Here is a 72,089-nt window from a genome sequence, read left to right on the forward strand (position 1 = left end):
CTATGCAGATATTCTGAGGCCAAAACCTTGTTGCTGATTAAATTCTCCTACAGGGTTCAGATATTTTCCTGATCAAAGCAAACTTCTCTTTGTTAGCTTTGCCAACAATATCAAACACAAGTCGCTCATTTTTCATTACAGATGATAAAATTAGTTTTCATAACTTTGACTGGCTCATTAATAGGCCAAAGGTAGCCTTTGTGGCACCTTCCATTACAAATACAATAACAGTCCGATCAAGCCAGCTCGGTTTGTTCAAGTCGGACCGCAAAGTGATGTTTATTTAGTGAAAATGACAAATTTTAAATAATGCCGTTAAACATTTCAGCACATGAAAGGATGTGCCGTAATGATCAGGCTGGAAAGCTCTGAATACATTTTGACCACTACACTTGGAACTTTAACTCTGTAATAAAATGATACACAAAGCTTCAAAGACACTGAAGTCACTCTGTTGTTAGACGCATTTTATTTAAAAATATATCATTTAAAAGTCATAAAAGAGTCAAAATTCAAGGCCTGTCAAGTTCAGGCACCTAGTGACTCAATCAAAGATTTTATTTCCTCATGTACAGTACGTTCATTTCTGCTCCGTCCTCAATCTGCCTAACACAATTTATGATGGTGACGCGAGTAGTGGAGAAATGATGTGTTCAAATCTACTGACATTTTAAACGGGTATCCCAAAGTTTCACAAGATACCAAATATGGGAAATCTGGAGGAAGTGTGTATTAAATCAAAAACTAAATCAGACGTCATGAAAATGTCCACATGATGAGTAATCATAACTCCACCTACTAGCTTTTTTTGTGTTCCGTTGTCATGGAGATAGCTCAGATGATGGAGTAATCATAACTCCACCTACTAGCTTTTTTTGTGTTCCGTTGTCATGGAGATAGCTCTGATGATGGAGTAATCATAACTCCACCTACTAGCTTTTTTCGTGTTCCGTTGTCATGGAGATAGCTCAGATGATGGAGTAATCTTAACTCCACCGACTAGCTTTTTTCATACTCCCTCGGCCAATAGTTTGTTCCGTTGTCATGGTGATAGCTCAGTTTGTCCTCACATGACCTAAGAGTAGGCTAATCTATTTGTCAAAGGAAGACAGTGATATTTGGTTGAAAGCTCTGGTGAAAAAAAAGGTAATGTTAGTCGTAGAGGAATATTACGTTGATTTTCTTGTTTTTTATTTTTGTCAAACTACCATTTCATAGGTCACTGATGTTAGATGACAGTAATATTGTTGTGAAATGTCGAAAATTGTAGTTAACATGAACTACGAGAATTATATTTATTCATTTTTATGCATTTATCCCAAAGTTGTAAGTTTTAGGCTAGTTGTCTTTAGCCTTTCCAACAGCCACCATTTGTATTTTAAGCTAATAGATTTAGCACAGAAGTTCATTTTTTACCTTTATAGAAACCAATCTTCATCCTCTCTCTTACTCTTGACGTTGTACTCCATTATACTGTACATTGTAAATATCTTCAGTACAAACTCTAGAAAGAGGTTTGCGATATTTAGCACGACAAGCTAACGAATCTCTGCAAACAGAACCGCAATCCTGCACTGCACATGCTCAGTGGCGTTTCCCTTTCACACAGAACTACTCTCGCTGTTTTTAGTCTCTTACCAGTAGCGGCTAATCAGAACCATACAAATTACAAGAGTTCAAATTAATATTGAGTGGAATTGAGTTCAGCCTATTGGTCTGGCCTTCCACAACAGTCCCAGTTTCTCATGCGGCCCCTTGATTTAGCACGACAAGCTAACGAAACTCTGGAAACAGAACTGTAATCCTGCACTGCACATGCTCAGTGGCGTCTGCCTTTCATACAGAACTACTCTCGCTGTTTTTAGTCTTTTTGGAGCAGTTTCTAAATACTATAATAAACTTAACATGACCAAATTTTTCAAAATGAAACGTTTTGTTTGGGTGTAGCCTAGCATTGTGGCTCATTGACGTGTTTTTAATCGTTTTTGGGCAACAACGGAGGTCTGCGGCACAGAGGAATAAGATATATATGAGGTTTTGGATATACACACAATACTTGTAAGTAGATCAGTTCGTTGTTGGTTTGGCTCTACGCATTAGATTTGTTGACAATAAGAAAAACAGAAAATCACCAGACTTATCCCTTAAATAAACTTGGAGTTAACTGTGTGTTTTGTTCCCTCATTGACATCATGGAGAAACATCAAGGAAGATGGCATGCACAGCTGGAAACTGTTGCACACTCAAAATCCGGGATAATGAAAAATGTTCGATTATGTTTTAAACCGGTGAATTAAAATCCGTCATAAACACATCAGACCTATTAAGAGCCGTCTCTCGCAGCTTGTCAGCGGAGACAAGCCTTTTGCTTTTAATGGGATTTGTCCGCGTGCATCTGTCAATATGATCAAATATGAAGACATATGAAGAAGTTTCATTCATTCACTGTCCGATGTCCAGCTGTGGCTGCAGCCGAGGCCTCTGGGGAAACATCCCTGAATGAAGGCAGGTGTTCCACTCCCAGCTGTTTCTGTTATTAACACGGCTCAGATATGAACCTGTCGCTGGGTTAGAGCCTCGTAACTCCAACAATGTTTGGTTGATTGTCAGATAGAAAGGTTTTTCTGCTCGTTACGCCAGTAGAGTTCGGCAGTTGCAGTTCAGCTGAGATTCACAGTTAACATCCACAGTTTTTATTTAGGTTTCAGTCAAAATCATGTACAGAATCATATTCATCATATCTGCTGTTTCATACACAAGGAAACAGTTATGGTACAACAAAAGAGACGGAGACTATAATGGCAAAGACAAATATAAAATAAAGTAGAATAAAGCAAGATGAAATAGCCTTTATATACCCGTAGCCGGGCTCCACCTTTTTAGTGAATATATGTTTTTGAAGTCTCAAGGAATATGTTATTTGTTCCATTTGATATATTTCCTTTATTTTTTCAGTCCACATATTGTGTGTTGGAGGGTCAGGCTTCAACCACCTTCAACCACTGTAATGCATTTAATTGCTATTTTTTGGCTCTTCCTTCAATACGTCTTGGTACATCCACAGTTTTATCAGATCTGTGACCAATCAAATAATCTTCAATCTTCTCCTAAAAATGCCCTCGTTGAAGCATTATCTGTATGTTCTCTTTTATTATTATTATGAGGCTAATGTGACGCTAACACAACCTTAATGCTCCTAACTGTTAATTCACTATTGCTGTGCTTCCTTTTATGGACTACATGCTGCTTGAGGGATAGTTTAACTAATTCTGCAACTATCTAGTCTCTTTCTTATTCATCTACTGTCTATATAAATGTAGTTATTTTTATAATATCCAATTTCTGGTGTTAGTTTTTTCTGGTCTGTTGAATGTGCTGGTCCAATTTCACAGTTTCCGCAGTGTCATAATTGCCTCTATAAACATCAAAGGCTGACTCCTATTTGGAGGTTGTTTAAAATGTTTGCTCTGTTGCGCTTAGTTGCATGGACAGTTATTTGAGCGTATCATGTAAAGATAGCCGGCCTCTAGTGTGTACTGTAGTTATAATCAAAGTATTCAAAAGTACAACAACCACATCTGTCATGGCTGCAGAACACAACTTTTCAAGTTGGTAATTATAATAGTAGAATTTATAAAAATGGTTCCAAAATTGGCAAATCAGACTATCGGGTCAGCTTCATACAGCGATTGGCCAGTCGTGCTGAGAAGGAAACAACGTAGGAAGGATTTGCTGCATTTTTAATGTCTCACCCTTCTCTATGACAACAGGCTTTTTGCCTCAGCTAATGTGAAGCTAACACAACCTTAATGCTTCTAACTGTTAATTAACTATTGCTGTACTTCCTTTTATGGACTCCATGGTGCTTTCTCACTGGAGACACCTTGTTCCTTCCTGTCTGGAGGAAGAGTTTAACTAATTCTGCAACTATCTAGTCTCTATCTTACGAATCTACTGTCTATATAAATGTAGTTATTTTTATAATATCCAATTTCTGGTGTTGTCTTTTTCTGGTTTGTTGCATTTGCTGGTCCAAAATATCACAGTTTCCTGTATAAACATCAAAGGCTGACTCTTATTTGGAGGTTGTTTAAAATGTTTGCTCTGTTGAATGGACAGAGAAAGCCGGCTTCTAGTGTGTACTGTAGTTGTAATCAAAGTATTCAGAAGTACAACAACCACATCTGTCATGGCTGCAGTTCCAAAATTGGCAAATCAGCCTAACTATGGGGTCAGCTCCATACAGCGATTGGCCAGGCGTGCTGAGAAGGAAACAACGTAGGAAGGATTTGCTGCATTTTTCATGTCTCACCCTTCTCTATGACAGCAGGCTTTTTGCCTCAGCTTTGTTCGAAACAGTTATAAACACTCGTGCCTTCAGATGTGGTTGGATGACACCTCATATAAACTAGTTTGCTTTCAGGCATGTCCTTAAAAAAAAAAATCATATCCGTAACATGAAACAAATCACTTCAGTAGATGTTTTGACTTGACACCAAATCTCACTGATATCTGTTAAAGTTCAACCGCCAACTAACCTGTGTGGTATGGGGTATTAAGAGGGGGGAAAAGGCCTTTTTGGGTAGATAGCTTTTGAATTTAGTGCCTTTCAGTGCATTTAATATGTTATCTTTGTCATAAAACATTGTTAACATGACTTCACCCAACCTGCAACCTTATATCTCCATTTGTCTTTCACTCTGGAGTTGCTTTTCTAAGAATATCAGCGTTTATTTGTTAATATTAATGTTGTTTCAAGTTACAGAGATGAGCGGGCATAGGATATCAGAAGTGTTTGTCGCTGCCCTGCATGAGCAGTTTGTTGGTGTGCAGTCCACTGAAAGGCAGACACGTCCTGTCAAAAGTTTTATTTGTTTGGTAAAGGATGCTGTTTGGCGTTGGGCCCAGTTCATTGTGCTCTCCCACACATCAGATAATTAGAGGCTTTTGAAATATCCTCTCCGCTGCTGCTGCTGCTGCTCCCCGTCCTGGTCACGATGTTCAAACTGTGATGCGTGGCAAGGTTGATGTTGATTCTTCCAGCATTTTTGTCCGCTGTAAATTTCACCGAGCTGGGTTTGATGACTTGTGGGGGGTGATCCTGCTGTTTGATGTCCAGAGCTCGTTAATCCAAACCTCATCTGGTATGCAAGGTCAGACCCTACTTTGATGTTCACGGGGCAGCTCTGCCAAGTCTAGAGAGCCGAGAGGGCACTGTTCGTTTACGAAAGATCAGGAACCGTAGCAACCCTGACAGATTTTGGCTTTTGTCCATCAACTACTGTGAGGATGAGGTCTGGTTTGTTAAAGGGGCCTCTCTTAGCTCTCCTGCAGCTGAAAGAGCGCACATGAACATTTCCTGAGAAGCTGAATCAAATACAAATCATTTCCCAAACACGCAGGGTAATTGGAGGAATGTGTGTAACTTTCATGTTTTCCTCAGGGTGCCGCCGATACAGTTTATTACGACGAAAGCTCAGCGATGACACAGAGTATATAAACCAAACAGGTACTGCTTCTGTGTGTTTTCTAAGATATTACATTTTAAAGCCTACACTTATTTCTCTAATCTCTCAACCACATCAGAGCAAAATGACAGCTATTATTCATTGTTCATTTTGGGTGAAGACTTGTTGCATAAGCACTTTTTTTTAATTTACGAGACCTCAAACCCTTTTTTTTTTTAATATCTTTTTTTGGTCTTCCTTGGAAATAGATGGGAATGAGAAGAAACAGTGTTGTTTGTTATGTAAAATAAAGCAACAACAGCCCCCACTTTGCACCCAGCGCAGGAATTCACTGCAATTAACTCTTCAGCGTCGCATGTAAATATGAAGGTTTGGGGCTCCGCGGGCAGGCCGGCACTCACTCACACACAGGGATCCTGGGCCTTTGTTCTCCCAGGGCTTTGGCTGGCCGCCACACTGCCTCAGTTGGCGGCACCTAGCTATAATTCTTTCACAATGGCTGGCGTGTGAGCCGTCCATCATTCCTCTCCCGTGTCTCCCTGCTTCTCCCAATGCACCCCCTCTGTGCCCCCCCCCCCACCCACCACCACCACCCCTTCTCCACTGGCACCTCTTGAGCCTCAAGCATATTCAGGTTTACTCGCTCAATAGCACATGCCAAGTCTTTTTTTTTATTTTTTTTTTATTTTTATCATCCTGCCATCTTCCACATCTAAATAAGCAGCCCAGAGATGTTTATTAATTCACTCTCTTAACACTTGGCTGTGCTTTGATCAGATGTTGGGCTATCTAAAGAAATCATTTCTGGAGCTTAGTGAGATCTTCAGTTGTACTGCAGGATCTGTGCAAATTGTTTCCAGATACACCTCTTTTTGATTTAGCCTCACACCTACAATAACCTCAGAAACTAATGCCAAGAGGTGCTGCTCTGTTGATATTATTTCTGGTCCCTAAAAATACCATTCAGTATTCACTTGATACCAACATGATATTGGATAAACTCAGTGTATTTCATATCATGGGTCATTAAAGGTGTCAACCCCACAGGATGCTTGCAGGGAGTTATTAAAAACAGCATAGTTGTAGACGTTTGATCACATTTAGATCCGATCGTTATTCTTTATGCCGTTTTCTTTTTAAAAATGCACATTGACGAATCCATGGCTGATATTCTTGTGGTTTTGGTTCACTATTTAATTACTGAAGCCTGAGTTTGAATCTGGACAAAGATTGTTTATTGCTCCCTTTCTCTGGCCCAGTTTTCCTTCATCTCTACTGCTGGTAGTAAAAGCAAGAAAACCACAAAACTAATATAAAAAAGAAAGAAAGAATATTGTAGAAACAGTAATCGGCATAGTCACACCAAAGGTAATGTTTCCAAGGACCAAGCTGAAAATTTCTTGTTTTATTTGATTGGTTTTGTCACCAGAATTTTGTCTAAAGGTCTTCATCTCTAGACGTTCTTGTCCACATTGGTTCAGGACAATGTATAAAGCCTTGGGTCTTTGGCAGCCGTGAGATGATGGGAAGCAAGATGAAGCACGGCGTCTGGTTTGGGAAACTAGGGGATAAGTTTGGCAGCTTTCCTGGATAGGCTCAGCTGGATGGTTTCTCTTTTCGCTGGATGTTGAACATTACGTGGCTCCAATCCAAGTGCTGTTCAAACAGGTTCACCTTGGTTATGCAGGAATTCATAATGCTTAATATGTCAGAGATTAAAGCGTCACCAACTCTTCCAGTGCAGTCTGTATAGTTGGCCTCATTCTACATCTTTGTATCATGACCAGGTCTTCTTGCAGTCCTGCTATGGTAAGGATGGATGATGCACATTTTCAGACCCCTGGAAGGCATAATGTTGCAATCGGTTGTTCACAAGAAAAGTGATAGAAACAGTTGTGTCAAGAATGATAAAAGAGAACTGGAGACCTCTGCATGGCTTGGACTATCATAGCATGAAGTAGATGTGAATTATAGATGGTAGGTTTTTGGAAAATTACAGAAATGACCGGACAGAGGCCTCTTAATGTCCGAAATGTGTGGTGGGTGGAGGTTTCAGAAGCTATTTGATCATTCAACAAGCTATTCTGATGGAGTATACTGGCCCCTAGTGATTGTCCAGTGTGGCATTTTTGATATAGCTTCAAGGTTCATATGTTACAATGCTACCAGTGAAGTAAATGGGCCAAACTCAGTGCTGTTTTGGCAGCAGGAGTCGGAGGTAATGTTGCATCAAAATGTGAAGCGGGGAAATAGGAAGGCTAGAAAATAACTTTTTAAAGTTGATTATAAATATCTACAAGACGTAGAGCCTTGTCATACTCCGATATCTCTCCTGAGGGTATCACGTTGTGGCCGTCACTGTTGAGGAAAGAAAATGTGAATATGTGCAACAACCGGAGATTATCTGAAAATCACACTTTTGACAGTCTTGCTCAGGTAGGTTCATAAAACATAAAAGGTTATCAGGAGCAAAAGCCCTCAGGCGCTCGAGACTGAGACGAAAACAATTTCACATCTTTCAATTTCACGTCTCCATCCTGATGACGGAGCACCATCATTAACACGCCTGTGGCTTGCTGATATAATTGCATTCTGTCAAGGTGCTGCACAAACATGTCACATAAATACTGTATGTTTTATGGGCAGGACGACTTGAGGCCAGATATTTCAGCAGTGAGATCTAAGCAGAATTGTCTGATGCTAAGGCACATTTTTTGGTTGTGTATATCTCAATTACCTCAAAGCAAAACTTTGCTGACAGGTATTTCAAATTTGATGTGCACGGTCTAGTACTTACAGTGATTTGGTTTTGCAGATATTTCAACAGTTATTGTTTGTCATTAAATACTTACAGCACATAAATCCTCCTGGAACCCGCAAAGTGATGTTTTAATATTTCTATTTGTGTAACAATTAAACAAACAAGTTACAACATGTTAATTACTGAACTTTAGATGTTGGTAAGCATTTCTTTTTTTAACTTTGCACAGAGCCAGGCTGGTTGTCTCCCTCTGCTTTTAGTCTTAATGCTAAGCTAATCGCCTCACATCTCCGACTCTGTATGTCTATATTGTTCTTAATGTCAACAAATGTGAAGTACTGTGTGTCGATCCAAAGCCTTGTAGTTCTTATTCCTCTGTGCCATAGACTTTCATCGTTGTCCAAAATGTTACAAAGGGGTTTAATTTAAAAATGGAAAACACATTTAGACACAGAGAAATTAAAACGAAATAGAAGCATCAAATTAAAAACAAATAACGTCAAGAAAACTAAGCAGGCAGCTCAGGTAAAATCAGAAAATTGTAAGTAGAAATATGAAAGGTGACATTGACTCAGACGGCCTTATTTTCTTGGGCAGGTTGAACGGAGACCTCGATAACCAGCCTGGATTTTCAGCCTGGACTAGAAGAGACAGAAGGCCCGAGGATCTTACTGCAAAGGTTCATAAGAGATTAAAATGTCTAAAATACAATTTAGAGCCTTTAATCTGATCATTAAGATCTTAAAATCAGTCCTAAAACAAACAGGGAGCCAATGTAAAGAGGCTAAAACAGGCGTGATGTTTTTGTGCCTCTTATTCTTGGTCAAAAGCCTGGCATTTGAGTTCTGAACAGACTGTAATCATTTCAGAGTTTTTCTGGTCAAGACAAGAGAAAAGACTGTTGCAATAATCAAGGCATGAGGAGAAAACATGTCAGCGAGCTATTCCGCTGTACTGGGCGACATGTTTTTTTACCACAAAATGTTAGTTTGTTTAGAAACCGCTCCAAAGTCTAATAACATCAATCATGTTTTCAGTCTCCGGAGAGTAGTTCTGTGTAAGGCAGAGGTCAGTGCACATGTGCGGGAATGTGGTTCTGTTTAATGTGTTTCACTAGCTTGTTTCGCTACACATAACCTCTTGATTTTGTACTAAAGATCTGTGAGAAGGTTGTAGATGTTGTGATATGTAGCATAGCAAGCTAGCAAAGCACCGCAAGCATAACTGCATTCCCAGGCCGAACACAGAACTACTCTCCTGAGACTGAAAATATAATGAAGGAACATGTGAGTCAGTGCAGTGGTGTGGCTCATTGACATGTTTTTTAATCGTTTTTGGACAACAACAGAGGTCTAGGGCACAGAAGAATAACATATATCAGACTTTAGATACACACAATACTCATTAGTAGGATCGGTTCAGTGTTGGTTTGGCTCCGTTTGAGATTTTAGATTTTAAAAAGAAGGCGAATATGTGTTGAACTAATTCAAGTCAGGATTTACTGGATATAAGAGAGCTTGTCCCAAACCATGAAACATAATACCATCCTTTAGAAATAACATTTAGACATGTAATTTTCTTGCTGCACTTTGGTCTGCTTCACATTTACAAATGCGAGATGCTTGTCAAGGCCTACTGTCGGCACCTGAGCATTGGAACCGTGCGACGCTCAAGATTTGACATTTTCTTGTGCTGTACTTTCTCAGTGGATCCAAACACCCCTCGACCTGTTTTGTGAGCAACACAACTCACTGCTGTCTGACCAGAGAGAGAAGAAAGCTTATAAAAAGAGAGGAACAAGGGAAGCAGGCAGCAGAGGATGGAAGACTACAGATTTATCACCCAGCCGTGGAGTGGAAAGAAGTGCTGCTAGTCTGGAGAGTGGGTTTCCACTTCAGTTTAATTCAGTGTGAAGTGTTTAAGACACACAAGTGTGGTTTGTGGAGATAAATGGGAAACCCAGGCTTTTTCCGTCAAGAATGACACCTCTCTGTATGAACTCTCTCAGTAGTATTTGGCACAGCTGGTTGCAAGTTGTTGACAGGCTTCAATGGTAATTTGCAGCAAGTTGATTAAGTATTTGAAGTATGCCTTGTTTTGGGTTTGAACTTCAGATTTATTTTTAACCGCTGACGGTTTCTTTTTCTTTTTTCTGACCTGACTGGAAGCCATCAGTTTTGAATTTTCATTGAAGGAATATTAATGACAGCTGCTGCTGAACAGTACGAAGCTGCACTGAAGAATATTTCAGGGGATATCTGCCATCTAGTGGTGCAGATGTGCGCAGATGTTTTTTCACAGCTGCACTCAATATGTAATTCACACAGATCCTCGTCCGCTTGTCTCAGTGATGATGAATACAGAATGCAAACTGCCACATTGCAGCGGAGCATGATTAAAAAGCACAAGTGTTCAGCATGTTAACTAGGACTAATATTAGCACTGGCATTAGTCAGGCCTTTATCTGATATATATAGCTCTAAGATAACACTGAGGAATCTGCTGAACAGCTTCAACGTGGTAAATCAAGATCCCAGGACATTTCCATGACATATTTTGTCAGAGTATAGCTTTCAGAACATCAGAAACTTTACATTTACATATTTTAAAACACTATCCATGCCATGTGTGGGCTAGGAGAACATTTCTTTGTGCAGCTTCTAAGAACTCTGCACTATAAATGGCATGTGTGATGCTAAATGACTAGGCCCTCACATCCTGAGGTCACTGGTACGTTAATAGCTGCTTTATTACCATAGCATGTTAACCTGAAGCGCTGCTTGCAGCCTGAGAAGAAACTGAGGAGCTGCATGAAAATAATTTCACCGCAATTATATCAGCCACTTTGTTGCGACTCCTCACTGCCCAGCTGTCTGCCGCCTGCTGCCAAAAAATGGATTAGTTTCGCTGCTACTCTAATAAGACTGTTAGAGCAACAGCGTGAGGCCAAATAAATGAATGAAAGCTGCAGATAGAGGACAGAAATAGATTAATATTTTCAGACTGCGGCATGTCTCTTCATCCAGTCATAGCTGGAAAACTAGCGAGAGGCAAAGAGAGATTCTCATTATCTCTGCACACAAGGAACAGCCAACAGCCAGCCGGCTCTCACCGCGATCAAGGACCCGTCAAACGCTCTCACACAGGACAGGACAGCGTCAAACAGAGAGTGTTTTGTATCCCCTGAGGTCAGAAGTACAACCCAGGTGGTAATAAAACTCAGGCAGACCATGTTGGTCCTGTAAACGTAATCTGCAAAGTGTTAATTACAACCTGGCACCTCTGTGAAGCTGTGTGTGCTGGAAGTCAGCTGAGACGTCAGCGGCGTCCTGATCTCCTTCTTAAACAACACGACGCGAGCCATGGCGACAGCCTTGGAAACGAGATTTTCTCTCTGTTGGGGATCCTGTTTGAATGGGCTGCTTTAAACAAATTAAGAGCCAGTCAGATGCTGTGTTTGTATGACCCCCTTTCTCCTCTGGGGTGTTGGGTGGGGAGAGGGGGGGGCACAGCCAGAGATCCTGTGTTGTTTACTGTCATTCATGTGGAGGAGAAAGGGTTTGTGTGTTTACCACACACAATGTCTCACAGATGACACTCAATGTAAATGCTTTTAAGCTGCATTACGGCCCGCGGAGATGAGAGGCCACATCTGCAGGGCTGCAACCAAAAGTCAATTAATCAATTAGTTATCAGCAGAAAATTACTAGTTTGATAATTTCTCAATTGAAAAAGCCAAACAGTCTCTGTTTGAGCTTCTCTAATGTGGTGATTTCCTGCTTTTCTTTTTTTGCTGGTTTTTGACTGTGTGTTGGATGAAACAAGGAGTTGAGAAGATAATCAAGATGAATCAGTCCTTAAAATACTCACATGCAACCCTACACGAATGTTCTCTTTTTAAAACTTTTCTTCTACTCTTTCTAATCATTTACATCCACTAATGATCCGTTCAGTTTGACCCTGCATATCATCTAAAGCAGCGTGCATGCTCTCACTCTAGTCCTCACTAAAATCGTCCCTCCTGTCTTTGCTCAGACTTAATTCAGAAAGCTCTTACTCTGTCTACCTTTCTGTAGCCCCAGAGGACAGGGTTCAGTCAATGAGCCCCTCTCTCAGATTTTGTTATTTTGTTATTGTGTAATGGCCTCCAAAGGTTGATGGATGGCTCCTCTACAGGTCTCCCTGAGGAGCAAACCCTCTATCTAGACATTAATCTACTGCTGTGAGACAGACACGCTTGTTTAGCTAGCACAAAGCCCAGTAAGCTGTTGTCTCTGAGAAAAAGCTGGCCGTCTCCAGAGCCACTGGAGGCTGCGATGGCTGGAGCCAGAGTAATGACCTGTGAAATCCACCGATAGAGTTGTCCTGTTGCATACAGGTCTGCCGGCACCGGGCCTTGTTCGTAGCCTGCCGCTGATTTATCAGTGCGCCTCTCCTGGTGCCACTGGCTTTGTGGAGGTTTATGAGTGCTGACCCAAATGTTCGCAGTTTAAAGTAGAATAAAAAGAATCTTTAAAATTGAGTTTGACAGGAACATGGTATCTGCCTTTACCTCTTTTTTGTGGATATTCCAGCAACTTGAACAACTTGGCATTAACTCTTAAAATCAATGCAGCTTGAAATATATTAAAGCCGAAAAAGATACGATTATTTGGTTCAATTGTTAATATATGAGCTCCACTTCCACTGGTGTGTCAGAGCAATGGTTTCAAATATTTACACTCCTCTGTCCTGTGAAATTGTCAATATTTTCTCTCCTCCTCAATCAGATTAGGATGTGAGGCTGAACGTTAAGGAGAGAGGCCTTTGAAGGCGGTAAGCAGAGTAGCTGTGTCTTCCCCAGAGCAGATTATAGAAAGATCAGAAGGGCAAACTTCCCGCTGGCACCTTCTGTCTGCTAGATACAGTTTGACTTTGTTACCTCAGATTCACAGCAGAGGGAGATTCCTTCTTCTTCCTGCCCTGTGGGTGTTAAAAGAAACTGCTCCCTGGGATAGAAACAGCTTCTTTTTTTTATATGAAAAATTGCCTTTCACTTTTTTGTTTCACTACCTTGACTTCATATTTCACTTTCTCCTTCTCTCTCTGATGTTTCGCTAAGGTGCTTTACCACGTTATATTATAATCATACTTGATTTTAATGTAACATGTAAGATGCCTGAATTTGGCACTGTAAAAAGCCTGATTTTAACATCACATCAGACAATGTGTTGAATGTTTAAAGCCATGGTTGAAGCTCTGCAGGACTCTACAGCTGCGATTTGAGCTAAACGCTAATATCAGCATATGTCTAGGAGGTAATGTTAAATATCATCACCATCGTAGTTTAGCTGAGGCTGAGGAGAATATCATTAGTTTTGCAAGTATTTGGTCATAAACTGAAGTATCAGAGTTGACACTAATGGAAAAAGATGAAAAAAGGGGATCACCAAAGTTTCTACAGTATAAAAAAAAAGATGCGACAGACATATGACACATCTTGTGGTGTGACTCAAAGCTGACTTTTAGGTGCTTTCATTTTCAATACTTAAGGGCGTCATCAGCAGACAGATGCCTTGCTATTGAGGGTGTCGGCTGCTGCCTTTTTAACAGTACTTCCTGTTAAATACATAATTATGAATGTCTTATATATCTATTGTTAACAGGTCAAAGTCTTGTTATATTGAGCAACACATTCATATTCATATCCGTTTTCTTCTAACCAATGCTGACACACTGTCACACTAACCATGCTGGATAAATGTAACGCTGTATTTTCCTGTCTGGCTTCCCTTTTTAAAAAAGCACTAAATCAGCAGCTGGTTAATCCAAAATTCTGCCAACAAGGAATAGTGGAAATAAAGTTATTAGTCTTATTTAAGAATTTCTACACTGGTTGCCTGTAAACTCTAATTGATTTTAAAACCCACTTATTATTTAGAGAGTATGGGCTCGCATTACAGTATGTTGGCTTTGCTGGTTATGAAGATCTCACAGTCTCCATGAAGCCCAATGAACACTTTTTTTTTGATCGGCTTTCGATTTTTTTTGGTCCCAATGCTTTTTAACAGCCTCCTAGTAGAGCTGAGACAAGCATTACACATTAATATTCAAACCCAAGCTTCAATCTTCTCATTTCAGCTTGTTGAGGAGTTGTATTTTATTCTTTTTTTTAACTGTTTGTTTAATTCAGTTATCCTAATGTTGCTTAATTTAAATGTTTACTATATAATTTATGACCTCAGAACTTTAATTGCCTTACGAACCCCATAAAGAGATTTTGTGCAGCTGATTCAGAACTTTATTTACTTGTTATATATCGTCACATTTGCATTTACAGCCAATGAATTCTTGTTGAGTTCTCACAACATGACTTAAACATTTCTGCCTCATGTCTTACAGGTAGCTTAGTGGCAATTGAAAAAAAAAAAAAAAAAGGGTGTTTATGGAGCCAAGGTGACATCAGATACCATGACTAATCAATATGTTTTCTCTCTGCTTGCTTGCCCTTCAGGTGTCCGTGAATTCAGAAGGGGGAAGGAGGCGGAGTTCATCTGGTGTAATAAAAGTAAAGCTTGGAGGAAAATGTGACAGATGTGGAGGCCTGTGCCAGCGAGAAAAGCGAGAGTGGGACTGTCAGACATGTCGACTCCGGCGTAGTGATGGATGGAGAGTGAGGTAAGACAGATGACATCGTCTGTCTGAGGCCGTGTTGTCATAGTGGAGGATTGCCGCTTGTCTTAACCTCTCAATATCAGAGAGCAAACTGAAGTTTGTTTACACTGCTCCAGTGGAGTGATTTAGAATGAGGGGCGAGGGAGACGTGGGTGTAGAAGGTATGCTCGCTGGAGGGTCGGATCAGGTTTCTAAACAGTCCCTTTGAAATCGAATAGCAGCCATCCCCGGCGTTTTAAACTCAACCAGCCGCGTTTAGTTACAATCCTCAAGGTAAAGAGGAGTCCAAACACAAATACAAACAGAGAGAATTGGACATCAATATCAGTGTTGGCCTTTAAATGCACAAATCAATCAACATCAGGCCTGGATTCTGACCTATGATAAAGCAGAAGATTCAAACAAACAGTCAAGTTATTGCATCTAGTTTGCTTTGGAGACATCACACAAACCTAAAGAACAGCACTAATGTACTTTTCCCAGTTGGCAACACTACTGTATATGTTGTGTATTATGAGTATTTGATATAAAGATCATTATCAAAGTGCAGAGGTGAGTAAAACTGCTTTCCTGCAAATAAAAAGGTAAGTAAAATAAGTTCCCAAAGTCCCTAATCACATGTATCGCTTGCTCACTTTCAATGTAGCATTATGGAAAAAAAGCTTTTAACACAAAAGGCCAGAGTTTAAGCAAAGAGCTGATTGATTTAATGCATCTTGTGTTGCTAAAACAATACGACATCCCAGGGGAAAAGAACCCCCCCCCCAAAAAAAAACAAACAAAACAACAACAATAAAAAAAAAAAAAAAGCATCCCTGGAGATGAACTTGCTTGAACGCTCTCTGCAAAACAACATGGTTTGGGGTGTGTGTTATTGCGATGGAAGATGGATTGGAGTCTGGCTTATTTTGCCAGGAGTCAGGTGTGGGGTGGGGGGGAAAGTCGGGGTTGGTGTATCGGCGCTGGGGGTGAGGGAGGAGGAGGTGGTGGAGGTGGAGGAGGGGGGGTATTAGGCTCATTTCCAACCCCGGCCTGAAGTCAGTGCTGGGTTGGGCTGTTGGGTATATACAGTATGTGTGTGTGTGTGTGTGTGTGTGTGTGTGTGTGTGTGTGTGTTGGGGTGAGGAGGGGAGGTGGGGGGTGGGAGGGGGGGTTGTGGGGGTAGGGATTACACTGTCACACTGTTCATACTGTTTATGCATACCAGGCCACTGTGAGTGCCTCTTTGTCGCGTAAGTGTTTACTTGAATTTATTTTGGGAGAATTCCACATGACTGGGACGGGGATCTCTATAAATTATGGAATCGAGTGCTTTGTGTAATGATAACTTCTGTCAGTTAGTCAGTCTGTGTGACAGTGTTTTTAAGAGTGTGTAAATACAGGGGTGGTGAAAGAGGGAGAGGGGCGTCTGTGTGTTGAAAGGTGCTGCAGACTTTCTTTTTCATTTAGTCTCTTCAGCAGAACAATAACAATACTTTAAATTGAACTTCTTGCACCGCTTTCCACACTTTACCACATTTTTTCACCAGTAGTGACACGTACAATAACGAAGCACATTTACACATCTATTTCACCTCATGAGCATTTCATTTCCACATTTATTCAACTATTCTTATACTTTTTACTCCTCTATATTCATCTTATTATAGATTAAACTACCAAGCAATAACTCCACCTCCACCAGCTGCAGCAATAAAATGCTACTCACACATTACTGCATAAGTCATAATAATCCCATAGTATAATATTTATAATTACATGCAGAGAAGAGTGCATGAATAGTCAGTTTAATAGCTGTTCTGCAGCTTTCAATCATATCACATAATCTTTATCAGTAGATGGTGTTTATCAGTTGTCGGGACTCGGGGAGGGGGGATTGAGGAAGTTCAGATTTCCATTTTCCTTTGAGGACTCAGAAGCTCGTCTTGATCTGCTTTTAAAGATCATGCGATACGACTGAAATCTCCAGAAAAGCTGTTAAATGAACCTTGAGATGAGGTTATTTTGTCAGCACCTTGTTCTGTAAGATCAAGAATGATTTTTGAATTTAAATTCTTTATTTAAGCTTTTTTTGGCAAGACTTTTACTTGTAATAGACTATTTTTTTTCTTTACTTGTATTGCTTAAGTATCTAAATACTTCTTCCACAATTTGTGAGAACTGGAAATTGCCTATAGGTGTTTGTACTGTACTCAACTGGAGCCACCTTTTTGCTTTCTGTCCATGATGTATGACCCCTAAACCAACTATAATCCTTGATATCTCCTCATCTGTATCACTAGTAATACAAAACTGGCTGTAACTAATGGTTATTTCCTTAGTCTGCTTAGTCATTTGGGTCAGATGTCCATTGGATCTCTCAGAGCCCAATGAGTCAATCTTCCAGTTGCATATTTTACCTGAAAAATTAAAAAAACAAACAAGGAAATTCAATTTCTAATGACATGAGGTTGAGAAAAGTTGTGAATACTTACATTGGTGAAGCTTGAATCTGCAAATCATGTCAGCGATGGCAGCCGTTTTCTTCTCAGTTACAGTTACAGTACACTCATATATGCAACCAGCAGGTCAAAAGTGACATCAGCCGCCAAGGGTTAATACAACTGTGGCCGACGCTCGTGGCTGTCAGGGATCAGACAGAAGCGACTATATTGTCTCCGCTCCCGACTGAAAGCTGCTAGCTGCTGTTACTGAAAAGATAATTTGATTTGAGTAACTTGACGCCAAATCAAAGCTTAATTATTCTTTGCCTCCAGTCCCACAGCTCTACTTTTCTCTCTCAGTGGAAACACTTGAGGATGCCACAAGTTTGTGGGTTAGAGACAGAAGGAAGAGCAGTGCCAAGTCATACACTCACCCGATACCCAAAAGGAATGAATGGCAGAAACTTAATCTCTAACCATATAGTGAAAGTGTTTGCATGTCACAGGCATGTACAGGTTAACGCTGTTATCAAGATGATCAGATGAGGATGCAGTGGAAACAGAAGACAGCTACATTTCTTTTTCCGAGCATTTGAAATTAAACACTGTGGTTGTAGATAACTTAAAACATGCGGAAATACTTTTATATGCTGTTTTATTAATCCTATAGAAAATACTACTTTGGCACTGCAGTGGGTGCTTTTAATTTGAAAAACTCAGGAAATTGTTTGTTTGTTTGTTTGCTGCATATAATGAGCTAAATTAAATTTAAGGGTTTCAATCTCAAGTGTGTAAACTAATAGATTAAACAATTATGCTCAATTAAGAGACTGAAGCACTCTTGGGTTTCGTTCCCTTTAAGTACAACAGCACCATCTAGTGGCTTTGACAGGAAATGCGTCTACAAGTCACAGAAAGCCTCATTTACAGATTTTTTTTTCCTTCAGTTTAAAAAAGAAAAACCTTAATGCATCCCCAGGGGTGCAATTTAAAAGTGTTAATTGTTACTAAAGTTAATCATTATTTAACAGTGGTGCTGATGAAGGCTTAAACTATGCAGCTTCAGAGAGAATGAAAGATTAAATCGAGTTTTGACATCATGGAAGTGTTTGGGGCAGCAGATCCATACATTTTGAGAATAACTGGCATTTCTTTCTATTTTCAGTTTTATATTAAATGTACCACGTGAAAGAAAAGCTGATTACCTCGAGTATAACCAACCAAAATGTAGACTAGGGTGGAGGTGTAACAAAACTCCCTTCATTCGTGTGTGTGTATATATATATATATATGGTTTACACTCATGTTTACTAGCCTGGAGTCTCCTTCACTGCTTTTGCTGACACATTCCTGTGTTTCTTGACACATTACAGCCATCTGCAGATCAGTGGAATAGTGTGAAACCATTGGCAGGAATGTGTATTGCATCACATGCTCATAAAAGAGTTGCTCCATAGCTGCTACAAGAGGTCAGGGTCTTCACAGGGCAGCTTAAATTGACTTTTCATTTGTGTGTAAAAAAAAAAAAAAAAAGAAAAAAGAAAAAAGAAAGGAAACCAACCCCCAAGTCAGAGTTAAGGTTGTACCATTTATTAGACAATTTGACAAGTGGCATGATACAAATATTGATGACACTGTCCTACCCTGACAGGCTCTTGATTTTAAAATAAATAGGTTGAAAAGAGAACAACATTTCCACTGAGATGGTTAGTAGATCTAAAAAAAACAAAAAAAAAACACATTTATTCCAAATTACAAGAATTACAAAACATATTATATATGAACACTTTGCATTACCCCATAGCCTATTACATGGCAGAGAGAAGTGACATTTTGAATGAGACTAGAAATTTGTAAAAACTTTAAGTGTATCCTGAGACATACTGACAAGAGGACACCAAATGCTGTGCACCTGTAACACGTGTAATATGAGAATACACTCCTTTTGTTTTTCAGCTGACCCTGAATGGAAACTACTTCTATCACTTAAACCTAAAACCCCTCTTATTGTTTCAATAAGGCATCATTTATTTGTGAATATCATACATTTGTGATACGTCTTATAGCAGGTTTTTTTTGTCCTTTTTTTTTTTTTCTCCAAAACAATATAGACAAAATAAAATGGCACAGTCTCCAGTCTATACTCTAGGGGTACTTCTTATTGAACAACCTGAAATTCTAGCTATCTTTGGGGTAATGCCTTTGTGTTTAGTCTTTGTGAGAAAGAAAGGCACAGTCTGCAGAGCAGGATTAGACAGAAGAGTTCAGTCGAAGTGCTTTGTTGCTGAACTCCTCTCAAGGGAGCAGAAAGTAGCACACATTGTTGTGGTTTCTTTTCCGTTACATCAGATAAAGACTTTTTTTTTTTTTTTTTTTTGCTTGTCTGGGAGGCCAAGCCTGCAGCTCCGAGTGAAATGAGACGTCTGCAGCTGCAAGTGGAAAAAAACAACAACACAAAACAAAACAAAAAAAAACTGGCATTTCATTTCTGTACTAGACATTTTGAACACCAGTAGCTACAGTCACAATGAAATCTGGAGTTTTGTGGTCGCCGACAAACAATGCAGAGCCGTTTTTTTATTGTCAAAGCTTCGTCCACGCCCAACCGCTCCCTCAGCGCTTTCAAAGCATTCAGTGGTTTCAGAGGGTGGAGCCCCGTCAGGTGAGCCGTCGTCCATCATCCTGCTGTTTCAAAGCGAGCATGTACTCTCTCTGATTTCTGTCTTTTAACTACACAAGTCTGAGAAGATTGAAGTTGCTGGTGAATACTTCAGTGAAGCGGGTGGATACGAAAAGGACAGAACTGAAGCGAAAGGAAGAAGAGCAAACCTCAGTCAGGACCCAAGTCTTATCTGAGCACCAGGGAGGAACAGAGATACTCTATCTGACTCCCCACATGCTTCAGCCCATTTGGAAGAAGAAGAAGAAGAAAAAAAAAAAGAACCTTCACTGATAAACCGGCTGCACTGTGTTATGAAACTTCTTTTTTGAGATGATAATGGTGCACACCGTTCAACACCGCTAGCTTTCATTACACAGATATAAAGCTGTTGTCTGCCGCTCGAGCCGATCGCCGGTACTAACACAAACGTATGCGACATGAGAGTCATGATACATTTAGAGCTATATAAAAACAATTATATATATATTTATATTGACAAAATGATAGTATACCCTGGAGGGAAAGGTCTTCCTATCCCAGAAGAAATGAATATACATAATGCAGCAAATGTTGAGTAAAACAGAGGTAGCTAATTTATGAAACATTACAAAAATAAACATAACTATTGACTCAATACTACGAAGAATTAAAAAAAAAAAAAAAAGGTGTTTGCTTTACATTATCTATTGACTGATGTGGGATTCACAACATTAACACATTATGAACTAGCCATTAAAAGAAGCTAACCTCTCCTGCTCAAGCCTACCCTTTCATTATTTCTTCATTTTGTCTTTGACCCCCGCTGAAGCAGATCATCTCATTAACAGGGAAGCAAGAGATTCATTCATATTTTTCGCATAGATTAAACCGACCTACATCCAGTGGTCGTCGACAGTGGGCCTGCAGATCTTTCTTTTTAAATCAGAGTGAAAGAAAACTATTGTGAAGTTCTGCTACTTACTGACTGAGAACATTTGAAAAAGGTCATCGATTTTGCTTATTCCTTTCAACTAAGTTCTTGACCGTGAGTTATTTATTCCGAAGAACTCCCAATAGCTGTAATTTTGGACCCGCTGCAACCACGAAATTATTAGGCCAGTCTGTTTTGCAAACCCTTGCATCTCTGTGGGCTTTAAGCTTTACGATTAAAAAGTCACTGCCCTTCCTTCTTTCCTTCGCTGATGTTTCTTTAACATTTTAGTAGACATAAGTAAATAAATTACCATCATCAATAACCAACAGTTCACCCCCCCCCTTTTTTTCCCCCCATTCATGGTTTAGCTAAAAATCGAAGATGAAGAGCAAATTAACCTCCGTGTCCTGATGCGTTCCTCCGCCCCAAAAGTTTTATCTTTCTGCTTCGATGCCAGACAGTTTGTTTTGTCTCGTGTCCCGTCAGTAGTTTCGGATGCTGAAGAAGCCAACGCTGGTGGGCGACTCTTTGACTGTGACAGTGACTAGATTAGCCGTGACATCCGTGACGAACACGTGCTCTATCAGGCTGCGTGTGGGCTTCCAGTCCTGGTTCTGGACCATCACCGAACGATCCTGAACGGCGTAGGAGGAGTCCTGGTCGGAATCTGAGCTGCTCTCCTCTTCGCCTGTGCTCATTTCGTTCATTTTGCCTTTCTTGCCATCTTTGGACGCCGACCTCTCTTGCTGGCTCTGGACCTCTGTGGAGGGTTTATGCACACCGCTCTTCTCCAGTCTGCTCTGGGCTCTCGAGGTCTGGATTTCAGTCGTCTTATCTTTAACTTTGTCTGCTCCGGACTGGTTCTTCCTGGCCTGCAGTCCTCCAGGGGTAGCTGGACTCTGGGGGGGTTTGTACTCCTGATTTTGGGTAACAGTAGTTTTCCGTGTTGGGTTTGTTGCGTTTCTCAGACCTGATGCTGGTGGAGTGCCGTTTCCAGGAGCGTCTTTACCCTGCACCCGTTTATTCTGAAGATTGAGCGGCTGAAGACCAGAACCTTGATTGGCGGAGGCGTTCTTCGATGGTAAGGAAGCCACCGCTTTAGTATTGGGTATCCTCTGCAGTGTTGACACAGGGGTCTGAGGTTTCTTTTGTCCGTTGGGAGAGCTCAGTGTATGCTGAGTGGTTCCTTGAATGGGGTGTTTGGATGTATTCAAATTCAACGCTGCGACCCCTTTTGATTTACTAGCAGCTGCTTTCAAATCCAGACTTGTCTCGCTGCTCATACTGGAGATGGACAGTTTACCCTCGGTGACATTCCTGCTTTGGCTGGATTTGTTCAGAGAGAGGGGGGAAGGCTGGGCTGACCTGCCAGATCCCACAGAGCTCATGGAGTTTTTAATAGCCCCTCCCTGGGCCATAGAGCTCCTGTTCTGACCACCCACTGTATCCCTGGCTGAGCCCCGATGGAAACCCATAAACGTGAAGCTGGCCGGGTGAACAGGCTTCTTGATTGCTCCGGGAAGATCAGTATCTTTGGATGTCTTGAGGATTTTGCGAGGGCCCTTGGCCGGTTGAAATTCCTTCGCTTCAGGGGGCAGAGGTTTTCTGCGCCGCTTTTTGGCCGGCTCCTGTTTCGCCATGACAATCTGTGCTTTCTTCTGCGGGACAGGGTGAAGGTCTCGTGTTCTGACAGCCGGGTTTGCTTGTTTAACGTGGCTGTCGTCGTCGTCGTCGTCGTCGTCGTCGTCTGACGAGGATGAAGAGGAGGAGCACGAGGAGGAGGAATCAGAGGAGGACGACGACGAGCCAGATGAGGAGCTGCTCGACTTTGGAGCTTCAGGCACATTTTCCTAAATTAATAAAAAACAGTAAATGGTGAATGTTATGAGCTAAAAAAAACAAACACACAATGCTCATAAAGAAGGGTGCTCTCCTTTTTAAATTATACTTACAAGGATTTTTCGTGGTCGTCCTCTTGGTCTCTTCCCTCGTTTACGCAACAGCAGCTCCTTTTCTTGTTCTCTACAAACACACATTTCACCAACAGTGTTATTTTCACTCAAATTTGAAGGGTTTAGTTTTAAACAAGATGATTTTAAACATAAAGTGGATAAGAATAATGACAAGAAAGCCAAACATCACTCCGTTTATGAGCAGATCAAATGTGTTTTAACTTTGTCTGAACAATATTTGCTTGGTCTCAAATTTCAGGTTTTTCTCTCTTCTTCCTCTTGATGTAATGTAACAAAAAAAAAAAAAAAAAAGGTGATGCCTCGAAAACATTCAAGTCTGTAATCATGTGTGTGTTCAAGTGTTGCAAGGTTGATTCTGAGGTAAAAAGACAAACCAGTCATTAGGTGTGTCACTAATGGTGTGTTTTCGATGAAGACACTCACTTCTTGTTGAAAGCGGCCAACAGTCTGGGGTCGAGGATGTTTTCTTGGGGTTCCCAACTGTTGTGTCTGAAGTAAATAAATGAAATGAAGAGCGTTAAACAGCACAGCACAGCACAGTATTCATAAAAAAAAAAAAAACCAAGCCAGGAATATTAAAAAAAAAAAAAATTGCCCTGCAGCCACAACAGTGACCTCCGAATTTAGAAAATGACCTCTCAATGGAGTTCATTCATTAAGTAACAGAAGGCTCTCTTGTCCCGGCAGTCGTAAACTTACTACAGACTGCACGTATGTTACCTGAGGAAAGTGATTTAACGACTGCCTTTAAAAAATACCATCATGGGCAGCTTTCACTAAACAGCTCAGGAACTCACATCGCTCATACAACAGTAATAAATGAGTTATACTTTAAATGAGAATTTTTTAAAAAAGGACAAATCAGACCAATGGAGTACTATAGAAAAGAGCAGACTGATATTTTAGCACTTGTAATTTCTTCTATTTTTTATAATGGGTACAATTCCTTCAAAATAAAATGCTTGATCTGCTATCTATTAATTAAAAATGCCAAATATTCCCTGATTTCAGCTTGTCAAATCTGAATATGAAAATGAGGAAATCACCATGCCTTTAAAGAGAATTATGAATGGTGTTTGCTTGATGTTCTTTTACAAATCTACAAGTTAAAAAGTCTAATTTAATATAAACCAGCACATCTTTATATTGTTGTTTTCCATCTATACTCTCCATAGTCTTATCATCACCCACGTAGATACAGTAGTAATTACCTACAATGCTAAAAACAAAAACTAGACTAATTAAATCAAAAGTTGGGCTTTTAGATGTTTTATTCTGCTACGCCCCAAAAACCTGGAATGACTTATAATGACGAGATTTAGCATCCCAACACCACCAATCAGTCATTTTGAGGGAGTAACTAAATGCGACGATGGGTAAATATGCAGTAGTGTGAGTCAGTAAAATGTGAGCAATTTGCAAAAAAGCGTGTTATTATGTTCTCTTTAGAGCAAAATCCTCCAAAATCATCCTCCTTTTTAAAAAAGCAGGTTTTCACAGTTTCTAGGATATATGGTCACTATTTTTTAAAAATTTGATGCATATTTTGGGGGATTGCTATAAAGAAATATGAGTTTAATTTAACCCTTCTGTTGTCCTCGAGTCAAGGGAGGAAGGGAGGAAGGAAGAATGGAAGGAAGGAAGGGAGGAAGGAAGAAGGAAAGAAGGAAGGAAGGATGGAAGGGAGGGAGGGCGAAGGAAGGAAGGATGGAAGGGAGGAAGAATGAAGGAAGGAAGTATGGATGGAAAGGAGGGAGGTAGGAAGGAAGGAAGAAAGAAGCAAAGGGGGAAGGAAATATGGAAGGAAGGAAGGAAGGAAGGAAGGATGGGAGGAAGAAGGAAGGGAGAAAGAAAGAAGGAAAGATGGAAGGGAAGAAAGAAGGAAAGGAGGAAGAAGGAAGGAAGTGTGGATGGAAAGGAAGGAGGAAGGAAGGAAAGAAGGAAGGGAGGAAGAAGGAAGAAAGAAGGAAAGGGGGAAGGCAAAATGGAAGGAAGGAAGGAAAGAAGGACAGAGGAAAGAGGAAAGGAAGGAACAGACAGGGTCAATTTGACCGGGAAGGACTAGAATATCACATCAGATAATTTTTATCTCCGTAGTGAGAACAGCTGTCGTCTTCAAAACACCAAAACATGAACAAAGCAGAAAGGAGGAGCATTTCTAGGTTCATGGAGGTACTCTGACATTTGTGGGAAGCCCCCCCCCCCCCAAAAAAAACAAAAAACAAACAAGAAGTGTGTTGTGCTGTTTTGAAATGTGTTTTTAGAAAGCTGAAATAACTCTGTGTGTGTTTGCAGTTGTTTCAGGATCATAAAAAGCTCCAACTCTAAATTACCAAAAGTGCCCAATTTTGCTTTTTTTAGTTTTTTTTTAAAGGTGTACTCCGCCTTATTTTCTAGACAGGGTGTGTATACTTCCTTACTTGAGTATGAGTGTATATATCACAAGCTGTGCTGTGATTATATGATGTTTTTTTTTAAATTTAAATAATCAGATAAACAAAAACTTTTCCTAAAAACAGGCCATTTTGTTTTTTTCCCCCCCTCTCCTTAAATGATGTGGACTACACGCATATATAATGTACCTTTCTCTCCTCATCACTTGTTGTTGAAGGGCCTATTCTGATCAGCAGTCACCAGTGAAATAATCAACCCCCACCCTTTCTCTCCCCCCCCCCTCCCTACACACACACACACACACACACACACACACACACACAAAGGATGGGGGTCTAACAGAAAAGCCATGGAGCTGGCAGCAGGCAACAGTGTGCATTGATGGTGGATTACAGCAACAATGTGGAGTGAACAGAAAAGGGCAAGTGACAAGAAATGAAGGCAGACTGAAGCATTACAAGCTGCTAAAAAAAATTAAACACTAAAAACTAAAATAAATGTTAAATATAAGAGTTTAAAGACTATAAAACCATGCAAAAAAACGCTATAAATCAAAAATATCATATATAAAACTGACTGATTGATTTCAGAGTCACACACATACACATATAACTTGTTGGTTTTTTAGCTAAGGGATAATATATATGTTAATTATTATGAATATCTGGATAAACAAAAGGTATAAAAACATCGTAAAGATAGCTTTAAAGCAGCTGGATTAAATATTTCCTTTTTACCCACTTCCTAAATTTGAGGTGTAATGAACAATAGGGGAGGCATATATGCAAAAAAGGCAGGATTTGTGTAGCTGTATTTGAATAAAGTGCACACGGGAACATAATGTAACACGCTGTTGTAGTTTGGACTCGTGTGTTTTGTATAATTCAACCCACCCCCCCCTCTAAAAAACCCTAAAATCACGGTGAAGCTAGCCAGGTTTTTAAACACAAAAGCGACACGTTGTTGTTGTTGTTTTCATTGTTTCGGGGCAGAGCAGCAGCAGCAGCAGCAGCAGTACTTACTTGGATGACCATCCCCTCCACTTCACAAGGAACTCCAACTTTCCCTGAAAGAAAAAAAAAACGGAGAGAGAAAGAAAGAGAGAGAGAGAGAGAGAGAGAAAAAAACATTGGCAAAACTGCCCCCCAAAGATTTAAACAACGTGGATTAAATTTAAAAGAATAAAAAAAACGACTCACGGCTCTGACCTTTCTCAGTCGTTTGTTTAAAATGCATTCCGCATCAAAAACCTGCTCTCCCACGGCGCTTAGCTCCTCCATGTCTGCCTTCTCCCCCCGAAATAAGAAGAAGCCCTTTATCAAAAAAGAGGAGCTGCGTCAAGTCACGCAGAGGCCAGCGTGTGCAGGGGACCGGATGTTACAGCGCGTCGCCTTCAAAGTAAAAGACATAGCGGTTAGAGCGTAAAGTAAAGTAGACTATAATAGAGTAGAGTAGAATATAATAGCATAGAATAGGGCACAGCAAGATATAATATAATATAATATAATATAATATAATATAATATAATATAATATAATATAATGTAATGTAATGTAATGTAATATAATATAGCATAGAGTAGAATAGAGTAGATCTTTACTGTCCACCAGAGTGAATATAGTCAATGTAATATAATATAATATAATATAATATAATGTAATGTAATAAGATATAATATAATATAATATAATATAATGTAATGTAATATAATATAGCATAGAGTAAAATAGAGTAGATCTTTACTGTCCACCAGAGTGAATATAGTCAATGTAATATAATATAATATAATATAATATAATATAATATAATTGGTTAGAGTATTATAGCATAGAGTAGAATAGAATAAATCTTTACTGTCCACCAGAGTGAATATGGTCAATATAATATGACAAAATACAATACAATATGATATGATATAATATAATATACTATAATAGAGTAGAATATAATAGATCTTTTTGTCCACTCGGGTGAATATGATTCATAGTGTGTAATATAATATAATATAATATATTATATATATAATAGAATAGGGTAGAACATTATAGAATAGATTAAGCCAGAAAACAGTAGAACAGAAAACAGTAGAGTAGAACAGAATAATATAGAGTAGAGTAAAGTAAAATAGGATAGATAAGGTTTGAATAGAATAGAATAAAATAGATCTTTATTGTTAGTCAGAGTGAAAAAGTTGTGTTTTGCTCACCAAACCATAAGGACACACTGACACTAGTGAGCAGCAGTGACAAAATCAGTTTGATTGATTAGTCGTCCATTGTAATGTCCCAACTGACTGCGAGCTATGCAGTGCTGCCTTGGATGTGAAACAGCTGATTAATTTTAGTTGAAATGAGGCTTTATGTCTGCGATACTTCATTTCAGTCGTTTCACTACAAAAACGTTAAGTCGCTATCGGCTGTATTTGATGTCATTTCCTGTAAAGGAACATCTAAATGTCACAATATAAACTACAGTAGTTTGCAGGATGCATAGTGATGAGGTAATGTATCTATATATGGCTATATGTCAGATTAATGATCATAATATGCATACGGTGAAGCAAAGTAAAACGTTGATTTAGTCTTTTTATTTAGCTGCTTTTCATTAAATGCTCCTTAAATATAGCATAAAACAACATCTCTCATAAAATTCATACATATGCAATATAAATATCATTACACAAAGTATTTAAAGTTGTATTTGTGGGGGAATTAAACTCAGGGAAGTTACTCCAGCAATGTTGATTTGTGGCTCTGCTGGCAGCTGGTATCATAATTAAAATGTTTAAATATACTATAAACATTATAAAGTTGATTCAAGTTTTAATCTTATCATGTGAATATTAGTTATAGCAAGTAAGTTATGAAATATATATATCCCTTTATCAATGCATACCACAACACATATATTTAATTAAGCTTTTTAATTATTACAAAAAAACCCAAAAACATGTATTTAACGCTATAATATCACCTCATTGAGACTTTCTTTATACTTTTATAAATGTGTATTATTATATTCAACAGAAACAACCAAAAAAACATGAATAATGGCTCTCAGAGGAAGAACCCTTCAGAGTTGTAGTTTCATTGTGGAAGTCGTAAGTGGAAGTGCTCTGTTGCTGTGGTAACTTGACACAACGAGGCGTGTAGAGGCGGGCAAATGAGAGGGCTTACAATATGTCCCTTAGCAGCCACCGTCCATGAAAGAGGGGAGAGACATAAACCCAAAACATGTAGGCTGTCATAACTGCTGTCTTGATTATATACTTTCCACTACTTTTAAAGGTCCTTAACCTCACATTTTATGATTTTTAAAGAACCTTTATTGTTGTTTTTGTGGTTTTTAAATAAAACTTATTACACACAACACCTTTTATATGAGCCATTAACAGATTTATTTTAATTATCTCAGATGTTTTTATTCAGTAGAAAGGTGGAGTTTTAATTAAACATCAGAAAAAAACAAGTTTAGTCAATTGATGATATGATATTTACATTATATAAGTTTATTATGTCAAACATTAAGTTACATAAATGACACATTCCTGACTTATACATTTTATTCCCTCATAAGCAGCATGTCAGAAGTTTCAACCCCCCCACCCCCACCCCGCCAAAATAAAATAAATAAATAAAATCAACTATTATGTGCCATTAAACATATTATTTGATTTACCTTTTATTAATAACTTCCCCCAAATAAAAATAAAGTTCCCCTTATTCTCTGTTATGCACCAAAGTAGTGGAGTTAAGTTACAAGACAGAATCAGCCGGAGGGAAAGTCCGCAGTTCACAGCTGTTTCTCTCCATTTTTAGACAAAAGCATTGAGGTGTGTCTGATGATCAAAGTGAACTTTGTTTTGTTGCTTCGGGAGGAAATGAAGAACTCTCTTCTCTGAAACACAAAGCAGAAAGGAAATGAATGATGATGATGATGATGATGATGATGATGATGATGATGATGTCACCGTTTTACAAAAAGTCTGTCATCCTAATTTATAGTTTCATGTGTAATGAATAAAACTAGAAACCATATTTTAATAGAGCAACAATATTCTATTACATATCAATATTAACCCTCCTGTTGTCCTCGAGTCAAGGAAGGAAATGAGGGAGGAAGGAAGGAGGGAAGGAAGGAAGGAAAGGAAGGAAAGAAGGAAGGAAGGGAGGAAGGAAGGAAAGGAGGGAGGGAGGAAGGTAGGAGGGAGGGAGGGAGGAAGGTAGGAGGGAGGGAGGGAGGAAACAAGGAAAGAGGGAGGGAGAAAGGAAAAGAGGAAGGAAGGAAGGAAGGAAGGTAGGAGGGAGGAAGGAAGGAGGGAGGGAGGAAGGAAGGACAGGGAAGAAGGAAGGGAGCAAAGGAAGGAAAGAAGGACAGAGGAAAGAAGGAAGGGAGGAAGTTAAGGAAGGAAGGAAGGGAGGAAATAAGGAAGGAAAAGAGGAAGGAAGGAAGGGAGGGAGGAAAGGAGGGAGGAAACACAGAGGAAATGAAAGAAGGAAGGAATGAAGGATGAAGGAAAGAAGGGAGGGAGGGAGGGAGGAAACAAGGAAAGAGGGAGGGAGAAAGGAAAAGAGGAAGGAAGGAAAGGAAGGAAAGAAGGAGGGAGGGAGGAAGGAAGGACAGAGGGAAGAAGGAAGGGAGCAAAGGAAGGAAAGAAGGACAGAGGAAAGAAGGAAGGGAGGAAGTTAAGGACGGGAGGAAATAAGGAAGGAAAAGAGGAAGGAAGAAGGAAGGAAGGAAGCAAGGATGGAGGAAAGAAGGAAGGTAGGAGGGAGGGAGAGAGTGAGGAAACAAGGAAAGAGGGAGGGAGAAAGGAAAAGAGGAAGGAAGGAAAGAAGGAGGGAGGAAGGAAGGAAGGAAAGAAGGAGGGAGGGAGGAAGGAAGGACAGAGGGAAGAAGGAAGGGAGCAAAGGAAGGAAAGAAGGACAGATGAAAGAAGGAAGGGAGGAAGGAAAGAAGGGAGGAAAGAAGGAGCAGTCTAAACAGACGGGGTCAATTTGACCCGAGGGGACGACAGGAAGGTTAAAGCATTAATATTGTGAGTTATATTCATATGAACCCTACACATGGAGTAACTACAGTATATAATTACATATATGAATAATTACTAATTCAATCATTACCTTTTATTCTTCCGTTTGTTCTCCATTATTCTGCGAGACGTCACCACCGTGAAAACTACAACTAGAAATCCGGCCACTGCTGCGAGTCCAGTGAAGAAATCCTGCATGACGTCCATACCTTCACCTGAAAAAACTAGAACAGAGAGAACATATTAATAAAGGATGATGTTTATAATTATAGATTAAATTAGCAGATTGTCTATATTGATTATCTTTGTGCCACATTCATCCATTTTTGCTCTAGAACAGAGGTGTCAAACTCCTTTTCATTCATTCAAGGGCCACATACAGACCAATTTCATCTCATGTGGGCCGGATCATTAAAAAGATGGAGGGAGGGAGGAAGAAAGGAAGGAAGGGAGGAAGGGAGGAAAGACAGATGGAAGGAAGAAAGGGAGGAAGGGAGGAAGGACAGATGGAAGGAAGAAAGGGAGGAAGGAAGGATGGAAGGAAGGACAGATGGAAGGAAGAAAGGGAGGAAGGACAGATGGAAGGAAGGAAGGAACAAAGAAATGATAAAAGGAAGGAAGGAAGGACAGAAGGAAGAAAGGGAAGAAGGACAGATGGAAGGAAGGACAGAAGGAAAAAAGGAAGGAAGGAACAAAGAAAGGATAAAAGGAAGGTAGGAAGGACATATGGAAGGAAGGTCAGAAGGAAGAAAGGGAGGAAGGACAGATGGAAGGAAGGACAGAATGAAGAAAGGGAGGGAGGAAGGACATATGGAAGGAAGGACAGAAGGAAGAAAGGGAGGAAGGTCAGAAGGAAGAAAGGGAGGAAGGACAGATGGAAGGAAGGACAGAATGAAGAAAGGGAGGGAGGAAGGAAGGAAGAAAGGAAGGAAGGAACAAAAAAAGGATAAAAGGAAGGTAGGAAGGACAGCTGGAAGGAAGGAAAGTGGGCCAGATTGCACCCCTTGTGGGGCCGGTTCTGGCCCACGGGCCGCATTTTTGACACCCCTGCTCTAGAAGTATCTGGATTTCCAAAATGACAAACCCTGCAACAGCCAATCTGGTCAGATACTCAGATAAGTGTAATTCCTGCCCTCTTCTACTCATGCAATAACAACCACAACAACAGAAACACTGACTGACCACATGATGGCGCTCTAACAGTGACTATAACACATGAGCCATGAGGCCCAAACACAACATACTTTTATATAATCACACAATCTTTTTAAAGTTGAGTTTCCTGCTGTAAGATTAAAATCACCATAAACCAATCAAAGTCAACTAGTTATTCAGTTAAAAATGGGTATTTAAATGCTGTGATGTTAGATTTTCCCACCGGTACTTGAACACACCATGATCATTACACTTTGCAAATGATGAGCAGAATTGTAAGTATGCATAATTTGTAGGGGGAAAAAATATATATATAAAATTGGCATTACTTAAATGCTCTGATGTTAGATTGTCCCAGCGGTACTTGAACACACCACAGCACACTGCATTTAATGATCATTACACTTTGCAAATGATGAGCAGAATTGTACTGTAAATATGCATAATTTGTAGGAAATGGGCTAAACAAGGAAAAATACATATATAAAATTGGCAGTATTTAAATGCTCTGATATTAGATCTTCCCACTGGTACTTGAACACACCACTGCACACTGCATTTAATGATCATTACACTTTGCAAATGGTGAACAGAATTGTACTGTAAGTATGCATAATTTGTAGGAAATGGGCTAAACAAGGGAAAATAATATCCTGGGATTAGTATCAATGCAATAAAATGAATATATTACTGCTTACATTATTGGTACAACTACTACTGCATTACTAACAATACTACCACCTTTACAACTATCACTACTACTACGACTACTACTTTCTTTAGACTTTTCTTTGTTTCAAATCTTTCCAAACTTCTCAAAGCGGTCTGGTTTCTAGTTTTAACCTACAGTAACTCTACGTCTGATATGAACATATGTGAAGTTGGAAATGATGGATGAATGGCCTAATAATGAAGGAGCAGGTGTTGAAGCGACACACTTTTGGGGGCCACGGGGAGAGACTCATTAGCCTGATAAAAACTCACCCTGAATACTGTCGCCTGTAACCAGCATGTGTTCGGTGGCGTTCAGGTGGCCGTCGTTGACCTCCGGCTCGATGCCCAAGATGTGACACATCAGGGGGTAGATGTTCACCGTCTCAAAGGGCCCCACCTCCAGGTTTTTGTGAAATGCTGGACCCACTGCCCTAAAGAGGGGCTTCATGTCCATCTCATTGTTGTCGAAGCCGTGCTCTCCTTTGTGGAACTGAACCGGGAAGAACTGGAGGATAAAGAAACACAATTCTCATGACCCAATTATAATTTGTTATATTCAATTATATATTTTAGAGCTTTTATAAGCCGGTTAATATCATCTTAACACAGAGTCGACACATTATGGCTCACTCTCATGCAGACAGCAGAGGGAGGTATAGGCTAAGTGAAAAGCTCGCTGCCAAATCAGAGAATGAAGGCCTTTTTATCTTTTTGTGATCCACTATCCACCAAAGACACAAAGATATTTAACACTGCTTGAATTAGATTTTTATAAAATACTTAAAATAAGATAAATAGCTTTGATCGTTTTGTAGTATGTGTTAAGTTTTAATGCCAACAAAATGTGAAGTACTTATCAGCGTGTATAACACCCGGTTATCTCAGCTCTTATGTAACAGTCTGAGCATGCTAGAGTCAGATAATGCCGTCATCTTGATCAACCTATAGACTTTAGATAAGCTCTTCCATCAGCGGGTTCACACGACTGATTGTTTTTCACCTATTCAGCATTTAGAGGTGTTTTATTGTTGTGGTAATTTACTCTTTTATTTATTTATATACTCTTTTTTTTATTTGATGGTTCTCACTTTCGAAAGACATGTTCAGTTGCAAAGTTGCCGTACAGTGAAGTGACTGAGTGAGTGAGTGAGTGAGTGAGTGGAGCCAAATGAAAATGCTAATTTTGAATTTTGAGGCATGAATAGCTTCATGAAGCATGTGAGAGCACTGCGTGTCATCAGCCCGGCCTGGATTATCCTGAGGACGTGCAAATGCACTTGATTAAAATTGTAATGCACTAAGATTAGAATTTAACTCTTTGTTTCTGGTTGAAAAGAGTCCAGTTTCACCATGTTCCTAGGAGCCAAATGAAACTGGCATCTTTTTCAGTGTCGTTTTACTCGGAATAAGAGTTGAATGCAGAGTATTTCTAGAATAAATAGGAAGGCTCATGCATATTATAAAGTTATTTATCTGTGACAATAAATCAGTGTGTTCAACTCGATTTCCTTATGCCCACTTAACTTAATCATAAGCACATGAATTATTGACTGTTGTTAATATGCTACTAATACAATTACAGCATGCAATGTAATGTAGTTGCAGCCTTTGTTCTTAGTAGTCTCAGTAGTAACACAGTCATTTCATAATGCTTTCACAGTAGTAACACAGTCATTTCATAATGCTTTCACAATATTCTGCAGTTTTAAAGCTGTACTTTGCGACTTGGCACGTTAATGGGCACAAATGGCAACCCAAGGTAACTGTTTACTTCACAGGGTAAATCAATAGTAATTGCAGTGGGGCAGAAAACCGCTGCTGCATGTCTCTATATGGTTTTAAAATGTCCAGCATGTCACACCAACACCTGGCCAGACTCAAATCGGTGATGTCAGAGAAAAAACACGATTTCAAATGACTGCTGCAGCCTCTCTCAGTGATTTTTTTTTTTGCATACAATTTGGCAGCTGTATATATCTCTCTGTAACAAAACCTTTCTTTAGCATAAAAGACACGAAAAAGAAAATGAATCTGTCAACGCACCCCGTTGATTACATATCCAGGGTCGGCCCACAAAATGATGGGAAGGATGCGATCATTTTTGGCGAAGTGGAAACGCTCTGGCATGTCTTCCTTTTTGTACACATGCAGGTGGGGATGGGCCCCCTTCAAAGCATTGTAAACCTTATCCAGCCTGCCCGGCTTTGGCAGCAGCATCCCAGAGGGGCCGAAGTCCACCAGGTGGAAGGACAGATCACGGAAGGAGAAGCCTGGGATCTTGGACAGGGTGATTTCTTCCACCAGCCCGTTGCGGTACACTGAGGTCATACCATGGTCTGCTGTGATGATGATGTTCAGGCGGTCGGTCAGTCCATGTTGTTCAGCTGAGTTGCGGATGTAGCCCACGGTTCGGTCAACCTGTTTAACCATCTCCCGTCGCTCTGGGGAATCTGGGCCATATTTGTGACCAGTGCTGTCCGGCTCACCAAAGTACATGGACACAAAATCCAGATCCTGGTCACTGAACCAGCCCATCACCTTGTCTGTGTTCTCTTGCCAAGCTGTCTCGTTCTTGTAGTTGTAAAGCAGTGGCTCCACTTCCCGCACCATAGCAACCTGTCCCTGGTAACTGGAAGCTGTGCCAGGAAAGTGAAGAGAGCCAGCTTTCAGGCCCTGGAAGAGCAGAAATAAGAGAGTACATTAACATCACACACATACATATGGCACAAGTACTTCTAAGCATGCCAAAGGTTAGCCTGCTCATACTGTGGATCATATACAAGCAAACAAAATCAGTAGTTGCTGGATTTCATTAATTTTTCTTAAACCCACAGCTGAGGTTGTTGGCAGTAACTGTCATCTGCATGCAGTTAACATCGACACCTGCAAAATAATTTGCAATACAACTGCAGTTATCTTCCTGGAATCATTCAGCAGGCCTTCAGAGGTGTTTTGTCAAGAGAAATGGTTTTCTAGTGCTGTAAGCAGCGAAACAGTCTCTCACAGTGATAAGATGGAAATTGTTCTGCACAGACCTGTCTCTGTGCTGTGATCCAGATAGGGAGAGTGCCATTGTCCCACCACTCATTCACAAACTGAGTCTGATAGTAAGGCTTCTTCTGACTGGTGGTTGTGTTGAACCACATGTTGTGGATTACCCCGTGATTCTCAATGTAGCGGCCTACAGAAGAGAATCACTGTCAGTCTGTGTGCACTCATTATTCATAGCGTGACACATTCACATTAAAAATTCTATCAACTTAACAGGCTGAGTGGCATGACGCTTTTGGACAAGGTCTTACGACCAACTTCGAAGATTAGAGGAATTTAATTTCAAGGAAGTTAAATTTCTTGAGAGTCAAAATAAGAATAGGAGCAGAGAATTCTTCCCTCAGTCATCCAAGCATAATCATCTTACTCAGCTATAAAAGCTGTTGGACCCTGGGACATTCAATTACAACTAATTCCTTTTTCCCATGGCTTTTTTCAATCCTTGCAAAGTAAACTCAGAGCGGTTTCCTTTTTCTGCCATGATATGCAGATCCCCTGCCAACTGCAAGCACTGTTGTAGAAAATGAAACACTTTACCTGTCAAGAGGGTGAAGTGTGTAGGGCTGGTGATGGTGAGGTAAGGAGGTGTGACATACAGGGCTTTGACTCCATCTTTGGCCATTTGGTCGAAATTTGGTGTGTACACATCACGGTCGTAGTCCCACCGGAAACCATCGAAGGAGATCAGCAGCACCTTCTGCTTCGCTTTTTCTACAGGAGCTCCGAGGACGGACGAGGCCCAGAGGAGGCAGAGACTTGCAGCCCACAGCATGATGAATGCAAACGCTTCACAGATCTGAACTGACTCGATCTCTCCCGGCTGAAACCTTCTTATTTACAAGAAGGTCCACCTCCTGGCACCTCACCTGATGTTTGGTAGCCAACATCTTCCGAACAAAGTTTTACAAACTTATCTTATCTCGTAGATTGAGCAGACTTTATCTCAGCACTTGCATGCGGCCCGGTGACGTTTATGAGCCGATTTTACGGCTGGGAGTCATGTTCACAGTGAATTTACCCCCCCCCCCCCCCTCTCTGTTTTGCTCTTGAGTACTGACAGTAAAGCAGATTAATCTCTCCGGGCATCATGGTTTTTTGTTTCCTCCTAAGTCGGCTGTTGATGCTGTCTTTCTGTTTGTCTGCCTGCCTGTCTGTGTGGCGGAGTTTCCTGTGAATCATGGACAATAGGGGAATGACACTTTGATGGGTTTCACCTTGAGTTGGGATGGTGCATGATTGATCTGACACCAGGAAAATGAAGAGGAAAATGAGAGTATATATCTCTTGGTCAGCTATCACTGGTCTCTTGGGAAGAAAAGTCCCTAATAGACATATTCATTTTAATAACTCTGTGTATATTAGCCCCAGGATATTGTTAAAAAAGCCTTTAGAATCTACATTGATTTTCTTAGCAATGCCCATGACAATAGACAAACTATTAAAAATGAACTGCAGCCTCCTCAGTGTTTTCAGCTCAGATCATACTCAGCGTTCTCGTCCAGACATTATATATCACTGCATTGTGATGTAACCTTATCAACGTCCATCAAATCGCTAGACAAGCTAACTCTTCAAATTTGTTCTTTATTGTGTGTGTCCTTGGCAGAGGTTCAAGGGAAGTATCTAATCTTTATGGAGATAAGGGATAACATTCATCAGCTTTCATTTACCTCATTCATATTCATTAGCTTTCTCATATTAACTCTATCCGCTCGTCGTCCACTGTCAGCAAGATTTGGAGGAGTGTTTTTGGACTGCTGAGACCGGTGTGAGTCTCAGATCTCTGCTATGAGAACTTTATCAAACACACACACTCTGAACTTGAGGGGCAAGCAAACTTTATCTGACCCTCTCAATCCTGCACAGAATTTCCACAGGGATTCTCACAATTTCTTGAAGAAGAAAAGTGAGTTGTTTTTTATTTTTTCCGCCCCCCTTTTTTTCGCACACTACCTGCTGCACACATACACAACCGCTGCAGCTCACCTGAAAGCCCCAAACAACTTCAACACTTTGAGTTTGAGCATGTACAGTAATCAAATGAAAATCAAGTTATTCCCCTTTGTCGAGAACAAGGTGTTGTATCTTTAAGTAAAGTTTCAGTTAATTAGACTTTAATGTAACTTTCCAGATACACTTGAACTGTTTTACATTCTTTGCAGATCAGTAAGTTCTTGAAGGTATTAAAAAGTTATGTGGATGCTACAAAACTTCTGAATATGTAGCGTCAACAACTCTTGAGCTGAAACGCTCAAAAGAAAAAAAGAAAAGAAGAAGAGAAGTTGACTTATGTCTTCTGTTTTGTTTCGCTTTTTATGTTGTGGACAAAAAAAGATTGTTGCTTATTTATTTGTTTAATACAACATATATATGAATAAGCATTACAGTATATTTACATTGATACATTGATGATATGGAAATTACCATGAAAATGAGTTCAACTGGTAAAAAAACACAAACACACACACACACACACACACACACACACACACATATAGCTTTTAGATATTTAAGTAAGTAAGTATAAGTATAAAATAAGACTCTATAACATAAATAGGACTTTCAAAAGCTTAGGAAAAGATAAGTAAACAAGGGTAAAATTGCCAATGCTAATCATGAGTAGGAAAGTCTGCAAAAGGCCATACTTACTGTAGTTGGTTCATGAGGATAAAAGACTGATATTCATAATTAAATGAATGCATATGCAGCTTAAACATCCACAGAGTTAGAAATGAATAAGAGAGGTAATAGTGGGTACAATATACAATGCTACAGATAAACCTGTACGTGTGTCTCCGTCACCAGTTGTATGAATCTTGTGATCCTCTGAATCAGTACACAGTGAGAAGAGGAGGTGGAGATTTTCACTTTTGTTCCAGTTGAGCTCGTCCTCTCATGCACTTCTGCACATATGTATTTTAGTTATTTGACAGCATGTTGTGTCAAATAATTGAACAAAATGAGTCCCTTGAGATTGAGATGAAAACATTAAGTAGCTCTGAACAAACATGAAGAGTAAAGCTGCTCAGTTTCAGTGGAGATGTAAGTAGGTGGTTTAGTGGTGTATACCTGGATGTACGGATTTATTCTAATCTTTATACAATAGACTCAAATGTCACAAGTCTTGTATAGAATTATAATTTTCAACAATATTATAATCCCTTTTTTTGCTCCTGTCAATGATAGATGAGAGGATTTACATTTAGCCCATCTTATGAACTTTTTTTTAAGATTTGAATTTGCACAATTCACCCTAAAAAAATTGACTCCTACATCAAAACTGCTGATGAAAGAGATCCAGATTTAAAACATATAAACACAGCCATCCTTTTTTTTTATAGGTGAAAAATAAATTCCTAAATGCATCTGTATTCAGTTGACTTCCTTGTTTTGAATGGCAAGCTGCTTCTTTCCCTGCTGTGACTGGAAGTAGACCATCAAGTTCACGCCAGCATACTGAGATCGATGTGTTTTGAATTGTGAGCAAAACAAACTTTTAATGCACGAATGACTCATTATCAGGTTACATGGAAGTAAGTCCAAGCGTAAAACGTCAAACCACAGGGAGACACTCGCTCAGAGGAGGAGCACTGAAGTCTTACACATGCTTTTCACTAAATAACAAGGTGGATTTTTTTTTTTGATAAAGTTCGACTTCACACTATTTGTTTTTTTTTAGTTATTGCTACTGAACTGGAAAAAAAACAGGTGTGTCTTTTTCCTGATAGTCTTATTAGCCAACAATGAACGAGCTCAAATGAGGCTGATTAATCGGATAGCCAAACTGTCTGTGTAAAATGAGACCCAAAATGGAAAGGCTGCCATTTCAGAATATAAAGGGCACTTTTGGGAACGGCTTCTTTTTCCGGTCAATCGCATTTCTTCTCAATTAAGGTCATTATTGCGTAATTGTTTTCCATCAGCAAAATGACATATTTGGTGGAAACATAATGCCATCCCTCTATTGATGTTTTTCCTCAACAAATCAGATGGAACATTTGTAATAAGACGTATTTACAAGCCATTCTGCAACAATTTATGGTTTTGTCAAAATCCACATGTGGCAACATTTCTTTACTCCAATTATGGAGATATAATTTTTTCTTCTGAGTAATTTTGCCATTTAGTTGTTTCTGTTTTTTCTCCAAGATATTTCAATTATTGGCGTGTTATCCCACACAAGGCACATGTCACTGTTCAATAATTTAATACTAAGATTGTGTACTTTTATTTTAGGTAACTTGATGCTTAAAATGGTTCTCCACCAATTTAGCATTGCACTCCTACAATATATTCAGACTCAGGATGGATAGTACAGTTAACCCTCTTGTCGTCCTCGAGTCAAGGAAGGAAGGGAGGAAGAAGGAATGGCGGGAGGAAGGAAGGAAGGGAGGGAGTAAAGACGAGAGGGAGGGAGGGAGGTAGGAAGGGAAGAAGGAAGGAAAAGAGGGAGGAAGGAAGGGAGGAAGAAGGATGGAAAGGAAGGAATGAAGGGAGGGAGGGAGGGAGGGAGGAAGAAGGATGGAAAGGAAGGAATGAAGGGAGGGAGGAAGAAGGAAGGAAGGGAAGGAGGAAGGGAGGGAGGAAAGGAAGAAGGAAGGAAAAGAGGGAGGAAGGAAGGGAGGAAGAAGGATGGAAAGGAAGGAATGAACGGAGGGAGGAAGAAGGAAGGAAGGAAGAAAGGAGAGGAGGGAAGGAAGGAAGGGAGTAAGAAGGATGGAAAGAAAGGAAGGAAGGGAGGGAGTAAGAAGGAAGGAAAGGAGGGAGGGATTAAGGAGGGAAGGGAGGAAGGAATGATGGAAGGGAGGAAGAAGGAGCATGGAGCTGCTAGCCTCCTGCAGAGAAGAGAAGCTATACCAGTTTAGTTATCTTACTTCTTTCTAACTCCACACCTCCAGATTTGTTTTACTTCTCAAGCTTGTAGTCTTCAGCGCCAACTGATGCTGACTCATGTGACATCACGTGACGCGGTTGATCAGATTTCACACAGACCCTCTCTAGAGACACAAAAGGCTTTATACTACTCTTCAGCACCTGTAGAAGACTTGGATGACCTCTCCCTTAACTCATTCTTTTAGCTGATAATGTTTGTTTACTAAACTTCTCCAGCATGCACAAATTAAGTCATGTGATAGTTTCCTATTTGTGGTACTGCTGCTTTCATTTTTGCCCCTTGGTGGCAGCAGAAGCAAATTGTGATCAAAACATTAACGTATCATCGACTTTAAGGTTCATATGTTAGCAAACACTTGCTAATTCCCACATCCAGCTGTTATGGAGCAACATTATCATACATTTGGAGTTGTTTTTCTATCCATCTGGTGAAAGTAAGTCCATTATTCACTCTCTTTTAAGCTCTGTTCTTGCCAACTCTCGAGGGAAATATCTGGCTCTTTAGTTGCTAAATGCTCCACTATGTTCACCAGCTAGTCTACAGCTAACTGTGTCTGCCTGCTGTTTGGTGCGTAGCAGGTAGTGTACAGTGGCTTTTAACAGCTTTTTCCCTGACAACAGCTGTCTACTGTGGCCAAAAACAACACAATGAGAGCGCTGAGAGTGAACCAAAACAGTAAAGTTGCAGCCAGACGGCTAAACAATGAGCTGAAACTCGATATAAAGCTCCGTAAAGCCGAGAGGAGCTGCAGAGTCTCTGATAATTCTCTGTAGGTTCATCACTCTGAGCAACTCCTCTCAGATTACACATTGTTATTTGACACATTGTTATTGTAGAAATATCAATTATAGCCATTTGAAGTGAAGGAGTGCTTCCTTCTCCACTGACCACCCTTACATGATCCATTAGATGTGCTGTTCTGACAGTCTGACAGTCCTTTACAGGCCCAACCAAGGTGCTGCAAGAAAGTCAACTTCTTGCGTTGACCCTATATGTTTCCCACTGAACATCAAAGCCTGACCCAGAATGTTTGCATATGAATTGGTCCTTCATCTCCGTCTTCTTGACATTTAGCAAGTCATGATCCACATGGACAAGGCCTATATATACTCCAACAGGCTTCCTCGTGGAGCAGTCTTATCAGGGAAAGACCAGATTTCTGCAAGGGGACTGGATGTTGAGAGCGTTGAACTCCTGGCCCAGCAGAATAATAGAGGACTCTTTCACGCTCGTCAAACAACCACACTGGACCCCAAGAAGGAAGGGGGGCGAGCAGGGTTTTTTAAGTGAGTTTTTTTGAGTGAGTGTCCGAGTACAGGTGTGTAATGTTACTGACCCAGTATGATCCATTTCTTTACTCCAATTATGGAGATATTCTTTTTTCTTCTGAGTAATTTTGCCATTTAGTTGTTTCTGTTTTTCCCCAGATATTTCAATTATTGGCGTGTTATCCCACACAAGGCACATGTCACTGTTCAGTAATTTAATACTAAGATTGTGTACTTTTATTTTAGGTAACTTGATGCTTAAAATGGTTCTCCACCAATTTAGCATTGCACTTCTACAACATGTTCAGACTCAGGATGGATAGTACAGTTAACCCTCCTGTCGTCCTCGAGTCAAGGAAGGAAGGGAGGAAGAAGGAATAGCGCGAGGAACGCGAGGAAGGGAGAGAGGAAAGGAAGAAGGAAGGAAAAGAGGGAGGAAGGAAGGTAGGAAGAAGGATGGAAAGGAAGGAAAAGAGGGAGGAAAGAAGGGAGGAAGAAGGAAGGAATGAAGGGAGGGAGGAAGAAGGAAGGAAGAGAGGGAGGAAGGAGAGAATGGAGGGAGGAAAGGAAGAAGGAAGGAAAAGAAGGAGGAAGAAGGAAGGAAGGTAGGAAGGAAAGGAGGGAGGGATTAAGGAAGGAAGGGAGGAAGGAGAGGAGGAAGGAAGGGAGGAAGGAAATGATGTATGATCCACACTCAACACGTGATTGCATCCAGTGATTCACCACAAAGTTGAACATACCAAGAAAAAAAAAAGAAAAGAAAAAAGATTATCATTATCTAATATCCATGTCATCACTTCATCAAACTCAGTCTACTGACCTTGAAAGGTATGTTTCTACTCTTGCACTGAGCCTATATGTGAATGCAGCTCTTCTTATATGTGTGTTGACGTTGATTTGATAACAATGAGATTAACATTTAGAGAGGGTGACAGTTCCGCCTGAATGGCACAGTGTACGTAACGTTACTGTATTGAAATTGAACAGCAGGAATGTGACAGCAGATATTCCCATAATACAGTACCTCTTCCTCCAGTGGCTACTAGCATGTAATTATTCTCCCTTCAGTCCACCGGCATTGTGAATCTTACTGTGTATTAGCTTTCCCCTTCACTAATTCCTTATGGACTCTTAACACTGTCAAGTAAATATGTGACTTGCTTTGATCATTTTGGGGGTATGACGTTTTTACATGGAACATTAGAAACCTGGTTGCTCGTATTCATGTAACAGCATCCGGGTTTCTGATCATCTGTGCCAGTTGTGTCGTGATTCCTCACTCCCTCCCTCCCTTCCTTCCTTATTTCCTTCCTTCCTTCCTCCCGCCCTTCCTTCTTCCTCCCTTCCTTCATTCCTTCCTTTTCATCCTTCTTCCTCCCTTCCTTCCTCCCTCTTTTCCTTCCTTCTTCCCTTCCTTCCTCCCTCCTTCCCTCCCTCCCTCTCTCTCTCTCTTCCTTCCTTCCTCATCAGATACTCCTTTTTTCTACCATTAGAAAATCTTGAGGAACCAGAATCAGGTGTGTACATGCTGCAGTTTCTCCAGGGAGCATATCCAGGTTTCTCAAAACAAGGAAAGGTTGATGATCATCTAAAGGCTTCACCGTCAAAGATGCCATCAAGATTTTGTACTGTACCATTTTAGAGATGAGTAGAGTCGTACTTTTACCTTACATGCCATATTCTGATAAACTATCTCTTTCTATCAAACTTACTTTTGTATCATTATAAAACTCTAAAACTTCACTGAGGCACAGGCTGATTAAGTAGTTTTAGAGTTAGCAGCTTCATAAGAACATCACATCTGTTCAAAAACATGTGGAGCTCCAGCTGCACAGGCCTGTAAATAAAGACATTAAAGGCGGCCTGAGGAGTTTGATAAAAGTTATAAGAAGTTTACATTGACTGCTACTCACTGAAATTCAGCTCCATATAGTCGCACCATGGCACGTGTACACCTACACACACTAAAAACTAAATGATGTGAACTTAGCAGAGGCTCGCTGTCGACTGGTGACGTTACTGCTGCAGTTTTTAACTTGTTTAAATATTAATGAACTGTTTTATTTACCGGCTGCATGTCGCACACCATCACCCCAAATCATCGTCATGACTACCTTGGACTAGCCTAGATATGACACACAGTTGCTGGGACGTGTTCAGCTGTTTACAACACGCAGTTCAGGGTTAGGGTTAGGGTTCAGGTGATTTAACCTTCTAAAGACAAGCCTGATATTAGTTAGGGTTAGTTTTTGTAAGTTTTTAAGGTGCCTTGTGGAGTTTTTGTCCATCATTGACGAATGTAGAGCAGTGTTTTATTCAGCAGGTTAAAGTGCTTTGTGTGTCGCACCACCATCCACCCCAAATCATCGTCATGACTACCTTGGGCGTCGGGCTCAGACGGTGGCCTAAACACAGGCTACATGCGGACCATCCTGGGGTCTACTTCAGATGGTACAGACAGTTGCTGGGAAGTGTTCAGCTGTTTATACGCAGTTTACCTAAAACCAGGGGATTGTACCTTCTAAAGAAAAGTCTGATATTAATGTTTTTAAGTTTTTAAGGTGCCTTGTGGAGTTTCGGCAGGTTTCTGTGCTTTGTGTGTCTATTGGCACATGTTCAAGGAAGCACATATACGTAGAATACTGTGCAGTACTGTCGTTGCAGCGAAAACATCATTTCATATGAATGGGGATAGTGTATGTAGCTGCGGGGGTCTTGGTTGCAGTGGCCTATAGCAAGAAAGTTGATCCAGAAACAACTTTTAAAGAAATGCAACGCAGCATCACTGTGTGGTGGCCGGTCATAGCTCTGATCAGACTGATCAGAGTTGTACAACCTGCAATGAGGAAGTACAAAGACGTTACTAGGAGGAGAGCAGGACATTTCTCTCTGTTTGATAACGTTAAAAGTAAAGTTAGGCTTTGCTGTCAGCTTTCTGACTTACTTTTAAAAAAGACAAGAGAAAAAGCGAAGAGAGAGAGAGAGAGAGAGAGAGAGAGAGAGAGAGAGAGAGAGAGAGGGAGAGAGAGAGAGAGAGAGAGAGAGAGAGAGAGAGAGAGAGAGAGAGAGAGAGAGAGAGAGAGAGAGAGAGAGAGAGAGAGAGAGAGAGAGAGAGAGAGAGAGAGAGAGAAGCTGTGGTTGAGCGAGCTCGAGAGTGAATGAGGAGAGGGAGCGGTGGTAGCAAGAAAGCTGCTGAATCAGATCAATAAAACGTTATTTTCTGATTGTTTCACAACAGTGACGTTATAGAGCACAAATAAACACGTCCACACACACCCCCACACCCCTCCGTACAACCCTGCGGCAGTACGCTACATGCCTGATCCGGGCTGAACAGGGCCTCTATGGAGGTCAGAAAGTATTGAGAAATGGACTCAGAGAAACTTATTTCAGTGTTATAGAGAATAATACAGACAAATTATTCCAAGCAAAAAAATAACATGTCGGCAATTGCTGGCCTATTAGATGATGACCTGTGGAGGGGGGTCAAAGATGTACAAGTTCAACTCTGGAAAAGTTGATGCTAGTGTGTCGAAAAAATGGAAAGCAGGATGTTCTCAGTGAAATTCACAGCAATGTCTACTTTATATTTTAATACTTCTGAATGTTCTCTTGGAAAGTTTGTATAGTCACCACTTCCAATGTAACAATATATATTATTTGCACTACATTATATTGTAATCTTGTACTTAAATCTAACAAATATCTGCAGGTGGGAAAGGAACATATTTATATTTATAGTGGTATACATTGGTGAGCCAACATGTAATGTGGAGCATGTATTAAATGGCTTTTTATTACCTTGAAACATCTCTAACCCTAGTTTGTGTGTTTATTGTGTGTGTGTGAGAGACTCAGAGAGAGGGAGAACGAAGGTGAGAGAATGAGTAAGAGCTGGGAGCAGAGTGGAGGAGGCTCAGGGCTTGTGGAGGCAGCTAGGCTGATTTGCGGCTTCATTCCAGCGCGTGGGCCCTTCAGGCTCTGTCGCCTGTAACAGGTTGACGTGATAAACTCTGTAGCCCGAGCCAGTCAGATGTGGCACCGTGGAGGCGCCCTCCTCCTCGCTCCTCTCCCCTTGGCCTGGTGTCTCATTGTGGCGCTGTGGGGCTCCAGTGTGCTGGCATTACACTTTCACACGGCAGTAATTGATTTCTTTAATTTGCTTCAAGAGAAACTGTTGTCAGCCAACCAGGCAGCCATTTTTCAGGCCACTTTAATTAAATGCCAAGTCTTTAGGTGTGATATGAAATTCGTTTGGCTCCTCTGATCTTCTACTCCTCAGACAATTCATTAACATTTTCGTTTCTGCCTTTATGTTTTACACAAAGCTTCAAAAAGGAGCTCATCAGTGACATTTCGGTTCCTGCGCCATACATTCAATCATTTATTTAAGTGCATTTAAACTAGAGATTAAGTGCAGTGTGGCTGTTTCACTTGAGATAATACTGAGTCTGTGGAGCCAAGGAATTCAAGAGAATAAAAAAGGAGGCCTCCAGTTGTGTGGCTGTTATTGGAGGCTCTGTTTTCTTTTCTTTGGTAACTGTTTCAGATTACTAAAATGTACCTGAAGACAAGGAGCAAATAGAATTAACTGCGGTGAATGCTAAACACATTCCTCACTTTCTTAAATCTTCCTCACTCTGGCGGCTAGCAGCTACATTATATTCCTGGGTTGTCAGTGAACTGGTTTCAACCTGTTGGCCTTCGTCTCTTTGTGTCTTTGTCATCAGGCCTATAATCTGATGGGAATTGTAGGTTTAATAGCATCAGATCTCTTTTACATCTCACATATTATATGTGATGAAGCAACGCAGGGCAGGTGTATCTTCTGTCTAAAGCAGCAGAACCATTTATTTCAACCATAATAGCAGGGCAGCAGGCACACCTCCCTAATAATATCCTGATGCCTCCCCACTCGCTCTGACTCAGAGATCTTCTGAAAGGCCCCTCTCCACTCATCCTCTCAGAGTGGCCGTCATCTCATGGAGATGAACAGCAGCTGCCTCTTCCTGCCTCCCACCATACGTCAACACATCAGTACCACTCTGCCTGCCTGCCTGCCTGCTTTTCAAATAGTAAAAATAAATAAATATATGAGGCTCGCTAAACCCGAAAGAATAGCCTGCTGCAGGTCATATTACAATAGTTGATATTATTGATCAAAATACTTCTGCTGGTGAGAACCACAGCTGCAGCTAGACTGAGTTTGCAGAGCAGGATTTTGTGTTATCGATGTGGAATTGAGTGGTAAATCTCGGGGGATGTGTGAAAACTATTTTGTAGAAAGTGGGAAAAAAGGAAGTTGACCTTTTTTTTTTACAGAAGTTAAGGTAGTCTAAACCACATTCACCGCATAGATTTGGGATTAACAGTGTCCCTAAATGATTGATTGGGTCATCATTTTTTAAAATCTCAATAACTATTGGATGATATTTGAGTCTACTGACTTTACTGATCCTTTTTCTGTAGTGCTATTATGAAGTTGATATTTTGAATGGTTTGACATGAAGTTTAATACAGATGTCAGTGCACAGAGGATGGATTTTAACTTTGGTTCATGTTTGTGGTTTTGATTAAAATATCTAAGGACCTATCAGCCATGAAGACTTGCCATGAAATTTCTCTGCATCGGCTATCTGTTTAATGACAATTTATCCTCTGGGGGCAACGGCCAATATTTCAGGGGTTCTGGTGTAGCCAAAGAATATCTGGATGATGGTTATCCAGGCCAAGACTTACTTTCCCATGTGCCAGTCATTGTTTATAGTCCGATCATCAAATTTTTGTAGGTGTTCTCGGTCCAGATGACATTTTGGCTGATCTTTAAATAGATATCTGCATAAAAATGCAGATAAATTCATAAAAAGTGAATAAAAAGTGAAATCAACGTCAGGTGATAGCCGATGGGTTCTGAGATTGCTTTTTGGCCAGTGTATCCCTCATTTACTCTCCGCATAGACTGTTTAAAGTGCATGCAACCAAAGCCAACTCACATGTGCATCCATCCATCCATTTTCCGCCTATTATCTGGGGCCAGGTCGCAGTGGCATTAGGCTGAGTAAGTCCTGACATCCAGACATCTTTCTCCCCAGTAAAACCCTCCAGCCCCTCCTGGGTTTTTAGTCAATACTACTCAGACTTCAAATGGAAACCAGAACACATCCAATACCAAAATCTCCTCCCAGTGGCTTCAGATTCTGTATTCATGTGCAGATATCTGTTTATAGAGATTGAATGAATTGTAATCATTTTGGTGATCCCTTAACTTCTTGGTAAAAACTTAAATTTGGTCAATTCTTGCATTGCCTGCAAAACTAATGACATTCCAGCCCCAGCTGTACTGTGTGTTTAGTGCTAATGAGCAAATCTAAGCATGCAACACAAGAACCTAAGATGGTGAAAATGCAAATCATTATACCAGCTGTGCATTCCAGTGTTGTGAGCGTGTTAGCATGCTGACGTTAGCATTTAGCTCAAAGCACCACAGCGCCTAACTGCATTCCCACATAGCTGTTTGCATGGCTGTAAGCTCTTTGTCTTTTCTTTTGAAATGCAAAAGAAGCTACTTCCAATCTATTTTTCCAGATTGTTTCTCTAAACTTATGCCTGTATTCAAATTGAGCGTGCATAAAGAAAGGCAGTGACATCTTGCAGGTAAAGAGATGAAGGCCTTAGCTGTTTAGCAAAGAGGAAGTGTTTCAGACCGGGGGCATCCACATTGTTTACAGGTCTTTTTTTGCCGGCATATTTTGTGTTTTTACAAGCATATTGAAGACACATTGGCAGTTCATTCATGTCTGATAACAGACACTGTGTGGGTGGACTCACAATTATCATATGCAGCATGCCATCTAATGTTCATGTTTTATCTGTATCACCTGAGCGGGATTCTAGCAGAAAAGAAACTATGTATTTCTACTCCTGCTGCACATATTTTGGAGAGGTTGCATAAACAAAACAGAAAAAAAACTAGTGTGGTGTATGTGTAGAGACAAAGTCAATACCTATGAGACACATTATTAAATTTTTGTAATAAATAGATATCTGTATTTATATACACACACAAGTGAATTTCGAGCTGCTACAACAAAAATAGACCTGAACACTGGGGGTAAAAAAACAAACAAATAATCTTTACTTTTGCAAAGTTGTTCACACAAATATGTTGGTGTTTCAGAAACTGAAGTATCATGGTGCATGTTGGTGTCAGGGCTTCATCCCAAATGCATTTAAAGAAAGGTTTTCATCTGGAAATAGAGCGGGAGGCATTGTAAATGGGACATTAAAAGGAATCCCACATCAATTTCCCATACCAAATGCTGCATAACAGGAGTCATTTTGACAAAGTAGCCGTGTGATTATTTTTTTATTTCCATTTGAAAGCAATTAGCTGAAAGGTCCTTCCCTTGAGTTTCTGTGGCAGAATGTGTGGAATGACTCAGGATAATTGCTGTGAAATGAACAGAGTGCCAAGTTGAGAGAAGCACGAAAACCGCAAGGGTTCCCTCTCCATGGAAACGCCCTCTGCCTTTGTCAGTGCACCAGGAAATTAGGCAGCAAGTGATAACGGGGCTTGAATGAGTAACAAATGCAGGGGGGCGAGTGATATTTACTCCATTTCAAGCCATTACAGAAATTGAGTGTTTCCCCACGTCTCATGCTGTGCCTACTGAGTGCTGGATACAGGAGGAGGAGGGTCATTAAACATGGCAGCCGCCAGCGACGTGCTGGAGAAAGCCGGTTGAACCGCACAGTGTTCGCACCACCGATGGGCAGGACAGATATAATGAAGCCCAGCGCTGTCAGTATATGGCACCAACTGATGATACTGATGCCTGAAAGGAGGACAAGGTGTTAGACGAAAGACAAGGCTGAGACAGTGTGTGCAGCTCATCTCATGTCTTTGCCACGAGCTGCCTCCTCAGCTCCCGCCCTAATTGCTGCCTTGCTTGGAGGCAGCTCTCCCTCGGTATGCCTTTCATGTCTCCCTTAATTACGTCAGCCGGAAAGGAACGTGATTGTTATTGTCATTACTCTCGTTAGTAATTAAGCAGCTATTGACTCCTTCCCTACATTCAGTCTGTTTGATTAGGCCTGAGGTCTGGAGATATGGATTAGACTCTTACAATGTTGCAGGCACAGACGTAGAACGCTGCAGTCTTTTGTTGGCCGGGAGCCATGCGGGCGTACAGAGACAGCCTGAGGAAGAGGAAGGTGGAGAAGAGGAAGAACTAAACAGCTGCTCACTTTTACTGTCAACAAAGCACGCAACCTTCAACTTGTACTCTCCATGGAGGTGATGTTGAAACACCTTTTACCTTAAATGCTACGCCACTGTTGGTGAAATTGGTGTGTGTGTGCATCCCTGGAGCTAGAGGCCACGGAAATCACCACTGCAGGAATGTCAGCAAAGCTACTAAAAGAGATCCATCATATATTTTGTGTTGGGTTGTGCCTTAAGGCCCATTTATGCTCAACGTTAAATACGGATACGGATACAGATGGAGCCTTCTGTCCGTGCTCTGCGTTCATTTCGTCCGTATTTCTGCACGTTTCCATAAAGCTTACAGATACAGACCAAACGGAGCAGTACCACCGGAAACCATGAGGGGGCAGTGTTGCTGTCAGTACTCGATATGTAGCTCTAGTGAGACACGAAGAAGAAATAACAATGGAGGAACTTTTTGAGGAAGTTTTGCAAGTTGGTTAGAAACTTTAAACACATCATTTTTGTCTTTTATGCAAGAGGAACATTATCAATATCTCCTCCACAGTCGCCATGTTTGTTTTTGAGTTTCTTGTTGTTTCATAAACGTTTGACTCGGTGCTGCCCCCTGGTGGATGTATGTGAACATCCATGCCAACGTAAAGGACGCATGGAAGTATGTGAGCAGTGACGGTAACATCATTGAGCATAAATGGGCCTTCACACATCTCAGTAAACTTTGTCTGGAACTGAAGCATGAGTAAAGATAGCATCGGCATAGCTGAACATGCCAGAAACCTTCTCAAACTTCTACAATGTTGAGTGTGAAAGTTTGTTCTTGACCTCGGTACCACGGTTCACTCACTAGCTTTGACTGTTGTACGCTCCATTAGAAGCTATTAAGTGGACTGTAGAAGAAGTTAGACTAGATTGTTAACTAATGTTTCTATAACAGTACTGTCCATCTAAGCATTTTAGTCCACTAATACTCAGAATATGAGTTCAGTCAGAATCTTTAACAAGCCTTGGCTGAACACATTAATCAGGTCAGTCAATACATAACAAGAAATAGAAAGACATTTCATTCTATTTAAAAAGTTTGACTCCTTACCGGTCTTTGCAATACTTGTCACATAAATGCTCATAAAGTATCTTCATACTGTTGGCTTTTTTTCTCCACTTTTTTTGTACATATGATATTTGTAGTTTCGGGCACATTCCATGTTGTAGTGGCTCGTTCTCAGCTGCAGGAGAAAATATATTAAAAAATCAATATCAAGGATCACCTACACCAAGAATAATAACTATAATAATAGCTCTAAATACATAGTTTTAAAAATTGTTCTAATTCAAGTGGATGGTGGAGTCCACAACACAATTATAATGACATCGACAGTGGCGAATGATATCATTTAGATCACTTTCAGACCGACTTGATGAACGATAGAAATGCTGACAGTCAAACCAAAGTCCACTCCCTAAACCTGACATTTCCTGTAAAACTTCCAAAACTGATGACTTTATGTATTTCTATTTATTTATTTGACTGTGGCTTTGCTCCTTTCTCATCATGGACTGACTCACAGTAAACTGGAGCAGAATGACACCCAGAGGTGATTTCTTTAGATAATGTTTGTGTCTCTCATTATAGTCGGCAATGCTTCTGGAAGCTTTTTTCTTCATTATAATTTAAAAAACCAACACATTCAGCTGACCCCTTTAGACTTCAGATCTATGCTCAATAAAAGCTGGTTATTTGTGCACTTCAACACATCTTGCTTCAACACCTGCTGCTGTCATTCAGCCCAGTTTGGTCTGTAAATACGTGAAACATCACAGCAACACACACTGAATCACCTCCCACCTGTAAACCCTTCTAGTTTTTCTTTTTCTTTCTGTGTACAATGTACAGAAGTAACATCTCATCAATATCCATTTTCATAAGCTGCTGACACAACTGGAGCGTGCAGCGTGTGCTTGGAGATATTGTTTACCGGATATTATCATTGGTAAGTGTGGATGTTGTTATAGCTGTTGGTATATTTATTATTCTGGGTGTGGATGGCCCTTAAATCCCGTAAAGCGGGGTCCAAATTGTATTCAGTCTAACTGGGTGCAGGTTAATGCTTCTGTATAACTGACTGTACAAGAATCCCATCTAAACGCCTAAAATCAACCCTTCTGTTGTCCTCAGGTTAATAAAGGACAGAAGGAAGGAAGGGAGGAAGGAAGGAAGGAAGAAAAGGAGTAAGGAGGGAAGGAGGAAGGCATTTAGGGGAGAAGGAAGGGAGGAAGGAAGGAAGAAAAGGAGTGAGGAGGGAGGGAGGGAGGAATTTAGGAGAGAAGGAAGGGAGGAAGAAAGGAAGAAAAGGAGTAAGGAGGGAGGAAAGGAGGAAGGAAGTAAGGAAGGAAAGGAGTAAGGAGGGAGGAAGGAAGGAATTTAGGAGAGAAGGAAGGGAGGAAGGAAGGAAGAAAAGGAGTAAGAAGGGAGGAAAGGAGGAAGGAAGGAAGGAAGGAAAGGAGTAAGGAGGGAGAAAAGAAGGAAGGAAAGGATTATGGAGAGAGGGAGGGAGAGAGGAAGGAAAGGAGGAAGGAAGGAAAGGAGTAAGGACGAAAAGAGGAAGGAATTTAGGAGAGAAGGAAGGGAGGAAGGAAGAAAAGGAGTAAGGAGGGAGGGAGGTAGGAAAGGAGGAAGGAAGGAAGGAAGGAAGGAAGGAAGGAAAGGATTATGGAGAGAGGGAGGGAGGGAGGAAGGAAGGAAGGAAGGAAAGGAGTAAGGACGAAAAGAGGAAGGAATTTAGGAGAGAAGGAAGGGAGGAAGGAAGGAAGGAAGAAAAGGAGTAAGGAGGGAGGGAGGTAGGAAAGGAGGAAGGAAGGAAGGAAAGAAGGAAGGAAAGGATTATGGAGAGAGGGAGGAAGGTAGGAAGGTAGGAAGGAAGGAAGGAAAGGAGGAAGGAAGGAAAGGAGGAAGGAAGGAAAGGAAGGGATTATGGAGAGGGAGGGAGGAAGGAAAGGAGGAAGGAAGGATGGAAGGAGGAGGGAGTACAGAAAGAGGGGAGGAGGGGAAGAAGGAAGGAAAAATTAAAGAAAGAGGAAGGAAGGAAGGAACAGTCAAAAGAGATGGGGGTAAATTTGACCGTGGGAGGACGACAGGACGGTTAACTTTCTATTTAGTAGAGATTCACAGGAAATGATTACAGATGAATTTGATCGGTAGTTTATGTAAACACACAAACCACTCGAGTGATGACTTATCACCAAAAGGAAAAGACACTCAGATCCTGTGGGTTGTCGTGTTCAAACGCCAGGGATTCCCTCCCTCTGGGAAAGTGGCAGAGGAAGATGAGAATAATAGTCTGAGAATAGAAGAGGGAGTTCAATAATCGTGCAGGAGTGACAAGGACCCAAAAGCAATTCCTGACTGAGCACTAATCCCCACTTTTTTCACGGGACGCACAGAGAGTGAGATAAGCCTGGAGGTTAATGCAGAGGCGTCTCTCCTCTGTCCTCGGCGGTGACAGCCCCTGACAGGCAGACCCCAGCAGCACGCCTTGTTTATGTTAATGTAGGTGGCCCGGGCCAGATCCCACGCTGAGCAGCACAGATAGAGACGTCAGAGGCTCGTCACTGTGGCACTTGCAACCTCTTGCCGGGCTACCCAGGATCTCTGCGTTCACATATGGGGGGGGGGGTTGGCAGCGGAGGAGTACCGGGGGTGAGAGAGAGATGGGTGATAGTGAGGCAGGCCTGCTGGGACTCCCACCCCCTTAATCATCTGTGGATGGTTCATCTACTTCTCCACACTTCGTTTGAACCACAAATGACATCTTGGGGAGAAAGGGAGAGTGGAAGTGTTCTGCTTTTAATGTATGCGTCTTTGAAAATGTGCATTTTTATACCGACTCTTTCTCTATTCTGTTTTATTTTGATAGGGTCAGACCCTGACAGTTACAATCAAAACGAGCCATGCTCTGCCGCTTTTTGCCTTTATTTTCTATGCATGCGTTGCGTTATTCATAAAACGGACATAACTGATGTACCAAACTACATACAGGAAGACTCTACTTCAAGAGAGGGAGCTGGGCAATAACAATATTCTTTTTAATAGTAAAAAAGAAACAGTGTTGTTTGTGCTATTTTTCAAAGGAATGCTGAAGTGTTTAGTTGATTAATCAATTAAACAATCAACAGGAAGTTAATTCTAACATTAAAATCCTGAATTACCATGACTCTGCAGTTCCCCTCAGTTCTATTAAGCTTTTTAAGATCAGTCATTTCAGCAAGTGTCCCAAAACGACTTGTTCAAATGACAGCGCTCTCTATTAGTTGCGGTAATTATGACAGGAGAGCGTGCCAATGGTGCCTCAGCCCTATGTTCCCTCAGTTTAGTAATAAAATAAAGAATTTCACCTGTATTTTAAGCATTTTCATAAATAAGGAATGTCCATACCTGTGCTGTGGGAATGTAGGCCTGAGGAAACATACGGCCTAATTTTAATGGGAGGAAAATTTCTTAGAAATGGGGGGAACATAGGACTTGACCCCATTATGACAGAAGCTAAGGAGGAAATCCGGAGACGTTATAACAGGGTGACAAAGTCAACATCGGTAAGAAGTAGAGGTGGAGGGAAAGGTCAAAGAAACATTGACTCTAACTCTTGGAGAATGCTGTTAGTTTCTTGTTTTCAAGTGCGAGTCAACCATGACCACGATCTTCCCCAAACCTTAACCGTTGTTATGACGGTGAAGTTCCCTAACCATATATAAGTACAGTAGTAGTTTTTTAACGCCAACCACAATGTCTTCCTAACTTTAACAAGGTACTTACTTGAACCCAAACCTAGATCTTTCCCTAAAGTTAACAAAGACCTAACCATAGCTTAACCATAGCGGTGTCACATCATAAAACACATTGAATTCTCTAATTTGGAGGATGTTTAGTTTGGCCTGAAACTGTACTGTCTGGTTCACTCTTACTGATCTCATCATTATTGTTTCTCGCAATAGAAAGCAGCTGTTTTCCACAAGTTTAGCAACCAGTTTGTGCACATACAGTAGCGGAGCGTTTAGCAACTAGAGAGTCAAATATTTTTTAGGTGGACAGATTGGAGTGATTTCCCGACACTTAATGTTTAGGATGCTTTCACACCAACAGCAGTTGGTGCGCAACAGTCCATTCGGACCAAAAGCTCTTAGTTTGGTTCGTTTCGTTGGTGTGAAAGCATCAGTCGCACTCGGGTGCGCACTAAATCAAACGGACCGAGACCTCCAAAAAGAGGTGGTCTCGGTCCACTTGACTCTGCACCAAATGCCGACCTACCGGAAGATGAGGGAACATCAATCGGACCAATGTTGACTCGTTTGCAGGTGTGAACGCGGACCACACCGCAGCCTGTATGCTACATAGTAATAACTTTACTGCCTGGTGCGGACCAAATAATCAAACTAGTGGTGTGAAAGCGGCCTTAGCAAATTGCATGTTTTTTGTTTCCAATTCTTACTGTTAAATGCTTGTTTTATGTAAAGCACACTGAGTTGCCATTGTGTATGAAATGCACTATATACAGTAAATAAAGCTGCCTTGCCTTAATAGATTAAATGATAAAAATAAAAGACTTGGAAGACTTTTATATCCAAAGGACCCCAACCCTCATTCTAGCTACTTATCAGATTTCCATCATTTTAAAAAGAAAATGAATGAACGTTAATCAAAGTATACTCTATACTATAACTGACTCGTATAACCTCTGCACTGAGCATACTTTCCATTTCTGTGTTGTCTCCTTGTTTATCTGTTTGTGACTCTGAAGCATCATTCTCATCATATGCCTTGTCTCTCACTGATGAATGGTTGTGCTTCAGTAACCTGCCCCCTCCCGCTCCCCCCCCGCCAACAGTTCTCCTTGTTTGTGCTTCAATGACCTGCCCCCCCCGCCCCCCCCCCCCCCCGCCTTCCTCTCCTTGTTTGTGTCAGTGTGATGTAGGGCTGACCCATGTGGAGGTGGGAACAAGGTGGGGACATTGAGACAGATGAAGGGTCAGAAATGTGTGCTGAGAAGCTTCTCCTCTGGGTCTCCTTCACCTCCGCGTGCTCGACCCACGCCAGCCTTTCATTCTAATCTGATGATAATGATATTTGCTCAGGACGACCTCTGCTTGCACAGTGTAATTACCCCCCCAGCTTTCTATGATCTCAGCTATTGGAAATCGATGGGCCATAAGAGGGCCCCATCAGAGCTTATTATTATCACTGCTCGCTTTTCGTTACAGCGCGATCAGATTTAATATGTTGTCAAGTTTTTTACTGCATGTTTTTCCACTTTTTTTTTTTTTTAACGCTGGCTATACTGTCAGTGCAGTTAAGTCAGCGTTGGGCTATTCTTTCAATATGCGCTGGTGAAATTAAAAAAGCAAAATCCCCCTTCTTCATGCTATACATTTAAATAAGTAGATTTGACATACTCTCTCGAATTCTTAATATCCTACCTGTATGTCCTTTTAATGATTTTAAAGCAATATCTTATCTTTAATGCTCTATTCTGCACTTTGTTTTTATTTTATTATATTTGTATTACTATTAGTGGGGTGGGGGGTGGGGGTTAATTGTATGTTTTTATGTTTTTTATTTCCAATTCTTACTGTTAAATGCTTGTTTTATGTAAAGCACATTGAGTTGCCATTGTATATAAATGGCCTTACTTTGAAATAATGGCAAATCAAGAAATCCTAAGTGTTGATAATGCTTTTCTCTTTATGTTCCACACCTTTGATTGTTTGTTCAGTATACACTAACACAGCTTCTCTGGATAATGTTGAGTGTTATTTTGCCCCCCCCCCCCCCTTTATAATGGCTTTGTAGCACTCAGCAGTTCCACCGTTATCCATGCATTTGTGAGTAGATGCCTATTTAAATCGGTTAGGTGAATCTGCTCTGGATGACTCCCTCCATTAGCTACTCATCCAGGGTTAAGTACTCTCTGGAACAGACGGCGTCGACCATCAGGTGACTCCGTCTCTGCTCTGCCTTGATTGAGACACTTCAATGGAGGCCTTACCGCCGTGACCTTCCGAAAGCCTTCAGCAAATAGACCTTTTTTTTTTTTTTTTACTGCGAAGGGCATTATTGCCAACTACTTCAGCCTTATGAAACCTAAACTTGTTATTTCAAGTGTAAAAGCAGTGTCTTTGCAGTGACCTCCGAGCTTGTTATTGTCAGTCTTGTCAAAGCGATAAGAGGATCACAGGTGAGATTTCATCAATGAGGCTAAACGACAGCGGAGTTAAGACACATTTTTTGGACACAAGGCTGAGCTTTGCTATTCAATTAAACTATGATGATGGACTTTCTGTGTGGTCCACTCTAGAGGAGAACCCTTAAAGGCCTGTGTTATTTGTATTTATTTATTTATTTCTGTTTAGATCAGGTCATAGTTTGACCTGTATGATTTAAGTTGTTCTTCCTCATCTTCTTTGAGCAGCAATTTTCTTTTATTGACCCCTTGTAAACTGCTTGGCTCTGTAAACATGGAAGCCTGTCATGTTTTTTATGAGCTAAAGGAACCTAATAACACAGCAATCAGCATTTATTTGAAGATTGTACATTTGTGGGTTTGCACAAAGAACTCAATTGTAAAACACGTCGGCAAACACACAGGAGACCCTCTAACCTCGGAGTAACAGCGACAGCATCTAAAAGGTCTAAAGGTTTTTGATGAAGCAAACATTGGAGAGAGAGAAATATGAAAAAGATTGAAGGCGAAGGAGAGGGGTCAAACGATGAAGGAGAGCAGATTGGAGGTGGTCGTCGTCGGTGACACGAATTGTTTGTGAAAATGTATTTTTAGCCTAGGACAGAAAAGGTGACAAAGGAGGAGAGGTGGAAGTGATCGATATGTTTGTGCAAAGGGCAGAGGACTGCCGAGACACAACAGTGGAAGTCATGAGTGAAGCAGTCCCTCAAGGGGACGGCCGGCTCGGCCAATGTGGAGACACAACAAATGAGGAAATGGTAACAGAGACATGGCTGATGAGCAGGGGAGTGTGGGAGTGTGGGGGATGCTGCTAAGTGACAAGAAATATGTTTTTATGAGCAAACTGTACGCCATTTGAACACCAGAGCAGGGCGAAGATTAGGTGAAGCTGGTGTAATATCCTCAGGGGGGGAAGTGACAATGTAATGTGGCTCATGTGGTTCAATTCTTTTAAAAACTTGTATCTATGCCAGTGAAATAAAAGTTGTGAGACTAAGTCATAACCTGGTATATGGCTGGACCAAATGCTAGAGGGCTTACAGTATGAACCAATAGATACAGGAAATCTATAGGTCTGACCTGCTGCTGTCCAGCTAAAAGTAATATTACAATTATACAATTTTCATGTCAACAATTTTCACGTCAACATTGTTCCTAAATCCCTGCATTCCTACAGTGCTGCTTATTTTCAAAAGGATCTGACATGTTAAAAGTCCGTGTAAAGTAAGAATAAATATGTGTTCTGAGTTTGACATACCACAGAAAAGTGTGTTGTTAACCACCCTGCCAAATTTGAATGATTAAAAAAATTGCCAAATATATGAAATTAGGCTTCAAAGTTGTGTAAAAATCAGCCTCTTTCTCTGCTACCAAACGCTGTGGGCGTGGCCGCCGAGTCCGCTGAAGCCCCGCCCCCTACCAAGTGTCACCTGTCAATCAAAGTCACCACCTCTACCAGAAACATGGACCCTAAGTCTGAGAGCTTTCTGCTGCTAACTCACCTGCTAGCTCGTTGGCTAACTTGGCGGCTTCTCAGCTGCTAGCTCGTTGGCTAACTCGGCGGCTAGCTCAGCGGCTAACTCAGCTAACTGTAGACTGTAGTAGTAGTAGTGTGTGCTGAATGTATTTATACCTCTACGGTAGCAGGGGCGGGTTTATGCTTATGCTGATTTTCAGACCCGGATCAAACACAGAAATTTTGAAACACAGTTTGTGAAGCCTAGCTCCACAATTCAAATTTATGACCTATTTAATGTGTACAGAAGAAAATGTCTGAATTCACTTTGCACAGTCTTTAAGTTTCTATTTATTCTACTTTATAAACAGGCTATGCAGTGTGAGAGGAAAGGGGTCAAATAAGTTCATATATCGTAAAAACAGGTGTATAAGATGCAATTTTTTTCATTTAAAAGTGAAGTGCATCCTATATAAGAGTAAAATACAGAGAGACGTTGGATCTGGATATGATTACAGCTATGTAAAAGGCCATTCACACTAAGAACTATAACTATAAAGATAATGATGTGAGCATCCACACTATGAACTATTAACTATCCTATCATTAGTGGTGTGTTGGCAGCTAATGACAACAGACCATTGATGACTCGTTAATGCTGTAAGCTCATGCTAGGTATTAACCCGACACATCGCTTCAGGTGTAAAAAGTGTGTTTTGATTGTGCGTCTTACTGCAGGGACGTCAAACATACGGCCCGTGGGCCAGAACCGGCCCGCCGAGAGGTCCAATCCGGCCCAGGCTCCTCCTTCCTTCCTTCCTTCCTTCCTTCCTTCCTTCCATCTGCCCTCCTTTTCCTTCCTTCCCTCCTTCCTTCCTTTCATCTGCCCTTCTTTTCTTTCCTTCCTTCCTTCCTTCCTTCCTTCCAACTGCCCTTCCTTCCTTCCTTCCTTCCATCTGCCCCTCTTTTCCTTCCAACTGCCCCCGTCCTTCCTTCCTTCCTTCCTTCCTTCCTTCCTTCTATCTGCCCTTCTTTTCCTTCCTTCCAACTGTCCTTCCTTCCTTCCATCTGGCCTTCCTTCCTTCCTTCCATCTGCCCTTCTTTTCCTTCCTTCCTTCCATCTTTCCTTCCTACATCCTCCTTGTCTTCTCTTCTCTTTCTTCCATCTTTCCTTCCTTTAATTTTTTTCCTTCTCCTCCTTCTTTTCTTTCCTTCCATACTTCCTTCCTTTTAATGAGCCGGCCCACGTGAGATCAAATTGGGCTGTATGTGGCCCTTGAATGAAAATGAGTTTGACTCCTCTGTCTTACTGTATAGACTGTTTTTTACAGTAAGTGGATGTCAAACCTCCTTTTTTTGGGATTACCAATGATTCAACTAAACTCACTTGTACATTGATGATATAAAATAAATACTTATAAAGATACTAAATGCTGCTCTACATCTCCAGAACTATAGCTTGAGATCAACTACTAGACTTCACATGTAAATCTTTTCTTTTGCTTTCTTTCTCTATCACTACTCACACAGCAAGATTGAAAACACAACACCAGATCTGAAATATATATTCATATTTCACTTTCATGACAAATCATTCAAAATCATTATAAACAGCGTTCTCCATTCAATTTTTGGCCAATATCACCATAACCTGATATTTCTGCCAATAGCTACTCTTTTTGGTGTTGCTGTATCTTCGCCAAAAATTTGGTCCAATCTCATTAAATCTGCCAAAGAAAAGCCACACATATCCTTTTGGTAACTTTAAATAACATCAATTTTATGTTAAGTTTTAAAAAGTCAGTCGACAAAGTAAAACCAATTTTGAGAATGAATTATCTTAATTAAGCATGTAATTTAAAAAAAAGTTTCAGATTTGGTCCCCTAACTATATAATGCTTTACATTATAAAGTTATTTTATGAGGAAACTACTGAATAACTTTATTATAGTCACTGAACTGACAAGCCAAATGGGAAAAAATGAGGTAAAAATACATAAATAAATGAGAAATGTACAGTACAGTAGTGTAATAATTTCAATAAGATATCATTTTGCTGGTTTGAAGCTACGTAATCACTCAGTCATATAAAACTTGTGGCATGCTTTGGACTGAATAAAGTGTCTCGGTGCGTTCTCCGTACTTTCTTTGCACAGTTTAGCAGCGTTTTTGTGTTGCGGTTGCAGCAGGACGGTATCATCACAGCGACCACTGAAAGCTTTTATTGCAATCTACACTCATCCATCGATTCTTTTGGTAAGTATGTGAATTATATCAACAATATAAATTATTCAGATAGGCACAGAATAACATTTTTTTTATGTTTTAATTTGAGGACACATTAAAGATAGGTTGAAAAGTAAAAGCGATACATCATGGTTAATGTTATTCTTCTCAGCCGTGAATACCTTATTACACTCTCAATATGGCACAGTTATCAGCAGGCCAATGTTTTATATTTACTGTCATTGAATGCATCTCCTGTTTATGTAGGACGTCTTCTCTCTTATCAGGCTAGTTAATATTCATGTGTGAGGGGCACAAACTGAGGCTACGGTTAGCTGTGATCTGATATTTATATGTGGTGGCAGCCTACATGAAATATATCTTGATTTGGTTTTTAAAGTACTGATGAAGCTGCAGCTCTTCATTATGTCACCATTAAGAGAACTCAGCTCAAATGAATTTTTTACATCCAAACAGACAGAAATATGCTAATTTTGAGCAGAAAAAGGGAGTTTTACACGCTATGTGTATTGTAGGATGAATCACCTTTAACATCATATGTCAACATAAGCCTATCTGAGTAGAAATATAAATGATTTAGTGAGCAGTTACCCTGTAATATAAAGATGTTTAAGCAGTGGGACATCTCAAAGTTGCATAAGGTTCAATCCATTGAGGCATTAACAGGATGTAATAAAGGACACTGAATTATTATGTTATTACTTTAACTACTTACATACTGTTCAGGGTCAAATTTGAGAGCTGTAAAAACACTATATATATATATATATATATATATATATATATATATTTATTTAAGCCAGACTTTTCCTAATGTGACCCACAAAATACAAAAAGGGAATAAAATGCTTTTAAAAAAAACATTTTTATGTCTGCAAATGTACAAATTTGGCCGGTGTCTATTAACCCTCCTGTTGTCCTCGAGTCAAGGAAGGAAGGGAGGTAGGAGGAAGGAAAGGAAGGAAGGATGGAGGAAAGAAGGAAGGAAGGGAGGAAGAAGGATGGAAGGGACGAAGAAGGAAGGAAGGGAAGAAGGAAGGAAGGAGGAAAGAAGGAAAAAAGGAGGGAAGGAAGGAGGGAGGGAGGGAGGAAGGGAGGAAAGAAAGAGAAGGGGGGAGGGAGGAAGGAAGGAAAGAGAGAGAGAAAGGAAAAGAGGAAAGAAGGAGAGGGAAGGAAGGAAGGAGGAAGAAAGGGGGGTGGAGGAAGGAAAGACGGAAGGGAGGAAAGAAAGAGAGAAGGAGGGAGGGAGGGAGGAAGGAAAGGAAGGTAGGAGGGAGAGAGAAAGGAAGGTAAGGGGGAGGAGGTAGGAAGGGAGGGAGGAAGAATGGGGGTGGAGGAAGTATAGACGGAAGGGAGGAAAGAAAGAGAAGGAGGGAGGGAGGAAGGAAGGAGGTAGAGAGAAAGGAAGGTAAGGGGGAGGAAGGGAGGGAGGAAGGAAAGACGGAAGGGAGGAAAGAAGGAGAGAGGGAAGGAGGGAGGAAGAAAGGGGGTTGGAGGAAGGAAAGACGGAAGGGAATAAAGAAAGAGAAGGAGGGAGGGATGGAGGAAGGAAGGAAGGAGGGAGAGAGAAAGGAAGGTAAGGGGGAGGAAGGAGGAGCAGCTCAACAGCAATGGCAAGCATATCTCACTACTTTCAAAAAAGTTAAATATTAATGGTTGTAGATATCAGGACATAGAGGATTAATTGCTTCAAAAACCTACAAACACATAACAACAGCTGCAGATTGATTTTATGTTGTAGAATCAATGCTAGTGTGGTGAAACAGTATCCACAAGCTACCAATTACTGAACCATTAAAAGCTAAAGCATGGCCAGTTTTATCAGAGGCTTTCCATTCCACGCACATACTGTGATTGTCCATGTTCATTCACTTCATGGCATTGCTCTCTTAAGACTCAATGAAGTAGGTGTCATGTAGATGTCTCAGCTGAAACAAGTGCAGAGCTACGTGTACATGCTTTTTGTGTCCAGGAAGTGTCATGTCCTCTAGTAGAAAGAGAGTATTTTCCCCCCCGTATCAATACCCACTTGAAGAAGATAGTCTTAAAACAGCAGTAAGGTGTCTATATGAACACTGTAAGATGTTTTTTTCCCCCCATGCTGTAATAATTCCTTCTGTTCATACTGACTATTAAAAGATCTCCTTCTTATGTGCTTTCATTGGAAGTGATGGAGGATAAAATCCACAGTGTGTCCACTCAGTCATTTAGTGTAAAAATGCATTTAAAAGTTAATGTGAAGCTTATATGAGGCTCCAGCAGTCTGAGTTAGTCATATCAAGTGGATATCTGCCACATTTACAGTCTTTTTTAGCATCAAATTCCCTCTTTGTGTTTCCCCTGTTGAGCTGCAGTGGAAGTATAGTAACAAAAGAGAGATTTTAGCACTAAAAAGACTGTAACAATGAAATATATCTACTTGATTTGCTTCATATTAGCTGCATATAAACTTTTAATCCTCCTGTTGTCCTCGAGCCGAGGAAGAAGGAAGGAAAGGAGGACGGGAGGGAGGAAGGAAAGAAGGACAGAGGAAAGAAGGAATGAATGAAAGGAGGGCGGGAGGAAGGAAGGAAGGACAGAAGGGAGGGAGGGAGGGGAGAAGGAAGGAAGGAAAGAAGGAAGGGAGGAAGGTACAGGGAAGGAAAGAAAGAGAGAAGGAGGGAGGAAGGAAGGAAGGAACAGTCAAAACAGACGGGGTCAATTTGACCCGGGAGGACGACACAATGGTTAACCCTCCTGTTGTCCTTGAGTCAAGGAAGGAAGGGAGGGAGGAAGAAAGGGAGGAAGGAAAGGAAGGAAGGAAAGGAGGGAGAGAAAGGAGGGAGGAAAGAAAGAGAGAAGGAGGGGAGGAAGGAAGAAGGAAGGGAAGGAAAGGAAGGAGGGAGGAAAGAAGAAAGGAGGGAGGAAAGAAAGAGAGAAGGAGGGAAGGAAAGAAGAAGAAGGAAGGGAAGGAGGTAAGGAAAGGAGGTAGGGAGGGAGGAAAGAAGGAACAGTCAAAACCGTCGGGGTCAATTTGACCTGGGAGGACGACACAAGGGTTAACTGCACCCTGCATGCCGCTTCTGTTGCCCCCCTATATATGATGAATTGAGTACATTCAATATTTAAAATGTGAGATCTTGGGTTTTGCAAATGGGAAGGGTCACATGGGTCGGTTTTGTGAGTGTTGCATGGAGTGTTTCATATTTTTTACATTCACCTGCCAACACATTCATGTCCCGACTAGATCCACAGAAACCAGCTATAATGAGGCTGTTTTAGAAAGAAGGCGGAAACAGTAGGACGTAATGTCAGCATCATCATCGCAGCCATGGACACGGTATGTGGTTAATTCGCTTTGACACTCGTGGGTTTAAATTTAGCTCCAAACGCCATTACAGTTGTTTAGTTTATCAATTAATGCCTTAATCATCCTGTCTATACCAATTATATTTTTCTATATCACTTTGTTTGTTACTGTAGCTTGTTGGCAGGACTTCTGGTTCTTTCACTGAACCAGCGTCTGTGGGAGTTTGTGACATATAACAGTTGTCTTTTTATTGATGGAAAAAATAAGAAAAAAAAAAAGAAAAAGAAAAAGTGAAATAAATGATGTGGGAACACAGCCTGTCACACAACAACAAGTTTGACATTCTTGAGGAAATTACTTTCTTACCACGAGTTGAATGAGATGATTGATGCTTCTCTCATGTAGATAGAATATTAAAATCAGTAAAAACGGCATTTAGATATTTTTACACTTTGGGTTTTTGTGAGATAATATGTTAAATAATGAGCTCTCTGCTTGTCGGTGGACCTTGTTACCTTTGGACTACCTGAAGAAATCGCCTTATACAGCAGGACTTGACTAGGGATGTGCATGGGACCGACGACTAATTGAATATTCACTGCATGCCGACATTCACAGGAGCTAAATAGAAAATGCGTCATAAGCAACACTGAACATTTACCTTTACAATCACGTTAGCAATGAGAGACGTAACGTTAGCTTTCTCTCTGAGACTTTCGTCACACATTTGAGGATGTGCATGGGACCGTTTTTTTCAGGGTCGACTAGTCGGTGGGTAAAACCAACGACTAATTGAATATTCACTGCATGCCGACATTCACAGGGGCTAAATAGAAAATGCGTCAAAAAACTAGCTTTCTATAGTTATAACAAACAACAAGCTAACTGTGCAAACTTGTATTAATTTAAATGATAATCTGCCTTCATATCTTTACAGAGACACATTAAGTAAAAGTAAAAACTCTTACAGGCTTACAGATCCCTAAAAATATAACGGCATGGATTTATTTCTTCCCGTCAAATTAGATAATATGTTAAATAGTGAGCTCTCTGCTTGTCGGTGGGCCTTGTTACCTTTGGACAACCTGAAGAAATCGCCTTATACAGCAGGACTTGACTAAGGACATTTTTTCAGAGTTGACTAGCCTAAATTTAACTGTGCAAACTTTTATTACTTTAAATGATAATCATTTCTTTAAAATCCTACAGGTTTACAGAGCCCAAAAAATATAACAGCGTGGATTTTTTTTCTCCCTTCATAAACAACACTGAGCATTTACCTTAACAATCATGTTAGCAATGAGAGACGTAACGTTAGCTTTCTCTCTGAGACTTTTATTTTTACACTTTCGAGGAGCTGCTGTTACAAATGTTGATGTACTAGCTTAGTGATTAGCGTCAGGTCTGTCTCCCTTAGTAACCGTCACAGCAGACAGCAGCTTTTTCCACATGAGTCAGCAGTTTTTCCACGCTGGACTCAGCTAGCTAACAGGCTAACGTAATACCGAGTCAAAGTAGCTGAGAGCAGTGGTAAAAATTCACTCTACAGACTCCACTTCAAAATAAAGTGGAGGTGCTTTCCAAAAACTTAAGACATCCCCCTAGTGGCTGAAAGTGAGAATTGCTCTGTATTAGTTGTTAATGAACCCTACATAGTTTTTTTTTTCAATGGACCACAGCACAGAAGTCGATTTTAGAGCCTGTGAATGACTATTGGATTATGCTAACCCTAGCCTTGAGCCTGTCTTTCTTGAGATACATTTGGGTTTTACTCTACCTCCTTTACCAACATACCAGAGTTTACAGTTTCACTTTTCTGGTTTTCCATTGCTTCAGTCAGCATCATCAAAAAATAAAAAATAAAAAAGCAGCTAAAAATGCTACTTAGACATCCCCCTAGTGGCTGAAAGTGAGAATTGCTCTGTAGTAGTAGTTAATGAACCCTACATATTTTTTTTTTCAATGGACCACAGCACAAAAGTCGACTTTAAACCCTGACAACGACTATTGGATTTTTTGGTTTTAATGACACATCCTTAACCTTGACCCCTGTCTTTCTTGAGATAAATGTGGGTTTTACTACATACCAGACTTTACTACAATACTGATGAGCCTCAGAGTTTCACTTTTCTGATTTTCCATTGCTTCAGACAGCTCCACCAAAAAAAAAAAAAAAGCAGCTAAAATGCTACTAGAAGTGATCCGAGGCAATTTCTTCACATTGTCTCGTCATCCTTCTGATAAAAGACGTATATATATATTCACATGATGCTGTTTACACTGACAGGTTGTGTTGTCACATCATTCATTTTCCCAATAGAAAAGGGAGGACTCCTGTAGAATACCACTAATCCTTAACAGATGGCGTCCAGCGAAAGGATATGACCAGATGTTGCAACAATGATTACTACTAATTAAGTGGATTACTGTCATTTGTCACTTTCCCACTTGACCTGTTTACCTACTTGTCTGTCATCTATCTGCGCGTCTTTATCAATCTCTTGACTTAATAAGAAAAGGTTTAGAGGAAACTCTTGCCTGGAACTTAAAGTGCCATCAAGGACTAATACGTATGACAACTTGATAATATAATATATATTACCTTGTTATCGGGTGGATTGTCAGCAACGTCTGTAATGTGAACATTTCTTCTACAGTCTGTGCTGTCGAGTGTAGATTATGAAGGTTTACTCATCTCCACAGAATCCCAGCATTGAAAATCATCAGGATCGTATCCAAAAATGACTCTGCTGCTACTCGAATGAAAAGCCTGAAACCCTCATAAAGAAGTACTTGGTGAGTTGAATCTTTCAATATGAACCATAGCCTAACCAAGAGAAGCATGACGGCATAGAAATGTACTGAATGGGCCATTTTAACAATGTGAAAATTAACTTCTTTGTGTCCTCTATTTGACAATCTACTTAATGGTATCATTGTCTCTAAATGATCTCAATGACATCAATGTGTGGCTTTCTTGCTCTCTCTACTAAACGGGAACTTCAGAATAACCCTAGATGTGCTTTCTAATGTCAGCTTATTGAATTGTCTGCACTGTAAATCTGTTAAAATGCTCCTGTCTATGCACGTTTGTTCACTGCCTACAGCTCAAACATGCCTTTCTTAATGGTATAACAGCATTGGCACTTTTTTTTTTTTTTACAGCTTCTCAAATGTGAAACTATGCTCTTTTCTTTTTTTATGTATATATCATTGTAAATTCAACATCTTTGGGTTTCGGGGTCTTTTCAAAGATTTTGTCCAAATGTCTCAGTGGGCTTTGGGAAATTCTCATATAGCCATTTTTTTTTTTACTATAGTCTCACAATTCACACAACTCGATTTAGAAATCAATCGGAGTAATTCAAGTAGAAAATGACAGCTGCACTCCTAGTTCTTATAAACAGATTGTAATTAATGCTTTGTTTTTCTTCCATTTTGAGGATATCGATCCTGGTGCAAGGAGAGAAATGGTGCAAATGGTCTTGGGGAATCTACGTCATTCAATATGATGGAGCCAGAGCCGACGCATTCCCCCCTGAGGATGCCGGTGTCGTAAGTGAGGGAGTGGAGGTGGAAAATGGATGTGCGGTCCTGCATGGCCTGATTTAGGTTCGTTAGTAAGTAAGTAAAGTTTATTTATTTATTTATATGTATAGCCTAAACCTGAGCTACTCCAAGGATATGAAATACACATTTTAATCAAAAAGGTGTTGATGGAGTTGGATGGCAACAAGCTTTCCACAAAAACAGATTACATGAATAATCTCACCTGCAATCGATGAGACTGTGAACTTCGGGATGGGTTCAGTGGACAATTAGGTGACCTTGGGTGACTTGAAAGGCGCCATCAAGTAAAATGTATTATTATTATTTAAATGCATATTTTCGGACTATTCATTGGACCCAAAACAAAAAAAAAGCAATTTCAACAGTTAGCATTTGCTGATGTTAAATCACGGCAAACTGAACGTCCTCAGACTTTGGACTAAAGACAGAATACTGATTGATTTTGATAATTTGTCATCCCTCAAGCAAAACTTTCAAATGTTTTCTGTTTATAATTAGTTTGTTTTTGATGCTGCCTGTTTTCATATCTGCAAACTAAGCACTTTGCACTGCCGGCTATCATAAAACAAAATAGTGTTTATTTATTAGCATTTCTATTAAGACAAACTGGACTTTTGGATTTTGGGACTGCTGGCTAGACATATATCTAAAGCTAGGATTTAAATGATTCAATATTGTACCTGCTAAAAACTGCAGTTGCTAATTTGTTAGCATTTGCTGGTATTTCTGTTATATCACTGCATTTTTGAACTTTCACCCATTAAGCAAAATTGCCAAACATTTGCTAATTTGATACTCAGTTTTGTTGCCTGTTTTCATATCACTGTAAACTGAGCAAAAAATATGTGAAGACAGAATATCAATAGGTTCAAAACAAATTTGTCATCAATCACTAAAAACTGTCAAACATTTACTGTCGCTAATTTGTTAGTATTTACTCCTGCTTGACATCATATTACTGTAAACTGAATTTTTTTTTATATTGGACTGCTTTCTAGACTAAAAAGATATCATAAGAAATTAAACTGCCTAAACTAAATGAACTGAATAAAATAACTGAATTAAATAACTGTACCATTGCATTTCTTTGAGTGAGTGTCTCTACAACCTTTTTGTGGTTGCGGACAAATTGATTTCACATTTTACTTCAATGCATGTGTAATGTATGCTTTGCAACCTTTGGCTTTAACCATACAATCCATGTGTACGTGTATATTTTGTCTGACTTTATGGGTGTGAGCATGCATGCGTGTATTTCTTCTCAGCTGTGACTGGTTAAATGATTTCTTGAAGGGGCTATAGAGCGGCCATTTCATTTTGGCACCTAATAATAGTCAGGTCACACTGTGCCCTGGCTGATCCTCTTTGATATGGTCTGTGCACTTGCCCAAGCCCTCTTTCACAGGTGCCAATCATTATAATCAAGCCCCCCTTTTACCCCCACCTCTAGCGCCAACACCATCACCACCCCAACCCCTGAAGGCCTGTGTTGGCTTCACAGCAGTGGCGTTGAGGAAGGAGAGAGTTTAATCTGCTCTCTGTTCTGGCAGACGGGCCATATTCTTTGACCCTTGCTAAAGCCATTTGGCAATCTTATTCCCCCATCTGAGCTTTCTTCAGTATAAAAAAAAAGGAAAAGATTTTTGTAACCTTTTCACAACTGCAACATCTAGACGTTGTTACTTGAAACTAAGAGCTAAGCATGCATAGTGTCATACTAGAGCAGCTGCCTTGCTCAAGGGCAGCATGACAGTAGGAGGTAATGGTTTTAGACAGAGCTCCCCGCCTACCCTCCCCGCCCCCTCCTGCCACATTTTCCCAGCTGGTCTGGTCTGGGGATTCAAACGGGTCACCTGGCAAAGGTTTCCCATTTCAAAAAGATCAAAGGTCAAAGGTGAGTGTGGTTTCCAGATCCCATGAATCGCTGGCGGCACATTATTTTTAGCGATTGGCTGGGTCTGACACTGCCCTTTTCTGAGATGAATTACTAACTTCATTGCTCTCCCCAGTGGACTGGTCAGTGTTAAACCAATGACAGCGAGACAGAAATCAAATTGAACTTAGGATCAAATCAGGGAAATTGGCGCCAAAGGCATTTTCACCTTTTAAAGAAAGCTTGTACACCAGCTGATTGCTGCTTTTCTTTTAAAAAATAAGTGTTTGATGCTGATACATTACTTAAGAAATGGTGAAATTGTCAGCTTGTCATTGTATCATGTATTTGTATTATAAGTAGGTTTGTTCAGTCTTGACAGTGAGCTTGGATTAATTTTAGGCCTACGTTATATTATTAATACCATAGACTGTTTAAAAGAAATGGACGTGATATCTGTGACTGCTGCTCGGAAGCCAATAGTTTCCAATCTAGGCAGCGCCATCTTGAAAATTTCAGGTGCATGCTGGGAAAAATAAAAACACGGATTCTACTTATATGGGCATGAGGCGGAGCCATGGGCGGCGCGGGGAGGTTGCTATGGTTGCGAGGGCTGGATCTCGAGGACATTGGGCAATCAACCTGTCAATCAGGACGTAGCCACGCCCTAATGCATACCCTGCTTTATCGTCAAATATAAAATCAGGGAGGCCAAAATGTCCCAAATGAACATCATACTGCATTGAAGAAGGCTTTAAACTAGCGATTGAGACCATAAACACATTTTGAAAACGTTTACTGAGGTTAGAAATCAAGTGAGAAGTTGGTGAATTCTCCATTGACTTGTATAGAGACGGTTGCCCCCTGGTGGCCTTTTGATATAATGCAGCTCTAAGTTACTTCCACGTTGGCCTCATTTCAGAGGACCGGAGCTCCCCGCCTGGTTAATACATTTCAACAGCAAATACTTTTGGTAAGAAACTTAATACCTTCCGGATGATATTTCACTTGTTTTCCGTGCTTCATGCAAGAAATACTCATATATAAGTAAAAGAGAGCATGCTGTTCACCATATTTTCATCATCATGGCTGCTAAATTACTGACAGGTTTTATCATTTGGTGCAGCAACTTCTGACAGCTGAGTCTCTGCAGGTCTCTGTCCAGTATAATATTGTGTTACAGCTGACAGTTTAACGTCACCTGTAGGCTGTAATAATCTCCGCTAATATCTCTGTGACTGTCACATGACCCTCCTTCCTTCCATCACGGAGCGCTTTTGCTTTAGAAAAAAAAGATATTTTTATAGCATGCAACTTCACGTCAAAGCGTTCCCTCTTTTATTTCTGTCACAGTGCAGAGCTGCTCCGATTTGTATTTTCTAATTGTTTCGGCTCTCCTACTTGACACTCCTACAATTTGTTCTATGTTTGTCTTCGGATTTCTTTTTTTAATGCATGACTTGGAAGTTGCGAGGTGTTTTTTTAGCCTTTGGGAACATTTTGTGAATGAAAGTCGCCCACAGACGGAGCGGAACAAGGAGCCTTACATTTTAACATGGAGCTTTATATTTTAACATGGAGCCTTATATTTTAGGGGCATGGATTATGCTAATGAGGCCATCTCACGAACGCACACCTCCTCATGAGCAGGTGGCATTCATCAGGCTGGAACGAGCGATTTACGACACGTTCTCAGCGGTTTAGGGAGAGGTTGTTGAATCCCACGTCGGATTTTCTTTTTTTTTTCTTCCTCTTATTTCTTTGTGCAAGAATGTAAGAGATCTATAAGAAAACATTAATACATGAAAATGAAAAAGACTCTTAAAACACTTCTTTAACCTTCCTGTCGTCCTCTCGGGTCAAATTGACCCCCGTCTGTTTTGACTGTTCCTTTCTTCCTCCCTTCCTCCCTCCCTCCTTCTCTCTTTCCTTCATCCCCCTTCCTTTCCTTCCTTCTTCCTCCCTTCCTTCCTTCTTTCTCCCTCCTTTCCTTCCTTCTTCCTCCCTCCCTTCCTTCCTTCCTTCCTTCCTTCCTCCCTCCTTTCCTTCCTTCTTCCTCCCTCCTTTCCTTCCTTCTTCCTCCCTTCCTTCCTTCTTCCTCCCTCCTTTCCTTCCTTCTAACTCCCTCCCTTCCTTCCTTCCTTCCTTCTTCCTCCTTTCCTTCCTTCTTCCTCCCTTCCTTCCTCCCTCCCTCCCTCACTGCTTTCCTTCCTTCTTCCTCCCTTCCTTCCTCCCTCCCTCCTTCTTTCCTTCCCTCCTTCCTTCCTCCCTCCTTTCCTCCCTCCCTCGTTCTCCTTCTTCTGTCTTCTGTCCTTCTTTCCTCCCTTCCTCTTTCCTTCTTTCCTCCCTCCTTCCCTCCTGCCTTCCTTCCTCCCTCCTTTCCTCCCTCCCTCGTTCTCCTTCTTCTGTCTTCTGTCCTTCTTTCCTCCCTTCCTCTTTCCTTCTTCCCTCCCTCCCTCCTCCCTCCTTCCTTCCTTCCTTCCTTCTTTCCTCCGTCCTACCTTGGATCTATATGAAGCAAAGTGGGGCTCCTGAAAAGGGTCATATAGTGGAGAGTAAATGAATAAATACAAGACAGTGCTTCTTTTATAGTTGCTTTGTTTTTTGTTTCTTTGGCTATTATTGCTCTTTATTTATTTATTATTTTATTATTTGCTAACTAATTACCTCCTGCCTTAGTATTTACTTATGTAGTTGTTGTACTGTTCTTGTCTGGAGTCATTTTTTGTGTCTATTTTTCTATTTTCTACTTATTTATTTATTTATTTAGTATTTATTTATTAATTTTTGGCTATATTGATGCAGTTATGGTAGCTGTAATAGCTGTACATGAAGG

The 72,089-nt window shown here is 40.6% G+C and overlaps 2 protein-coding genes across 2 annotated transcripts; both read right to left on the minus strand.

Annotated features, from left to right (window-relative positions):
* Positions 1–20,779: 20,779 nt before the first annotated feature.
* On the minus strand, positions 20,780–26,532 carry cbx2 (chromobox homolog 2 (Drosophila Pc class)). Its single transcript, XM_053338263.1, has 5 exons — positions 26,457–26,532; positions 26,271–26,314; positions 23,278–23,343; positions 22,834–22,903; positions 20,780–22,731 (listed from the first exon to the last, which is right to left on the minus strand). The coding sequence occupies exons 1-5, from the start codon at positions 26,526–26,528 to the stop codon at positions 21,364–21,366; spliced, it is 1,620 nt and encodes a 539-aa protein (XP_053194238.1). The 5' UTR covers positions 26,529–26,532; the 3' UTR covers positions 20,780–21,363.
* A 3,835-nt stretch (positions 26,533–30,367) lies between these two features.
* On the minus strand, positions 30,368–35,972 carry LOC128379332 (ectonucleotide pyrophosphatase/phosphodiesterase family member 7-like). The gene is made up of 5 exons (XM_053338950.1): positions 35,738–35,972; positions 35,185–35,330; positions 34,193–34,822; positions 32,420–32,654; positions 30,368–30,495 (listed from the first exon to the last, which is right to left on the minus strand). Exons 1-5 carry the CDS (start codon positions 35,970–35,972, stop codon positions 30,368–30,370), a joined length of 1,374 nt encoding a protein of 457 aa, XP_053194925.1.
* Positions 35,973–72,089: the final 36,117 nt, after the last annotated feature.

The sequence above is a fragment of the Scomber japonicus genome, chromosome 18, assembly GCF_027409825.1.
Source record: "Scomber japonicus isolate fScoJap1 chromosome 18, fScoJap1.pri, whole genome shotgun sequence".
In the NCBI taxonomy this organism is placed as follows: domain Eukaryota; kingdom Metazoa; phylum Chordata; class Actinopteri; order Scombriformes; family Scombridae; genus Scomber; species Scomber japonicus.

Bases quoted from the DNA above. Each gene is read 5' to 3' on its own strand.
- cbx2 (XM_053338263.1), bottom strand. From the start codon at position 26,528: ATGGAGGAGCTAAGCGCCGTGGGAGAGCAGGTTTTTGATGCGGAATGC. The intron at 23,344-26,270 runs GTAAGTACTGCT...TATTTACTTCAG, and splicing joins TGGAGGGGATGGTCATCCAA to ACACAACAGTTGGGAACCCC. The intron at 22,904-23,277 runs GTGAGTGTCTTC...GTGTGTTTGTAG, and splicing joins TTGGCCGCTTTCAACAAGAA to AGAACAAGAAAAGGAGCTGC.
- LOC128379332 (XM_053338950.1), bottom strand. From the start codon at position 35,972: ATGCTGTGGGCTGCAAGTCTCTGCCTCCTCTGGGCCTCGTCCGTCCTC. The intron at 35,331-35,737 runs GTAAAGTGTTTC...TCTCTTCTGTAG, and splicing joins ACACTTCACCCTCTTGACAG to GCCGCTACATTGAGAATCAC. The intron at 34,823-35,184 runs GTCTGTGCAGAA...CTGCTCTTCCAG, and splicing joins GGATCACAGCACAGAGACAG to GGCCTGAAAGCTGGCTCTCT.